The sequence below is a fragment of the Neoarius graeffei genome, chromosome 20 (genome assembly GCF_027579695.1).
Source record: "Neoarius graeffei isolate fNeoGra1 chromosome 20, fNeoGra1.pri, whole genome shotgun sequence".
NCBI lineage: Eukaryota > Metazoa > Chordata > Actinopteri > Siluriformes > Ariidae > Neoarius > Neoarius graeffei.
In genome coordinates, this window is record NC_083588.1 from 14,572,121 (window position 1) to 14,644,209 (window position 72,089).

The 72,089-nt window shown below is 43.5% G+C and overlaps 1 protein-coding gene across 1 annotated transcript; it reads right to left on the bottom strand.

The window, feature by feature from the left end:
- Window positions 1–24,679: 24,679 nt before the first annotated feature.
- Window positions 24,680–47,064, bottom strand: gng13b (guanine nucleotide binding protein (G protein), gamma 13b). The gene is made up of 3 exons (XM_060902524.1): window positions 46,836–47,064; window positions 36,153–36,280; window positions 24,680–25,945 (listed from the first exon to the last, which is right to left on the bottom strand). The coding sequence occupies exons 2-3, from the start codon at window positions 36,248–36,250 to the stop codon at window positions 25,840–25,842; spliced, it is 204 nt and encodes a 67-aa protein (XP_060758507.1). The 5' UTR covers window positions 36,251–36,280; window positions 46,836–47,064; the 3' UTR covers window positions 24,680–25,839.
- Between the last annotated feature and the right edge of the window lie 25,025 nt (window positions 47,065–72,089).

The window sequence follows — 72,089 nt, forward strand, 5'->3', positions numbered from 1 at the left end:
CGACCTGACCAACCGAAGCAACCACAGATCATAACATTGCCTCCAGAGGCTTGTACAGTGGACACTAGGCATGATGGATGCATTGCTTCTTGAACTTCCCTTCTTACCCTGACAAACACATCGCTTGGGAATAGGGTCAATCTGGACTCATCAGACCACATAACCTTTTTCCATTGCTCCAGAGTCCAATCTTTATGCTCCCTACCAAACTGAAGCCTTTTCTCCTGATTAGTCTCGTTAATAAGTGGTGTTATGATGGCCACACAGCTGTTTAGTCCCAATCCTGTGAGTTCTCATCACATTGTGAGTGTGAAAATGCTCTTACTTTCACTATTAAACATAGCCGTGAGTTCTACTGTCGTTTTTTTTTTTATTATTATTTGACTTCACCAAGCATTTAAATGATCTCTGATCATAGTCAGTCAGGATCTTTTTCCAACCACATTTTTTCCATGAAGTTGACGGTTCATGATTATCCTTCCAGGTTTTAATAATGCATTGGACAGTTCTTAACCCAACTCCAGTCATTTCAGCAATCTCCTGAGTTCTTTTCTTTGCTTGATTGATGCAGGCCAATAATTTGACCTTCTGAAACACAGTATTCATCTTCTGACATGTTTGTTTAAGAAATGAGAAGCTACTCACTGCATCAGTTAGGGTTAAAAGACATGTTGCCAGTTGAAACACATTAATCACTGCAATAGCTATCCAATCAAAGGCTCTTCTGTATTTGCTCATTTAAATCCAAATGGTGACTTTTTTTGGCCGGGTAGTATCCATGGACATAGCTCATCTCATCTCATTATCTCTAGCTGCTTTATCCTGTTCTACAGGGTCGCAGGCAAGCTGGAGCCTATCCCAGCTGACTACGGGCGAGAGGCGGGGTACACCCTGGACAAGTCGTCAGGTCATCGCAGGGCCGACACATAGACACAGACAACCATTCACACTCACATTCACACCTACGGTCAATTTAGAATCACCAGTTAACCTAACCTGCATGTCTTTGGACTGTGGGGGAAACCGGAGCACCCGGAGGCCACGGGGCTCGAACCCGGACCTTCTTGCTGTGAGGCGACAGCGCTAACCACTACACCACCGTGCCGCTCCATGGACGTAACTGTTTAAAAAAATAATAAATCATGTTTGTGTGTGTAACATTAATCTAAAATGCCTGCCATCTTCATAAAAAGTAATTTTTGGATGAAAATTTAGGATGAACCTCAAAATGTGTCATTGCCTCCACATTTAAACAAATTCGTTTTTATTAATCAACAGGAAGGTAAAGAGAGGAGAGAGTGAGGATATTTAAAATCATGTTCCAAATTTGTAAAAAAAATCTAAAGAGATAGCCAGGCACCACTCTGTTATGTCGTGCATACTACAGGAGAGCATGATTCATCCTTTTCATTCAGTACGTTTACATGCACACTAATATTCCACTTAGTCCTGGGTATGACTTTAAACTGCAACCGGTGGTGAGTCTCAGGTCCGGGAGGACTTGAGTATTGGGGAAAGTGGATTGACCCCTTAATCACCATTGCTCCCAGGTCCGCTCTGACCCTGAGTGGTGGCACCTGCCTGGGTTCCAGCTATGGGTTAAATAGTACATCACCAATAAGGCGCTGGCAGCAGGGTGCTTTTCGGTGCAGTGTGGCATCGGAACCCAACAGGGTCAATGGCACACCACCAGATGGCATGCAGAAGAGCCATTCAAATGGCCAATGGACGGCATCACCTGGCAAGTCAATTGTCACTGCAAGTCAATCTGTTTTAAGCTTATTTTAAGCTTTGTGTTACTGTGTATTAAAAACATTTTCATTAAGAAATGTGTCTCTTCTCCTTTAGGCTAATAACCCGTTGTATAAAGGAACAACAAGCACTTTTAAAAATGTGACCTACCAGGGCAACTCCTAAAGACCCACACCTTCATCAACAGCAGTCACTTGTCTCAGTGATGGCCACATAACCTCGCTGTGAATGACTTCACACTTTCCACCAATCAGTGAGGTCAGCATTCCGGCATGGATGAGGAAGTGGACTTGTCAATCCTATGACTGTGCTGTCAGGCAAAACTGTGTATGGGATGTGCCTCTTTGACACTGATCTGAATTTGTTTAATTCGTCAAGATAAAGCACCTGAAAAATAAATAAATAAATAAATAAATAATAGTTGTTGTGGGCGGCACGGTGGTGTAGTGGTTAGCGCTGTCGCCTCACAGCAAGAAGGTCCTGGGTTCAAGCCCCGGGGCCGGCGAGGGCCTTTCTGTGTGGAGTTTGCATGTTCTCCCCGTGGCCGCGTGGGTTTCCTCCGGGTGCTCCGGTTTCCCCCACAGTCCAAAGACATGCAGGTTAGGTTAACTGGTGACTCTAAATTGACCGTAGGTGTGAATGGTTGTCTGTGTCTATGTGTCAGCCCTGTGATGACCTGGCGACTTGTCCAGGGTGTACCCCGCCTTTCGCCCGTAGTCAGCTGGGATAGGCTCCAGCTTGCCTGCGACCCTGTAGAAGGATAAAGCGGCTAGAGATAATGAGATGAGATGAATAGTTGTTGTGATAGATAGATAGATAGATAGATAGATAGATAGATAGATAGAACAAGCCCCAATTTCAAAAAAGTTGGGACACTGGGTAAAACATAAATAAAAACAGAATGCGAAGATTTGCAAATCACGAAAACCCTATCTTTCATTGAAATTTGTACAAACACAACATATCAACTGTTGAAACTGAGCAATTTTATTGGTTTTTTTGAAAAATATACGCTCATTTTGAATTTGATGTCAGCAAGACATTTCAGAAAAGTTGGGACGGGGCAACAAAAGACTGAAAAAGTTGCGTAATGCTAAAAAAAAAAAATAATTTGGTTAATTGGCAACAGGTCAGTAACATGATTGATTATAAAAAGAGCATCCCAGAGAGGTGGAGTCTCTCAGAAGTAAAGATAGGGAGGGGTTCACCGCTCTGTGAAAGACTGGGTGGGCAAACAGTGCAACAATTTAAGAATAACGTTCCTCAATGTAAAATTGCAAAGAATTTGCGGATCAGATCATCTATGGAACAGAATATCATTAAAAGATTCAGAGAATCTGGAGAAATCTCTGTATGTAAGAGACAAGGCTGAAAACTGGCATTGGATGCCTGTGATCTTCAGGCCCTCACGTGACACGTGTCTGTCGTGGAAATCACTGTATGGGCTCAGGAACACTTCAGAAAACCAGTGTCTGTGAAAACAATTCATTACTGCATCCATAAATGCAAGTTAAAACCAGATATAAATAAAATCCAGAAACACCGCCACCTTCTCTGGGCCCAAGCTCTTTTACGATGGACTGAGGCGAAGTGGAAAATTGTCCCGAGGTCTTCTTTTAAGTTCGTTTCTTAAGACACGTATTTTTAAGTATGTTACCTCGCTTGTTGACAGTTTCGGCGAACACTTCCGCCTTCTTCAAAACAGTCACCAGATGTCGAGTGGTGACGTGCCTTATCAGCTGATGTTACTCTATGGAGGCGTGAACGTCCCGCCCAATTTGACAGGTAGTCCATGCCTCCTGCTGTCAGGTCGCTGGCCCAGGACTGCGCTCCAGGTGTGTGACAGCGCGTACGCTCCCTCATCCCGGTTCATCGTCCTCTGCGCCCGCTTACGTATCTCCACTGCCTCCAAAATCCAACGCTGATATCTATTCTCTTCAGCGCGAATGACTCTGGCCTCTTCCCAATTCATAATATGATTTTGTTGTTTGCAGTGGTCTGAAATGGCTGATTTTAAGTTTTCTTGGCTTGCTTTTTCTTTTTCGGATCTTGTGAGTCTTTTTGTTGTTTCTTTTTCACATTCTAATTGGTGTTCTTTCCTGCGAGTGTGGAAGCATCTGCCCATTTCACCAATATAGACTTTATTGCATGAACGGCAAGGGATTTCATAGATGATATTGCATTTATTGTCCAGTTGTATTTTGTCTTTGGGGTGAACTAGCAGCTGTCGGAGGTTCTTGGATGGTTTGACCGGGGTGTTGATGTGGTATCTCCTCATCTCCTTGATTTCCTTTAGTTTAGATTTCCTGGCAGACATAATCAAACCACTCCTCGGACTCACGGAATACCACTGCAAAAACTCAAAACAACTGGCGAAAGAACTAAAGGAAATCAAGATAAAAAAGGATGAAAATCTTTGTATCACATGACGTCATATCCCTCTTTACAAAAACACCGGTCACAAACACTCTCAACATAGTAGAAAACCGGTTAAAAGCAGACAGAACCCTGAAAAAACGTACAAAACTTACAGCACAGGACATAACAAAACTATTACATTTCATTTCCACGTCCACATATTTCCAATACAGAGGTACAATCTATAGACAAAAAGAGGGATTTGCAATGGGGGACCCGCTATCTGCCACTCTGTGCAACTTTTTTATGGAGGATCTGGAAACCCGAGCCATAGAAACAGCACCGGATGACTGCAAACCTATCTTCTGGAAAAGATATGTTGATGACATTCTTGAAATAACCAAAACAGGCCACACACAACAACTCACGGATCATCTAAACTCCATAGACAAGACAGGCAACATCAAATTCACACACGAAGAGGAAACGGACAAGACAATAGCATTTCTGGACCTAAAAATACACCACACAGAAGAAGGGAACATTACAACATACAGAAAACCTACACACACCGACCAATATCTTCTCTGGACATCTGAACATCCCATCGCACACAAAATGTCAGTAATCAGAACACTATACGACCGAACACAGAGCATCACGGAAGAGAAAGACAGACAGGAGGAGGACCAACACATCCAACAGGCATTAAAAAACTGCCAATATCCACCGTGGGCAATTCGAAAAGGAAAATCACAGACACAAAAAAAGGAAAGAAACAAACAAACAAGAAAAAACACAGAAAAAACAAACCGGGGCTTTGTCACATTACCATATATAAAAGGAGTTACAGAACGCATCCAACGATCCATGAGGAAATACCACATCAACACCCCGGTCAAACCATCCAAGAACCTCCGACAGCTGCTAGTTCACCCCAAAGACAAAATACAACTGGACAATAAATGCAACGTCATCTATGAAATCCCTTGCCGTTCATGCAATAAAGTCTATATTGGTGAAATGGGCAGATGCTTCCACACTCGCAGGAAAGAACACCAAATAGAGTGTGAAAAAGAAACAACAAAAAGACTCACAAGATCCGAAAAAGAAAAAGCAAGCCAAGAAAACTTAAAATCAGCCATTTCAGACCACTGCAAACGACAAAATCATATTATGAATTGGGAAGAGGCCAGAGTCATTCGCGCTGAAGAGAATAGATATCAGCGTTGGATTTTGGAGGCAGTGGAGATACGTAAGCGGGCGCAGAGGACGATGAACCGGGATGAGGGAGCGTACGCGCTGTCGCACACCTGGAGCGCAGTCCTGGGCCAGCGACCTGACAGCAGGAGGCGTGGACTACCTGTCAAATTGGGCGGGACGTTCACGCCTCCATAGAGTAACATCAGCTGATAAGGCACGTCACCACTCGACATCTGGTGACTGTTTTGAAGAAGGCGGAAGTGTTCGCCGAAACTGTCAACAAGCGAGGTAACATACTTAAAAATACGTGTCTTAAGAAACGAACTTAAAAGAATAGTTATAATTATCAGACATAATGAATTTTCACTACATATGTCCCGAGGTCTGATGAATCAAAAGGAGAAATTCTTTTTAGAAATCACGGACACCACGTCCTCCAGGCTAAAGAGGAGAGGGACCATCCGGCTTGTTATCAGCGCACAGTTCCAAAGCCAGCAGCTGTGATGGTATGGGAAGGCATCATTAATGCTGAATGATTTATACACGTTTCAGAGCAATATGCTGCCATCCAGGCAAAATCTTTTTCAGGGAAGGCCTTCCTTCTTTCAGCAAGACGATGCCAAACCGCTTTCTATACATATTAAAACTGCATGGCTCCGTAGTAAAAGAGTCTGGGTGCTAAACTGGCCTGCCTGCAGTCCAGACCTGTCTCCCATTTAAAACATTTGGTGCATTATGAAGTGTAAAATACGACAAAGGAGACTCTGAACTATTGAACAACTGAAATTGTATATCAGGCAAGAATGGGACAACTTTTTTCAAAATTACAGCAGTTGGTCACATCAGTTCCCAAACGTTTAGACCGTAGAGCATTGTTAAAAGTAGAGGGGATGCAACACAGTGGTAAACATACTATTCTCAATGAAAAATAGGGTTTCCATGATTTGTAAATTATCGCATTCTGTTTTTATTTACAGTTTACACAGCATCCCAACTTTTTTGGAATTGGGGTTGTATATGCACCATGGTTTTCTGCAACTGGCAACAGAACAAAATTTAAACGTAATACGACTGACACTAAGGGGCGAATTGTGATCCTTGTTGCTTAGGTTGTGTATGGAAAGGCTGCATCACATAAAATTCACACTCCAGTCTTCGAGTTTACATTGCCGTTGCTGGGGAAATCATGTGTGTGTGTGTGTGTCCGTCCCTGCAGAGTCAGGCAGAACAGGGCCTGTGCAAACACACACAGCTCTGCTGAGGCTGAACTCACATGATGATCACACAGAGGAATAAAATTCGACTTAAATGATCCATAAATGGTGTCAGCAGTTTGGAAAATAAAATGACTCAAGCAGTATGTGGAAAGGAGATTCTTCAGTAACAGAGTTCAAGGGTGACTCCTTTTCAGCAGCTGTGATTCTGGTGCTTTCTCTCCCTTTTATCACCTCCGTAGACGTTTCAGAGAATTAAAAAGGAAAAAAAAAAAACCCTCAACAAGCGATAAGACTAATCACATCTGATAATATTTTGTTTCGGAACAGACTGTATTTTCTCCAGTATTCGGCTCTTGGGATAGATTTTAGTGTTGTGTAATTATTCCATACTGTATATGGTAGGGGGTTTTGGACATGTTATACACAAAGTCTTTGACTGGAGGGTCTCGATTTCGGACAATGGGCAGTGTAGTACTTTAGCATGTTATTTCAGCGGCTGAAAACCCTTTCAAAAGGTTTATACACTACAGTGAGATTTTTTCAGAAGGATTTCAGTATTTCAGTTCTTCTATTATGAGTTAATACATTCATGTTCCCATCAAGCATGTTGCAAGAAGACTGTGTGTGTGTGTGTCCCTATGGATCCAGGCAAAATGGAGGCTGTGCAAACACACTCATCGCTGTGGTTTAACTCCATCACATAATGACACACAGCGGAATAAACCGGAACTCACATGGGGCCTTTTGTCTTTGTTTGCTTTGTGAAATGGCGGTGTCCTAATTACCGGAACACAGTCTGAGTACACTACCATGAACTGTTTATTTCATCAGAAGGGCCATTGTCACATCAAAGACCAAGTCATTTCAGCCATGTGTTCATATTCACTTATACCGGGTACTGTGATATTCGTGACCCTTTAGCATACATGTCAACCTTTGGTCAATCAAACCTGTATAACCAACCTCCAAAATCCATATAAGATGCAAATTAAAATAATTTACCTAAAATTTGAATGATAATTAACAATGATATATCCAAGTTAGGGGTGGCACGGTGGTGTAGTGGTTAGCGCTGTCGCCTCACAGCAAGAAGGTCCTGGGTTCGAGCCCCGGGGCCGGCGAGGGCCTTTCTGTGTGGAGTTTGCATGTTCTCCCCGTGTCCGCGTGGGTTTCCTCCGGGTGCTCCGGTTTCCCCCACAGTCCAAAGACATGCAGGTTAGGTTAACTGGTGACTCTAAATTGACCGTAGGTGTGAGTGTGAATGGTTGTCTGTGTCTATGTGTCAGCCCTGTGATGACCTGGCGACTTGTCCAGGGTGTACCCCGCCTTTCGCCCGTAGTCAGCTGGGATAGGCTCCAGCTTGCCTGCGACCCTGTAGAAGGATAAAGCGGCTAGAGATAATGAGATGAGATATCCAAGTTACTTTTTATTCAATATTAATAACAATAACCCCATCTCATTCTCTCTAGCCGCTTTATCCTGTTCTACAGGGTCGCAGGCAAGCTGGAGCCTATCCCAGCTGACTACGGGCAAAAGGTGGGGTACACCCTGGACAAGTCGCCAGGTCATCACAGGGCTGACACATAGACACAGACAACCATTCACACTCACATTCACACCTACCTAACCTAACCTGCATGTCTTTGGACTGTGGGGGAAACCGGAGCACACAGAGGAAACCCACGCGGACACGGGGAGAACATGCAAACTCTGCACAGAAAGGCCCTCGCCGGCCACAGGGCTCGAACTCGGACCTTCTTGCTGTGAGGCGACAGCGCTAACCACTACACCACCGTGCCGCCCTTAACAATAAACCTTCAGAATGAATACAAAGCTCCAATGTTTGACAAAAACACAAAGTGTCACTCTAATGTTCTGAATTGTACTCCATGACAGCTTTTTTAGCAGTCTGCACCAATACCTCACTAGGCTGCATGTCACATGTCTGTGTTGATCTTGCCGGAGTGTCCATTCAGAATCTTTTCAGTCGCTAGTGAAAGTCGCTCAGGTGGAAATACGCGTTTCAAACAAAATGCTACTTCCCGGTTGGCGGGATTCTCGCAATGCAGTGTGCGCATGATCAGAAGTGGAATGAAGTCTCGCTACCACAAGATAACGCTCGATTTCATAAGACTCTTTACTGGCTGGCTGTGCTTTCTGTGGTGTACAGTACGTTTGTAAATGTTATGCGCTCTTTTATCATCGTGGGAATTGATTATAGCTCTAAATAAATATTGAAGTTTTTTTTAAAAGAATCCGTATAACTTTATTTGTACGCCCGTATACTACGTTTATTGAATCAAATCCGTATAAAATACGGACATTCCGTATAGGTTGACATGTATGCTTTAGGATACCATCAGGAAGAAGCTGCTTACGTAAGGAGCATTTTAGGGGCAGCAAGATAAAATCAGTTACATTTAGGAAGCAGCCAAAGGACATTTTTTGGTCTGATCTTGCTCTATTCACTCTCTTAGATTAAGATCAAGATTAGTAATCTGCTGATCTATGCATGTGTGCGTGTTCAGTCTCCGTGCATCCAGAGAGTTGGTTTAATCTCTAAACTGCCAATATAATCCACTCTCTCAAACTGCTACTCCAAATCTACTGCTATAAATACATCTTTAAAAAAAAATACTGTTCATATTTATGATGTAAATGCTCATCACTTGATTTGTATATATCCATGTATCTCACTGCACATACTAATATATATATCTTAGAATTTTGGTCAACTTTATCTTTTTCCTCCTGTTCATATTTACACTGTACATATTCACCAAGGGATCTGTATATACCCATCTTATTGTACATCCAGGTGCTTGCCTGTCTAACATCCCAAAACAAACAGCATTATAATGGCCGAGCAGCTATTAAAACACACCCAGGACAAAGCGGAGGGAAAATATATATATATATATATATTTTTTTTTTTTTAAAGTCCCAGACTTTGACCATCCATTGGAGCACCATTAAATCCATAAGTAAACAATGGTAAAAAAAAAAAAATAAAAAAAAGGCATCCCCACAATTCTGTTCAGAGGTCATCCAAAAAGTCAGAGCATTAGTTTGAGGAATAACTTTCAACACAATGCTACCACCACCGTGCTTCACTATTGAGAAGGTGTTCTCAGAGCAGTGATGGGTTTTCGTAAAACGTCGTGCTTTGTGCCAAGGACAAAACATTTAGCTTTGGTGTCATTAGACCAGAAAACGTTTTTTGTTTCTGTATGTTTTCTGGGTATCCAACGTGTCCAACAAACTCAGAACAGGATCTCATATGTCTCACGATACATGCTCCTGAAGTAAAGCCTGCCCCTTGGAAGAAAACAGGAAGGACCTTTTAAACAGTCCTAACCTAAGGCATCTATTTTTAAACGCAAAGCAATTCCATCATTCACTTGGCCAGAATTTCATTGAAGTTTTATCCCATCCATAGTCAGCTGGGATAGGCTCCAGCTTGCCCGCGACCCTGCACAGGATAAGCGTTTACAGATAATGGATGGATGGATAATACGCTTTACTGTGGTATTCTCTTTCCTCATTATTGTTCTACTCTTCCCCCTCCTCTTGCCCAATTCATGCACCTTATAGTGAATAAGGTGTGATTATTGACTTAAAGATTATGGACAGAACTGTCAAGCGGACACAACGTCATCATAATATCGCAAACTGCGATAAAAGGTTCGAAAACTATTGCGATATAATTCTGGCCTGGAACCAAGAGCCTTAATCAGAGACGGTGACATCAATCCAAGAGTTATGAAGACGAAAGTTGCTCGTACTCAGGGTTGGCTTACAGACATAATTTAATAAAATTAACTTTGAGTGGTTCAATTCAATATGACCACTATGCAGTTAATGGCGTCGAAGTGGCTGGATCTTTCTTGAGTCGAAGCATCGAAGACGGGGTATTTCAGTCGAGTCTAGACCATTGCCGTTAAACACAAGCGCTTGCTTTTAAGCCGTTAATCGCTGTAAATTTAGCAAAAAAATACAGTGCAAACAACACGGCTTCCACCTTCATTATTCAGCAGCTTATAAAATAGCACTTGACCCAGCACATCCTATTACTTTATTTTTCATTGTATTGTTTGATATCAAGCAGTTAAATGTGCACGACTTAATGAAGAGACAAGATACTAAATTGAAGTCTCATTCTCATCTCATCATCTCTAGCCGCTTTTGCCCTTCTACAGGGTCGCCGGCAAGCTGGAGCCTATCCCAGCTGACTACGGGCAAAAGGCAGGGTACACCCTGGACAAGTCACCAGGTCATCACAGGGCTGACACATAGACAGACAACCATTCACACTCACAGTCACACCTACGGTCAATTTAGGCCCTGTCCACACGGCAACAGATTCAGGTGAATCTGATAAAATTGTTTATCGTTTCGGCCTGGCGTCCACACGGCACCGGCGTTTTGGGTGCCCCAAAACGAAATCTTTTGAGAACGGGTTCCAGAGTGGAAAGATCTGGCAACGTTGCCATTGCGAAGTCGTCTGGATGAGTAGAACGGATTTGTTTACGATGACGTCACAACCGCATGTGCTTCACGCCGGGTAGAAGTGTAACGAACTCGATGTGAGTTGTCAACAAATCCTATAACTTGGTTCATGAAACGTGCTTACAAAATATTTTCACTGTGAATATTTATTGTGTAATGGTGCAAAGAGAGAGAGAGAGTGAGAGAATAGCCCTTAGGGCAGAGTCAATCCCACCAGCAAAAATAGGGAAAAAAAAAAAAAAAGGAGCGATCTCACCTCTTCAGATGTTGGTTTAAGTCCTACAATACATTCCTCAAAAAGGGCGTAGAACAACAAAATCCATCAACGTGTAGCATTCAATTTATTCCGGACCATTAAAGACGCCGCCTTCCGCGTAGAATCATACGTCATCCTCGCCGCCATATTGGATAGGTCAAAGCGGAGAATAAAGATGCCTCATTCATGTGCTGCGTTTAACTGTACCAACAGGTTTGCCGTCCAAACGAGATCACATGGGATTACCCTTCACAGGTGAGACTGGAAAAATACTTTTCATTGTATTTGGTCATTATAACGTAATTTTACGAACAGATTTTTCTGACTTTGTGGCTAATATGAAGTCTCGCGCATAATAGTTTATGCGCATGCGTCCTTCTATTATTCTGGTGTCTCCGATGGGACCGTCTTACAGCGCACCTAGAGGTGTGGCATGTGTATTGCATCATTTTCAGCAAGCATTGCCAAATGGACCTGATATTTTACTGATCCGTTGCCCATGTGAACGCGATGTTTTTTTTTAAAAATCTCGTTGCCGTTGTCGTGTGGATGTAGCCTTAGAGTCACCAGTTAATCTAACCTGCATGTCTTCGGACTGTGGGGGAAACAGGAGCACCCAGAGGAAACCCACGCGGACAACATGCAAACTCCGCATGGAAAGGCCCTTGCTGGCCACGGGGCTCGAACCCGGACCTTCTTGCTGTGAGGCGACAGCGCTAACCACTACACCACCGTGCCGCCCTAAATTGAAGTCATGAAACTAATTTTAGGAATGCATCATGTTCGGAAAGCATCTTTAGTTTTGTTTTAGCTTTTGTTAAAAGTTTAAAAATGGGTCATTTTGTCTCAGGGATAAATTTAGACTTGATGGTGATGCTTTTTATATGAAAAAGAGGCACATTTGGTTTTTTGCATGTGCGTGTGTGAAGATTAAATGGCAGGTTCTGACTTGCAACAGAACCTGAAGCCTGCAGTCCTCCTTCGAGAATATCAAAAGAAAAAAAAGGACAAGTGTGAAAGGACATTAATTTACACTTGAGAGTGTAATTCTGAAATCCCTGTGTAATTTATTTGCTACAGTGGAGTTTAAATAGGAATAATTAAAAAAAACCCAAAAAACTCTCTGTTCTCCCCTTAGCCTCTCTCCTTAATTTACCCACAGTCCTTTGCAGATCTTCTCCATCCTTTGTTACAGTTAAGGCCAAACATGTCGGTGAAGGTTCTCAATCATCCAGGTCATCGTAAACCATAGGTGCTAAAGAAGGCAACTGGACTTGTTTGAAATCCTTGAAGACATTTCACCTCTCATCCAAAAGGCTTCTTCAGTTCTGTCTGACTAGTGGGGAGCTCCAGGTATTTATCTTCTAGTGGATCAAAAGCAAACCTGAGAGTCGTCGACACTCTCAGACATCCTGTCGGTGTTAGAGCCCGTTTGTGCCTGAGTGTTCTGTCCTTAGGGTGGACCAATTTCTGCCTCCGAGTGTCACTGGGTCTGAAGTGTACAGGGATGTTGTGTTTGTGGAAGATCCTCCTGAGTTTCTCAGGCTCTTCCACAAACACAACATCCCTGTACACTTCAGACCCAGCGACACTCGGAGGCAGAAATTGGTCCACCCTAAGGACAGAACACTCAGGCACAAACAAGACAACATAGCGTATGCAATTCAATGCAGTGAGGAATGCACAGACCTGTACATGTCTGTACAAGTGCATGGTTCAACACAGGAGAGCCAGTTCCTCAGGCCAGGACTCTGCAGGTTTATCTTCATCTCAATAACAAAGGACACTCGTTTCAGGACTGCACTGTATGCATTCCAGCCAGAGAAGACCGATGGTTTGAAAGAGGAATAAAAGAAGCCATCTTCGTCAACCTGGAAGGACCATCGCTGAAGAGCGGAGGTGGTCTGAGATGCCACTTATCAGCCACCTACAATGCAGTCCTTCGCACACTTCCCAGAAAACTGAATACACATCCACACCAAGACTCAGCTGACTTCAATGACTTACACGATGGCAAAGAGAACCAATGACTCACAGATCACCCTAATGACCCTCTTGGTTGTTAACACCGTTCACACCTGGCCTCCAGTGACCCCAACAACTGACAGGATGACAGAGGGTCAACGACCCATGTGACCTCAACAACTCTCCTTAGGTTTGCTTTTGGTCCACTCGAGGATAAATACCTGTAAAGGCCTCTGCATGCTCTTGCGACAAGGCTTTCGCAGATGGCTTTTCGCAGACAGTTGTAATTTATTGTTGAGCGGGAGTAATAGGCGTGCGCGATGTTATTCACCGGCACAAAGCAAGGGGGCGCGAAGTCGCTAGGAGTAGTTGGTGGGTGTGGTTAGTGGAGTGTTTATCCTCCGGTTACTTATAATGACTAGAACTTTTTTTTTTATAATGACTAGAACTGGAGTTGTATAGATGTACGTACTTCCTCAATCAACCGCTCTTCATGCTGCTCCATCTTCGCTCTTGTTTTTAAAAATGCCGGTCGTGAAAACAAACCAAACCGGGAAAGTAGGGAAGCGGAAGTGCGTGTACAGCGGATGTAGAGTGGACCAATCAGAGCCCTCTTGTCTGCGAGGCTTCTGCGGTGGTCACAATTTTTGGGAGGTGCGCGCAGAGCGTCTGCGAAGGGGGGGGGGGCTATGCAGACACTGTCTGCGACGCTATCTGCGAGGACTGGGTTGTCAGCATAAATTGGCCTTAACTCCCCACTAGTCAGACAGAACTGAAGCCTTTCGGATGAGAGGTGAAACATCTTCGAGGATTTCAAGCAAGTGCAGTTGTCTTCTTTAACGCTTACAATTTAAGGCCAAACGTGCTCCTGAAGTCTCCAGTGAGAACAATTCAATCCTCATCCAACCAACTGATAAAACAGTGGATCAGTTCTGAAGATGGCCAAAGGGATTCATCAAGAACCCCATTGCAACAGCTTAATTAGATACATTTTAGCTGAAATACAGAAACAGCAGTGTATTTCAACCTGCACACTAATGTGCCTTTGGGTCAAAAATCACACCGACTACCAAAATATCATTAGTTGCGTATAAATTATTCAGGATGAATTTAATAAAAACAGTTCTTGATGGTGGACTCAAGTTTTGATCCCAATTGTACACCAGCATATTGCTTTAGTGGAGAGTAGTGAAGATTTTTTTGGTCTTCTATTATTTAAAGGAGAATAATGCTGCTCTTGCACTTGGGAAGAGAGCAGAAGCTGAGAAAGCTGGAAAGATGACAGCAAGTGTGTGTGTTTATATATAGCTACGTTTCCATGCAAACATTTCCCCAAATTTAAAACCAAAATTGTGCATGTCTGTTTGGAAAAGGGAAATTGTAGACAGATAGCACAATGTATTAAAATATAAGGTGTATATCATAGCGGTGTGGAGTGCGTTGGCCAAAACAGAGACAACGACAAGCACACTAAAATGCTTTCAGGGTCCCAGGTTCAATCCTCAGCTCTGGTTACAATCTGTGTGGAGTTTGAGAAGTTTATTCAGGTCTCCTATGTGGGTCTCCTCTGGATTCTCTGGTTGACAACCCACCTTATGAAAACATGCCAACATGCCAGTAGCTGAATTGGCTGCATTACTCTGGCTCTCGGTGGGAATGTGTGTGACACCCTGCGGTTACTGAAAATGAACTTACCAAAGCAAAATGTGAACAGTTACGTGTGTCCAAAACCATGACCTCATCCTATCTCTGCTCTCATTCGGCCTTCTCAAAGATCTGACATTGCTTTCTTATGAACATGGAAAACACTCAAAAAAAATCACACCACGAAGCACGTGGGGGTCAATGAATTAAGCAACTTTCAGTCTGTCGAATCTGCTAAAGGTAGTCAGTCAGCTTTACACTGTTGCTTAGCAAATTTCCTGAAACTGATGTTTTTTCATAGGCCACCAGAAATATATCCTTCACATGCATCAAATGACATTTCACTGAAGAACCTCTTGGGAAGAGTTTGAGCTCTGCCAAAGCAATCACCAGCTTTATGGAACGGGCTAACCTGTCTTTAGACAGCAAACCCCATGGCTGTCTCCAAAATATGCAAACGTACTTAGTACTCACTAGCTGGTGGTCAGCTGTCCATAGATTTTAAAGAGTCCTCAGTGGACACAGTGCTGGCTTGGGCAAATTGTTTTTCCAGAATGAAGGACATGACAATCCTGTGTCTCCTGCATAGGGGCACCAGAATCCTGTCTTCACACTAGTGCAGGCTTGTTGTACTCGAGTCCAGGACTCGGGTCCGACGCGTGCCCTAATTTTAAGGACTTGTGACTTGACCACTGATGACTCGGACCTCATTCATTATCTGTAGCCACTTCATTCTGTTCCACAGGGTCGCAGGCAAGCTGGAGCCTATCCCAGCTGACTACGGGTGAGAGGCGGGGTACACCCTGGACAAGTCGCCAGGTCATCACAGGGCTGACACATAGACACAGACAACCATTCACACTCACATTCACACCTACGGTCAATTTAGAGTCACCAGTTAACCTAACCTGCATGTCTTTGGACTGTGGGGAAAACCGGAGCACCCGTAGGAAACCCACGCGGACACGGGTAGAACATGCAAACTCCGCACAGAAAGGCCCTCGCCGGCCACGGGGTTCGAACCCGGACCTTCTTGCTGTGAGGCGACAGCGCTAACCGCTACACCACCGTGCCGCCTGACTCGGACCTTTTCTTTATTTTTTGTCACACGCCATAATTTGGCACAAGATATTTATATCTACACTAATTTTTATACCAATTTTGTGCAAGAGAATACACATTTCATCTGTTCATATGTCATGTTCAGGAACAAACTAATGTTAACGGTGCTAAAATGCCTGGAGAGAACGCTCCTCGGATTGTCTGCTTTGCTTATACAGACTTCTCATGCAGTGGGAAAAAAAATGAACTGCTATGTATTCCACATGTAGAAGAACTATCGAGGAGACGATAGGAACAACCTCGAACTCCCATCGTCATTTGGCAAGACTCCACCCAGAGAAATAAGGGACACGCTACGTTCATTGCCCTATTGATAGCGGGGCTTGCTTGCTAACAGATGAACTAGCGAGCATTAACCCTCTCTCATGTTCATTGCCCTGTTGATAGCAATGCTTACTGAGTGATGAACAAGCTTTTTATCTGTAGCTTATTAACTAAAATGGAGCAGTCAAGCAGCAACATTAATCCAACACATTAGCAGAGATGGTTTCACATAAAGGCAGCAACAGCCACCGTCAAATGGTGTGGTTGGAGTCTTGTTCTCGGACTCGGCTCGGATCAATCGTGGACTCAAATTAAAATTCTTTTATGACTTGGACTTGACTCGTACTTGAGCACTGGGGACTCAAGACTGGACTCGGACGCGAGGTTTAGTAACTCGACTACAACACTGCACCAGTGGCGGGTGGTGTAGAGAGGCTCCAGTAATGGCATTTAAGCTAAAAACAATAGGCAGTCAGTGCACAAATCATCATCCTGTAGAACCAGTGGGCCATCGTATTCATTACTTAATGATTTTATCACTACACAAGTCATCGCGGTCAGCATGCATATCATTTCATAAGGTCGCAAGTTTATGGGTCAGTCTGTACATTTGTGTATACAATTTCGCCAAACTGTCAATTATCTCATGCCCACTTTTATTTCTACTCTGTGATGCAATGCAAAATTGGTATTCACTCTTCTTTCTCCTCATCCAAGCCTTCTGTCCAATTCTGCTCCTACTGCAACAATACAGTGATGCTCACAGATTATTGTAGGTGCTCATGAAGGCAACTGGACTTGCTTGAAATTCTTCAAGATGTTTCACCTCTCATCCGAAAGGCTTCAGTTCTGTTTGACGAGTGGGGAGTTCCAGGTATGTATCCTCTAGTGGACCAAAAGCAACCCTAAGGAGTCATTGGGGTCACATGGGTCATCTTGTAGGTGTTAAGATCACTGGAGGCCAGGTGTGAATGGTGTTAGCAGTCTAGAGGGTCATTGGTTCTCTCTGCCATTACGCGAGTTGTCGAGGTCAGCAGAGTCTAGGGTGGGGTTTACATTAGACCGTATCAGCGGATCATCAGATTAACGTTTTTAAAAACGATTAGCGTGCACACAGCAACGCCAATATACGGATACGCTAATCACATGACTAATTAGACGGCACGTAAGTTAATGTGTCAGTGCGGCTCAGCGCTTCCTCCTCAGTGGTTGCGCTCCAAATCACTCCGCCCTGAACAGCGAGTGCTCTCTGGAGGGTGCGCACTCCGGCCCTGCGCAGCTCACAGAGTGCGCGAGTGAAGCTCACGAGCAGTGATTCGGGACTGAGCCGCTGTGTGTGTGATCCCAGTGCATATCGGGCATGCGCAAGTCACTCACCACTTGCAAGTGGAAGGATGGCAAGCCTAAAGACAATCATAACTACACAATGGGCAGTATTTGCATCAGTATTTGCAGTATTTTCATACTTTTTAATGAAAGGTGATACAAGGCGGAAGTCCGCGCCGTTTTTCAGCAGTCGTGTCACATGACCAACGCCAGCAAATCAGGAAGGTGGATGTCACAGTGACATTGTCCAATGACGACGTCAGCTAGAGCTCAGCACAGCGTATCCTCAATGTTTACACAGCACCGGACCAGACACGAACTGGATTGAATACGTGGGCCCTGGCGGATTCCCGTTTCCTGGCATTTTAATGTGAATGGACAGTGCATCCGCGAAGAAAACGAGACAGATAAGGTCTAATGTAAACTTGGCCTAGGTGTGGATGTGTATTCGGTTTTCTGGGATGTGTGCCAAGGACTGCATTGTAAGTGGCTGAAAAGTTGTTTCTCGGATCACCTCCTCTGTTCAGTGATGGTCGTTCCAGGTTGACAACCCTAACGACCCTCTTATGGCCCTTTTCCACTACCCTTTTTCAGCTCACTTCAGCCCGACACGGCTCGCGTTTCGACTACCAAAAACCAGCACGACTCAGCTCGTTTCAGCCCTGCTTAGCCCCTAAAACTCGCACCGTTTTGGAGTGGGGCTGAAGCGAGCCAAACCGTGCCGAGTGAGGTTGGGGGCGTGAGCAGACACTCCCCTGTGCACTGATTGGTGAGGAGGAGTGTCCTCACATGCCCACACACGCCCCGCGAGCACGCTGGGATCTGTAAACACCGCAAACCCGGAAGAAGAATAATTACGAATTACGAGAATTTCTGAAGCCTTATGCGCCTCGCCTCATCTATACGCTCTTGCCAGTATCTGTCCGCGTTGTCGGTGACAACAAGCCACAGCACCAAGACCAGCAACACTAACGACTCCATGTCCTCCATGTTTATTGTTTACTATTCGGGTCGTGAGACTACCGCTTAAAAGCTCACTGAATCAGTGACATACAGAGCATCGTGGACGAGTTCGCGGAGCGCAAGGCTCGTCGTATGCCCTTCAAATAATGCGCGCAGTAGGCTATTGATGTTTTATTATGAGCCATGTACAGTATGTCGCCTAATGTTTTTTTGTTTGAGTTACATGTTCGTTTGAAGGACTTAATGTACAAAATAACGTAGTTGCACCCCGTAGTGTTGAAATTGGTAAACACAGTGCATTCAGTGAGGTTTGCACCGCCCTCCTTTTATTTCTGACTCTTCCTGTCACCGTTGCAACCTCTGAGCGCTCATTCGTATGCCCTTCAAATAATGTGCGCAGTATAGGCTATTGATGTTTTATTATGAGCCATGTACAGTATCCTAATGTTTTTTGTTTCTGAGTTACATGTTCGTTTGAAGGACTTGATGTACTAAATAACATAGTTGCACCCGGTAGTGTTGAAATTGGTAAACACCGCAGTTGCGGACATTTTGTAGCCTAAAATGATGTTATGATAAGCTTTAATAAAATGCCCGGTCATTTGCCCCGCCCCCGGCCCGGCTCTGACTTGTTCCGCCACTGTCACTGATGTCACTGTTTGCGCTGCTTAACGACATCACGTGACGTCCACCCACTTTCGCTAACTCCACCCAATGTGTCCACCCACTTCCAGCCAGCACAGTTCAGCGCGGTTGTAGTCGAAATGCAACTTCAATAGCCCCGCTCAGCTCGACTCAGCTCGACTCGGCACGGCACGGCTCAGCCGCGTTTGTAGTGGAAAAGCGGCATTAGTTGCCAACACCATTCACACCCAGCCTCCAATGACCTTAACAACCTATAGGATGACTGAGCAGGTCAACGACCCACGTGACCTCAATGACTCTCCTTAGAGTTGCTTTTGGTCCACTCGAAGATAAATACTTGGAACTCCCCACTAGTCAGACAGAACTGAAGGAGCCTTTTGGATGAGAGCTGAAACATCTTGAATTTCAAGCAAGTCCAGTTGCCTTCTTTAGCACCTACGGCTTATGATGACCGAGAACCTTCACAGACATTTCACATTTTATTATTAGGGACTGAAGCAGTTAAGCCTTCTGTACTTTTTTGTTTTGCAACAGAAACTGAAAAGGTTTTTACCTTTTTCTTTCTTGGTGACGGAGCCTGCTGCAACAAATGGCCCTTTTCCACTACCCTTTTTCAGCTCACTTCAGCTCGCTTCAGCCCGACACGGCTCGCGTTTCGACTATCTCAGAGCAGCACGACTCAGCTCGCTTCAGCCCTGCTTAGCCCCCAAAACTCGCACCGTTTTGGAGTAGGGCTGAAGCGAGCCAAACCAAGCCAAGTGGGGCTAGGGGCGTGAGGAGACACTCCCCTGTGCACTGATTGGTGAGGAGGAGTGTCCTCACATGCCCACACACACCCCGCGAGCACGCTGGGATCTGTAAACACCGTAAACCCGGAAGAAGAATTACGAATTACGAGAATTATGAAGCCTTATGCGCCTCGCCTCATCTATACGCTCTTGCCAGTATCTGTTGGCGTTGTCGGTGACAACAAGCCACAGCACCAAGACCAGCAACACTAACGACTCCATGTCCTCCATGTTTATTGTTTACTATCCGGGTCGTGAGACTACCGCTTAAAAGGCCACTGATGTCACTGTTTGTGCCGCCTAACGACATCACGTGACGGCCACCCACTTTCGCTAACTCCACCCAATGTGTCCACCCACTTCCAGCCAGCACGGTTCAGCGCGGTTGTAGTTGAAATGCAACTCCAACAGCCCCACTCAGCTCGACTCAGCCCGACTCAGCACGGCACAGCCGCGTTGGTAGTGGAAAAGCGGCAAAAGGTGCTCACTTTGTTTTAGAAGACAGTTTGAGAAACATCGTCAGAGGAAAGGAATGCGTGTCCAGAATTCAGAAGTTTCATGCATCTCTATTGGGATAAAGCCAGCCATCCTAAGTGCATGTGTAATGGCCATCGTCTAATTTCATTACAGTTTGGCAAGTAAACTGAAATCCAAAAGCTGACAGTTTAAAAAAAAAAAAAATTCCTGTAGTCCTGCATAACCAAGACAAATATGGAAAACAAATCAAACACCAGAATAACTACCATTTAAAAAGTATGCTTCAATGCAAACTTATTTCATGGTGCAGATTTAATAGTAACAAACAACCTCGTTTGCAAAACCAAACGAATTAAAGCCCCATTTCTGAGAAATCCACTTCGAACTTCTACCGATTCTCATCTCATCAGAATCGGAAACATTATTTATTTGCTAGCTTCTAAGCTATTCCCATGATGTTAAAGTTACCAGGTCATTTCATCATGATGAAACCAGCATGTGGAAGGTACTTAAGGAAGTAGAAATCAACATCGACACAACAGAGAGCACTCTGAATACATGATGATACCATATGTCTGGATAATGGCCCATCTGGGTTTGTCTACAACATTCAATTTGAGTGCTTCCATAAGTCGGTCATAGTTTATACAGACATTACAGTCCATACAACCAACCTGAATAAGCTCTTCACCATATTGCTCAAGAAAAAGTTAGAAATTGAAAGCGAATTTCACTTTGTTGCATCATATCAACCTGAAGCCTCCAAGAACAACAAAATAGTTTTTTTTAACTGCATGAACAACATTTGATGGACTTGCAGCATATTAAGGAACTCCAATGAATTCTAAAACTTCTACTGCTGATTAATAAAATTTACTGCAGCCACTCATTTAAAATTGCTTGTGAAGGAAAAATTCCAGTTTCAAAAAAAAACAAAAGCACATCTGAGCTATTTTATTGACAGAGTCATGTTGAGAACACGGAGTCTGCTTTCTTTGCCTGTACCCCTCATATTTAACAAGGCTGTAGGATGGAACAGAAAGCGAGCTTCTCTCAAAGCCAAGTAAATCTAATGTCAATTCCTTAAGCCTCGGTTACAACCGGCCGTACGTGCTCCTACGGCCGGTCTACAAAAAAATGCAAGAAACGCACGAAGGGTGCGTGCTTGTGACGTGCTGATTTTCGAGCCGTAGACCGGCCGCAGAGGTTCTTTGTCATGTCAAACAAACTCTACGGGCGCTTATGCACTGAAAAAAATGGCCTGTTAACACAAAAAAAATCTTGTACATCGGTTGCACTTATTAAAATCATATCCACTAAGACCAATTAAGTCATGTTCTGTTGACTGAACATGACTTAATTGGTCTTAGTGGATATGATTTTAATAAGTGCAACCGATGTACAAGATTTTTTGTGTGTTAATTTAACAGGACATTTTTTTCAGTGTGGTTTTTTCAGGTTGCAAGACAAACTTACTGCCAACGTGCGTCTTTCTCCACGAACAAAAAACAAAAAACAAAAAAAAAAAGCAGCAATTTGGGAAACTCCAAAGAAATCATACATCCGGTTGTGACCTAGGCTTTAGGAATATTCATTCGTTCATTCCACTTTGATAACTACTTTATCCTGGTCAGGGTCACTTAGGATCCGAAACCAATCCTGGAAACTTGGAATCAGAGGCAGGAAAACTCCCTGGATGGGATGCCAGTCAAAAGTGCCAACGTGTGTGTAAATTCATTTCAAAATAGGATTAATTTTGGACATGGGCACAAACAAGGGTGAAATATTGCTGCTGTGGGCTAACATTTAGCTAGATACCTAAATACTGTTTCAATCCAATACCCACACCATGCTACGTTTTTGGGTCCCCCGCCCCAAATTCAGTACTGTGTTTTGATTCCTCTTTTATCACATCACATCTTTACACCTCAGACACACACTTTACTACCGTATAAATCACACTCGGGTGTGCAAGTCTAATGCCGCTTTTCCACTACCAACACGGCTGAGTTGGGCTGAGCCGTGCCGTGCTGAGTCGAGCTGAGTGGGGCTGTTGGAGTTGCATTTCGATTACAACCGCGCTGAACCGTGCTGGCTGGAAGTGGGTGGACACATTGGGTGGAGTTAGCGAAAGTGGGTGGACGTCACGTGATGTCGTTAGGCGGCGCAAACAGTGACATCAGGGACCTTTTAAGCGGTAGTCTCACAACCCGGATAGTAAACAATAAACATGGAGTCGTTAGTGTTGCTGGTCTTGGTGCTGTGGCTTGTTGTCACCGACAACGGCAACAGATACTGGCAAGAGCGTATAGATGAGGCGAGGCGCATAAGGCTTCAGAAATTCTCGTAATTCGTAATTCTTTTTCTTCTGGGTTTACGGTGTTTACAGATCCCAGCGTGCTCGCGGGGCGTGTGTGGGCATGTGAGGACACTCCTCCTCACCAATCAGTGCACAGGGGAGTGTCTGCTCACGCCCCTAGCCCTACTCAGCTCGGTTTGGCTCGCTTCAGCCTTACTCCAAAACTGTGCGAGTTTTGGGTGCTAAGCAGGGCTGAAGCGAGCTGAGTCGTGCTGCTCTAAGGTAGTCGAAACGCGAGCCGTGCCGGGCTGAAGTGAGCTGAAAAAGGGTAGTGGAAAAGGGCCATAATTTCCAGTCAGCCAGAGAGAGAGAGAGAGAGACACACACACACCAAAAAACCCCACACTGAAGCAGTCTAAAATTCATCTACTTTATTCAAGATAATTTTTTGTAAAACATTCAATAATTAAAAAAAAAAGCCATTACTTATTGCTTAGTCATTAACCTAGTACCCATGATCTTATGCATAATACGTAACTAACACGCTGCAGGTTTTTTTTGTTTAAGTCGATAAATATATAAAAAGCAAACAAAAATCATAAGTCAAAAATTAACACACATCTTGCCTTGCCTTTGAGGGGAAACCCAAAAAAACCAACAAAAAAAACCCCTAATTTGTGCACTGGAGTCAGTTCACTTACAAAACGCATTCATTCTTTTTAAGGAAAGCATGACCAAGGCAATATCAGATGGTGAAAACTGGCATCATGAGTGTTATTTCTTCTTTTGCTCACCACAGAGTCAGGTCCAAGAGTCCGAGTTTCCTACAAAGAGCTATTTACATTTCATTACTTATTGAGAAACTTCCACCAAAAAAAAAGGGGGGGGGGGGGGGGGGGGGGCGCGGCTAAACAAGTTATTCTTTATTAATATGGGTCCAGTAAAGACTAAGGCGTTTGAGTTATTGGACTTCTGGTCCTGATTTTTTTTTTTTTAGTCCATTAAAAACAAAAAACACCCACTCCCAGATTGTCATGTCTACTTTGTGCACAAGTTAACATTAACGAAGCAACTTTCCTCAGACTATCACTCGTGACATTAAAGGAACAGTCCACCATACTTCCATAATGAAATATGTTCTTCTCTGAATTGAGACGAGCTGCTCCGTACCTCTCCGAGCTTTGCGCGACCTCCCAGTCAGTCAGACGCGCTGTTACTCCTGTTAGCAATGTAGCTAGGCTCAGCATGGCCAATGGTATTTTTTGGGGCTGTAGTTGGATGCGACCAAACTCTTCCGCGTTTTTCCTGTTTACATAGGTTTATATGACCAGTGACATGAAACAAAGTTCAGTTACACAAATTGAAACGTGGTGATTTTCTATGCTATGGAAAGTCCGCACTATAATGACAGGCGTACAAACACCTTCTGCGCGCTTCGACAGCGCATTGATACCTTCACTCCTCTTCGGGCACGGCCAGGCAGGCGAATGCCCTGGTCCGTCCGCCCTGTCTAAAAAATAAAAATGGTACAACTCCTGAGTGCAGGTATCAATGCGCTGTCGAAGCACGCAGAAGGTGTTAGTACGCCTGTCATTATAGTGCGGACTTTCCATAGCATAGAAAATCACTACGTTTCAATTTGTGTAACTGAACTTTGTTTCATGTCACTGCTCATATAAACCTATGTAAACAGGAAAAACGTGGAAGAGTTTGGTCGCATCTAACTACAGCCCCAAAAAATACCATTGGCCATGCTGAGCCTAGCTACATTGCTAACAGGAGTAACAGCGCGTCTGACTGACTGGGAGGTCGCGCAAAGCTCGGAGAGGTACGGATCAGCTCGTCTCAATTCAGAGAAGATCATATTTCATTATGGAAGTACGGTGGACTGTTCCTTTAACACGCTGGTATCTAGCCAGCGAGGTAATGAAGAGGAATATTAGCTTGCTTGCTAAAACAAATGTCATTTTTATTCATGTAAAATGATGACATCTAAAACACAATTGTGTTTTGGGCAAGGACAACTCTTCCATCGTGATATTTTGACATGGGGGGGGTGTCCCTAGGATTAGATTTATACATACAGTAGCCTATGGTCTTTTTTTGAGTCATGTTTGTTAAACTGGACATTAGTTACATAACACAATTAGCAGAAAGCGTCAGCAAGTTCAGCATTTCATGAAATCTCTTTATGCTTTCTTAGCAGATTTGCCACAAGTATGTTCCAGGAAGAAGCCGCGCCCCAAATTTTTGGTCATGTTTGGTTGGTTGCCAGAATTCACAGCACAGCAACATCTAATGGGGATTTAAAAACGGTGTCTTAAATCTGGTCATACATCATATCAAATGAAGATTTCTTAGCAGCTAAACACCGGATTCATCTCAGTGTTTAAATAACAGATTATTATAGAAATAAATAAATGGATTCTGTTATACTAACAACATTCAACCACCATATTAGTGTTTAATCAGTGGGGGGGGAACCCTCTTCGTAGTGCAACTCGGAACCTCAGACCTTAATGTTAAAATATCCATCAAAGCATCAACAGTGAACTAAAAAAACCATAAATAAATAAATAGATCATAAATTAAAATCAGTCAACAAAATGGTGCTGATTGTGAACATGTTTCTGTGGGTTGTGTCTAAATGGTGCACTGTCGTGATGGACAGATTAATACGCTGCAGAGAAAAAGAGACAGTGTGCTGATTTATACATTTCAGATTGATAAATCTTCTCGTTTATTTGCAGGCATTAATCTGTCACTCATTTTCTGGCAGTGAGACACAAACTTGAATTTAAAAAAAAAAAAAAAGTGCAAGCGAACTAGTATGTAACAGACTAAAAAGAACTAAGTGAATATAAATAGTTTTCTATGAATAATATTAATAGTTTTTAAATAACGTTGACCTTTATGAATATAATATAGTAATGCGTGGCATAGTTTCAGATCTTGCAATTGACTGTATGGTGCTAATGCCTCTGTGTATGTGTGTGTGTGTGTGTGTGTGTGTGTGGACATTCAGATCTGTGCTGGTCCGTTGTTTCCACCCTAAATGATCACACACTTGCCCTTTTCCACCCACGGGTTATTCTTCATCAGCTCAGGGTTCAAAAACGGGTCCGTGGGTACACCATCCTCAATCCACTTCACCAAGCTGGAATAGGAAGACGAAGTGAACAGACAGACAGATTAGAGGAGGAAGGTATGGCTGTTTCTATGACAAATGTTGTTCATATTAAAGGTGACTTACTATACCAATTTTCCACAGTTCCCTGAGGTCTGAATAACATGTCTGCAACCTGCTTTGTTCAAAATACCACAAAGAAAAAGCACCACAGCTCCCTTCTCGCAGTCTAAACAGCCCTGTTCAACATGGCTGATTTGAGCGCTTGTTCTTTTAAATGATAATGAACCACTGCTCAACCGAACCCCCTCTTCTGTTGGCCAATCAGGTGGCACTTTACTCAAATATTAATTTGCAAAGGCTGTTCTCAAGCCACGGGTGGAGATATTCAGATGAGAAGGAGGCATAATTCTAACGAGCTCCTCTCAAGACACAAATGCCCCTTTTCCACCAAAGCAGTTCCAGGGCTGGTTCGGGGCCAGTGCTTAGTTTGGAACCGGGTTTTCTGTTTCCACTGACAAAGAACTGGCTCTGGGGCCAGAAAACCAGTTCCAGGCGAGCACCAACTCTCTGCTGGGCCAGAGGAAAGAACCGCTTACGTCAGCGGGGGGGGCGGAGTTATTAAGACCAACAACAACAAGATCGCGAAAGATCGCCATTTTGAAGCAGCGAGAAGCAGCAGCTGTACAAATGCGAAGTCATCCATTATTATTATTATTGTTGTTGCTGCTGCTGCTGCTTCTTCTCCGTGTTGTTGTTGCTACGATGTTCGCGTCAAGGTTTATACAAACGCAGCGATGTAACTGACGTATACAGCGACGTAACTGACGTGGCTCTGCTTAGCACCCCGAGCTATGGAAAAGCAAACTGGTTCTCAGCTGGCTCGCAAGTTGAACGAGTTGTGAACCAGCACTGGCCCCGAACCAGCCCTGGAACTGATTTGGTGGAAAAGGGGTAAAAGAGGAGCTGAATCTGAACAACTTGTTGAAGCACACGTTTTCAAAAAAAAAAACCAGGCAGCTCAAAACATGAGACCAAGATGTATGAAAGAGAAACAAACAGTTCAGAAAAGTCTGGACTTCACAGAACTCTACAGTACCAGTCAAAAGTTTGGACACCCCTACTCATTCATAAATTTCTGTATTTTTACTAGTTTCTACACTGTAGAACAATACCAAATACATCAAAACTATGAAATAACATATGGAATCATGTAGTAAACAAACAAAAAAAGTTTCAAATTTTAGATTCTTCAAAGTAGCCATCATTTATCTTAACTGCTTTGCACACTACACCTCATGAAGCTGGTTAAGATAACACCAAGTCACCTGGAATGCTCTTCAGTTAACAGGCGTGTCTTGTCAAAAGGTAATTCGTACAATTTCTTGCCTTCTTAAAGGAACAGTCCACTGTACTTCCATAATGAAATACCGTAAAATACCAAATAATAGCCGAGTTCCAATTAACCGCCGAGTTCCCTTTAACGGCCGGGTGTACGCGTGTGTTGTGACAAATAAAGGCCGGTTCCGAATACTCGCCGGGTCTAAAAAAAAAAAAAAAAAAAAAAAAAAAAAAAAAAAAGTGTCCGAACGTTCTATCTAGAATCTTGAGGCCCAGCACTTTTCTGGTTTTCTGGTGTTTAAACGATTTTGCATTGCATAGTTTTCTACCGAAACAATATGAATGAATGAATGCAAAATGAAATTATTTCTATAATACTGTTTACAACATTTTGTTACGTGATAATAAACATGCCATTTCAATGTTATAATCTTGGTCTACCGTAATATTTCTTGAGGAATGCAACTCCATAACTTTTGACAGATGTCTTAGCCAATTACGTTTGACATGGGTGTGTGGGATATCACTTACGTCATCGAATGAGGAATACCCCTTTGGGTATACCCAACGAAAGCCAGCGTGTGTGGTGACATTGAGGACTGCGGGTTTCCAAGGTTGGACTGCTGCTTCTGTTAAACGACCTAAATTGCCGAATGCATGCGTCAAAGCACACACTGAGTTTTATTAAAGACCTTATACCATTTCACTTGCCCTTACCCATTCGGATCTGGAAGACGCTTTACAAAAAAGGTGAGAGCGTTCTAACATGCATTTCAGTCTGCTCGCGGCCAATCTAATCCAAGGGGCCTTTTCAACAAGTAATCTGTCGTGCAAGTTGGGCAGAAGCACGCGTCAGGCAGGCAACATGTAGGCCTACAAGTCAGTAACCTATTCAACTAACTTTCATCCGCACTTTAAGTTTTCTACGGGGTCGAGCCACCGTACCAACTCACTCGGGGAATAGGCTCATATCGGCCAAATAGGGAGACGTCTTGGAGAGAAACGTGAGAATGCAAGATGACCGTATGTAGCCACTGCAGGTCACTTATTTTTCAGCATAAGAAAAAACCCTTTGGTTTGACACTTCACACCCTAATTATGTTGCTTCAACGTCGCGCCCTCCATGCAATTTCAGATTGACAGACATCGCGAAGCGCAAAGGGTGGAGGCTGCATGGGTGAGGGTGATAGCAAGTGACCATAACTTTGCAGAGTAATTAAATCACAGTGCTGCGCACAGACAATGGTGTGGTTTCTTGATTATTTTGTAAAGCATGCACTTAGTCATTAACAGGAAAAGGTGTGTGATTTATCCTTTATCCACCCCGACTGTGCCATGCGAAGATGCATTCTGCATCTTCAAAATTCCCCGAAGTCGGCACCGTGCTCTCTGTAATCTAACTCTAAACAAACTGTAAGTTATACTGGTTAAAAGTAGGCCTATCTGAGAATGATTTTTTCCCCGTTTTGAGGTAGATTTTGGGGAAGGTGTTTGTAAAGAAGGAATTAATCGCCTGTTCCAAATAGCCGCCTAGTCTCTAATACGCGCTGGGTCTCTTACGCGATTGAGACAAATAATAGCCCGGGCTATTATTTGGTATTTTACGGTATGCTCTTATCTGAATTGAGACGAGCTGCTCCGTACCTATCCGAGCTTTGCGCGACCTCCCAGTCAGTCAGACGCAGTCAGATGCGCTGTCACTCCTGTTAGCAATGTAGCTAGGCTCAGCATGGCCAATGGTATTTTTTGGGGCTGTAGTTAGATGCGACCAAACTCTTCCGCGTTTTTCCTGTTTACATAGGTTTATATGACCAGTGACATGAAACAAGTTCAGTTACACAAATTGAAATGTAGCGATTTTCTATGCTATGGAAAGTCCGCACTATAATGACAGGCGTACTAACACCTTCTGCGCGCTTCGGCAGCGCATTGATACGGAGCTCAGATATCAATGCGCTGCCGAAGCGCGCAGAAGGTGTTAGTACGCCTGTCATTATAGTGCGGACTTTCCATAGCATAGAAAATCACTACGTTTCAATTTGTGTAACTGAACTTGTTTCATATCACTGGTCATATAAACCTATGTAAACAGGAAAAACGCGCAAGAGTTTGGTCGCATCTAACTACAGCCCCCAAAAATACCATTGGCCATACTGAGCCTAGCTACATTGCTAACAGGAGTGACAGCGCGTCTGACTGCGTCTGACTGACTGGGAGGTCGCGCAAAGCTCGGATAGGTACGGAGCAGCTCGTCTCAATTCAGATAAGAGCATATTTCATTATGGAAGTACGGTGGACTGTTCCTTTAAGATGTTTGAGATCAAACAGTAAACAATAAAAATACAATAAATAGCTCTATTCCACAACTGCTGCAATCCATATTGTATCAAGAACTGCTGAACCAAGTAAAGAGAAACTACAGTCCATCATTACTTTAAGACCTGAAGTGACAATCCATTTAAAAAACACCACCACACATTGAATTTGGGGTGTCCAAACTTGTGACTGGTACTCCACACTATCAAACAATGGTTGCATGTGAATACTCAGTATGTACTAATGCTGGTTCAGTACCTACTAACTGACTTACCGTAGTACGTTTTACAAGTACACAACCAAAAAGTAAAAAACCCCACACAAATCTGGACGTACTGCACCACCATCTTATCCGTCTTCTGACAAATCTTCACAGATATATGCTGTGAAATTAAGGAAAAAAAAATCTGCAATGGCAGAAGTGTTTAAACATATTCCTGATACGTTTGTACACCACTTGTTCAACCGACTTTCACTTTGGACAGCCATCTTCTTTCCATTTTCCTGAGGGGAAATTCTTCTTTGTTCATTTCTGAAGCTCAAGCTGAATTCTCAGATACTGGAGCAGAGTGAAGTACTGCATGTTTGCATACTGTAGATGTAGTAGATCATCCAGGTACCATTGCCCGCTGTCCATCGCAAGCAATCATGACTGCTTCGTTATGTTGCGCAGAAACGCAGATGGGCCGTGATGCCCGCACCAGAACGACAGAATCGTCCACAGCGGTGGCACGAACAGCCTTGCTGAGCTGCCATGGAATGTCTAGCTTTGTGAGCCCTTGTATACTCCCTTTGATGCTTGTCTTCAACTGCAGACGCTGAACTTTTAACTATGCTTCGCCATGTTACTCTGTCCAAGGCATCCCTTTCCCACGTTGGACCGATAATTCCAGCATTCTTCATGTTCCTCTTCAAGATGTCCTTGTACCGCAGTTGCTGTCCTCCTTGGCTCAATTCTCCGTAGAAAACGGCTTTGGGTCATCAAGCGTCAAGCATGCACCAGATGCATCGAGCCCAACAAAGTTGGGAGGCTGCGATCAGGGCTTCCATGCTTACTGTACTGGCTCACCTGAGGACTTCTACATCAGGGATTTTGTCCTGCCATCCTATTTTGAGGGTTTGACACAGGTGTCAGAGTTGTAGCCTCGTCAGTTTCTTGAAATGTTTATGGTAGAGAGTCATGCATTTGGTAGTGTAAAGCAGAGATGCTAAGACTGCAGCATTGTATACTTTCAATTTAGTGGTTTTCTTGACATCATGGCGAGACTATAGTTGCTTTTGTAAATGCACCGAAGGCTTTGGTGGCAGCTTGAATCCAGCAGTCTACCTCCAAGTCTGCGGAGTTTGTGTTGGTAACTGCACTGCCCAAGTAGATGAAACCCTCAGAACTCTTAAGAGGCATTCCATTGACCAAAACAACATTGTTTGACTTTGCCTGTGGCTCAGGTGAGGGTTGGTACAAGAGTTGTTTTTGTGGTATTGATTTTCAATCCAAAGATAGTTGCAGCTGTGGCAAAGCAATCAACAATTTCCTGCAGGCCGTCCAAACCTGTTGCTCTAAATGCAGAGTTGTCTGCGTACCGCAGTTCTTGCATGCAGATTTGCTGAGTTTTGATTAAGGACTTGAGTCTAACGAGATTAATACTGTCTTTGCGTACTAAAAGTACGTAGATCTTTGGATACAGCCATTCTGTGAAAAACTCACCATGTAAACCATACATTCAAGTTGCTGCACCAGAGGCATGGTCAAGCACCAGCTGTGAATGGAAGGAGTTGATGCTCACCGAAACTGGACAGCTGAAGACTGGAAAAACATGCCTAATCTTTCAACTGTCCAGAATTGGTGAGCCCACGCCCAGTGTACCCTCAGATTCCTGTTCTTGGCTGAAAGGAGTGGAGCCTCTGCTGTTGTAGTCCATCCACCTCAAGGTTTGGCATGTTGTATATTCAGAAATGCTTTTCTGCTGTCCACGGTTGTACGGAGTGCTTATTTGAGTTACTGTTGCCTTCCTGTCAGCTCAAACCAGTCTCGCCATTCTCCTCAGCCCCAAGGGGTCCCCCCTCAACTGAACTACCATTCATTGGATGTTTTTTGTTTTGCCCACCATCCTACAAAAGCCCAGGAATCAACAGTTTCTCAATACACAAACCAGCCTGTCCGACTTCAGCTGACGGCCAATTTATATTGTGGGATATCTCGTGCTATTTGCCAATTAGCCAAATGTGTTTAAATAATACAACTTGGAGGAATTCTTATTAGGATTAATTATATCAAACTCTGCTACTGCTCATCTGAAGGAGTTTTGCAGAGATAAAAATGACAGACATCCAGCATGTTGCATGTGGGAGTTTCACACTGATTCATCAGGTTTGGTATTTCTGAGCTAAAATCTGGGATGCAAACTGAAATAGTGATGATGGAAAAGAAGATTTGCAGATTCTGAGGCTTGGTATATTTTTAAATACAAACATACCCCTCTTAAGAAACTTCGTTATGGTTTACCATGATTTTTACTACGGTACCCACGACACTACCATGGGACTTCCTGGTAATTATGTTTCTTGCAGATATTATCTGGCCAAAAGTTCATGGACACCTGACCACAATACCCATTTGTGCTTACTGGATATCCCATTTCAGACTTGGCCCCTCCTTTGCTGTTATAGTAGCTTCCACTCTTCCGGGAAGGCTTGCCACTAGATTTCAGAGCGTTGCTGCAGGGATTTTTCCTATTTAGCCACTAGAGCATTACTGAGGTCAGGCACTGATGTCAGACAAGGAGGTCTGGGGTGCAGACAGTGTTCCAATTCATCCCAAAGGTGTTCAGTTGGGTTAGTGTCAGGGCTCTGTAGACAACTTGAGTTTTTCCATTCCATCCTTGGCAAGCCATGTCTTCATGGACCTGACTTTTACGCATGGGGCATTGTTATGCTGGAGCATGTTCAGCCCCTTGGTTCCAATGAAGGGAAATTATAATGCTACAGCATCCAAAGATGTTCTATACAGTTGTGTGCTTTCTACTTTGGGGAAGAACCATAGAACACACTTTTGGCCATCGTGTATTTACCCATGATACTGCAGTCCTTTATGTTGGCTTTATTAGAACTTTAATGTAATATCTTCATACATAGGATCGGTATTGAACATGGATTGAGAACATCTTACTTTTTTCTAGAAATGTCTAGATGTTCAATATTGTACAAAATACAAAAAGGAAACAAGATCTTAAAGTGATGACAAGTAGATGTGCATATTGAGATGAATGTACAGCATAAAAAGCGTAGCCAGTGCTGTAGCCGAGTCACTAAACCGAGTCCGAGTCCAGTCTCAAGTCCGAGTCCAAATCATTAAAGAAAATTTCGAGTCGAGCCCACTATTGATCAGAGATAAGTCTGAGAACAAGACTCCAACCGCACCATTTGACGGTGGCTGTTGCTGCCTTTAAGTGAAATCGTCTCTGCTGCGGTGTTGGATTAACGTTACTGCTTGACTGCCTCATTTTAGTTAACAGGCAACAGATTTAAAAAAGCATGTTTAACTGCTCAACAAGCCCTGCCCACCATCAACAGGGCAATGATCACAGGGTGTCACTTCCTTCTCTGGGTGCAGTCTTGCCAAATGACGAATGAAGTTTGAGGTTGTCCCTATCGTCTCCTCGATAGTTCTTCTACATACGGAACACATCGCGGTGCTTCCCCCCCACCCCACTGCACGAGAAGTCTGTATAAGCAAAGCGGACAATCCTAGGGGCGTTCTCTCCAGGCATTTTAGAGCCATTGACGTTAGTTTGTTCCTGAACATGATGTAAGAACAGGTGAATGTGCGTTCTCTTGCACGAAATGAGTATAAAAATTCATGTAGATATAAATACCTTCTGCCAAATTATTATGACATGTTACAAAAAATGGAGTCCTCGTCTCCAATTTACGAGCCCGAGTCATCAGTGCTCAAGTCCAAGTCAAGTCACGGGTCCTTAAAATTAGGGCACGAGTACTACAAGCCTGAGTGTAGCAAGTGTGAATGTGCCAGGAAATTGTAGCAGGTATTTTAGTATGAATCAGCAGTTACAGAGTAATGAGAATAGAAGTGGAGAGAACTGGCTGCAGTATTTTAAAAAATAAAGTGTCTTAATGCATTTTAAAGTGGAGTGGATCTTAACAGGCTGGCGGGAAAACCGTCAGAGACAAATCATTAACATTAACAAATAGTCAAGATCTGATTACAAGATTCACAGAGAACGATAAAGACCGGACAAGACAAGATGACAGATTTCATTATTGGTTGAGAAACTCCCAAGATGTTTTCATTACATAAAGTGGACTTCAATCCTTATTAAATCCAGTGTGAAACACATTAGTTGTGCGCTACGCACGTCTGATACCAATTTATTGGATGATTAGCATTTTCATGTGCCAGGATCCAGAATATAAACGCAGCTATACGATGCAGTCACGCTGAGTTACAGCAGGGACTCTGTTCAGCTAGTTCGTGGTCTAAGGGATGAGGAGCATGATGGTCTTGGTGATGGGATTTTCATAAAAGTTCAAGTTTTGGAACCTGTTCTGGTTGAGTAGAATGTACCGATAAGGAGGAGAGAGAGCTGGACAGACTACAGGACTCGAGTGCTGCTGCATCACTCTCATTGGGGAGAAATGTAATCCTACTGGTACAACTATCACCAGGAAGTCAAACGGCATTGTGTGTAAATGTAGGAGACTGTTAACTAAAGTGAAAATAGACCAAAATGGACCATGGTCACGAACTCCTAGGTCAACTCGGAATTTCATTACAAAAAATCTCAGATGTTACTGAACATCAGATTAATATGAAAGTCAGTCATTTTAGGTGGATTTTTAAATCAATCAATGCGATATACACCGATCAGCCATAAGCTCATGACCACTGACGTAAAGAACATTGATTCTCATTACAATGGCACCGGTCACTGGATGGGATTTGTAGGCAGCAAGAGAAGTCAGTTCTTCAAGTTGAGGTGTTGGAAGCAGGAAAAATGGGCAAGTGGAAGGATCTGAGGGACTTTGGCCCTTGTCAAACTGTGATTGCTAGATCAGCCTCTCTCAACCGGGGTGCCGTCAAAAAATTATTTATTCTAACATTGAAATAAATAAAATGAATTAAAATTCCGGCGGCACGGTGGTGTAGTAGTTCGCGCTGTCGCCTCACAGCAAGAAGGTCCGGGTTCGAGCCCCGTGGCCGGCGAGGGCCTTTCTGTGCAGAGTTTGCATGTTCTCCCCGTGTCCGTGTGGGTTTCCTCCGGGTGCTCCGGTTTCCCCCACAGTCCAAAGACATGCAAGTTAGGTTAACTGGTGACTAAATTGACCGTAGGTGTGAATGTGAGTGTGAATGGTTGTCTATGTGTCAGCCCTGTGATGACCTGGCGACTTGTCCAGGGTGTACCCCGCCTTTCGCCCGTAGTCAGCTGGGATGGGCTCCAGCTTGCCTGCGACCCTGTAGAACAGGATAAAGCGGCTAGAGATGAGATGAGATGAGAATTAAAATTCCAAAAAACGATAGTTACACTAATGCAGATCATCGCCGCCTCATGCATCATCAAAATTTGTCTCACGGCCCCCTTTCCCATGTCACAACGTCACTGCCGGGGTCAGCGTATGGTCAACGTGACTGCGTATATTTTATACGGGGGTGCCTTGAGAATTTGCATACTTCTGAAGGGTGCCGTGACTGAAAAAAGGTTGAGAAACGCTGTGCTAGATGACTAGGTTTGAGCATCTCCAAAACGGCACATCTTGTGGGGTGTTCCCGGTATGCAGTGGTTAGTACCTACCAAGAGTGGTCCAAGGAAGGACAACCAGTGAACCCGTGACAGGGTCATGGATGCTGAAGGCTCAATGATTTGCATGGAGCATGAAGGTGAGCCCATATGGTCCAGTCCAACAGAAGAGCTACTGTGGCACAAACTGCTGAAAAAGTTAAATGCAGACACTTTTGCTTTAGCCAGCATTAGCTTTTCCAGCAGTTCATGCCCCACGCAAATCAATGAGCCTTTGACATACTGTCACTGCTTCACCAGTTGTACTTCCACGGACCACTTTTGGAAGATGTTAGCCACACCCCACAAGATATGCCATTATGGAGATGCTCAGACCCAGTCATTTCGCCATCACAATTTGGCCCTTGTCAAAGTCTCTCAGATCCTTACGCTTGCCCATTTTTCCTGCTTCCAACACATGAACTTCAAGAACAGTGTTGTCTTGCTGCTGAACGTATCCGACCCTTTGACAGGTGCCAGGGTAATGATATAATCCGTGTTCTTCACGTCACCAGTCACTGGTTTTAAGGTTATGGCTAATCGTTGTAGAAACACAACCAATTGGTGGAATTCGTGATAACGTCTCAAAACGTTCTGCAGAAAACCTGTATTCATGAAGGTGGTGTAGTGCTAATGACTTGTGCTTGCTTGCATTGTAGATTTTGGTGTATACCTCTACTCAATCTCAAACTATTGGCGTCTGCTGAATATTTCAACCACAAAAAAATTATATCGGCTGCTGGTTTTGCTTCATATGGGTCAGGCTGTAAGATCAGTGTAATTCTTACTCTGTGACTGTCTTGGATGATTTCTCCCTCTTAAATGCCAGCTGGTACTTGAGGCTCTCTACCTCTTTCTTCAGTTGTGGCACATCCATTTCATCCATGGCTGTGGTTTCAGTTCAATCACACCAAACCTGGAAGGTGACAAAGAAAAAAGGTTGAAAAATTCCTCAAACAACCAAAAAAAAAAAAAAACCCACTTATGACTGCTTTGAGCTATTTTAGACAGATATGTAATCTAAATACAGCAAATTGTAATCTGGGATCCTGTTCCTCCCACACACACACACACACACACACACAGAGAGATAAAGGAATGAGCCAGGACAGAGTTAAGGAGTGTGTGTGCGTGCGCGCGCGTGCATTAAAAGCATCCATCATGCAGGTGTTCCATTGCTTTAAAAGCATTTTTTCCTACCGGTCACTCACGGACATCTCTGATCTGATTTCACACCGTCTGGAGTGCGCACCAAGTTTACTCCTGGTGTCCTTGTAAATTTTATAGCATTACAACAGTTCAGTGGCAGCTGGTTGTCTTTCAAACAGGGGAGGCTGGTCGGTTACGATATTTCCAGATTTTAAAAGAAAAAAAACACATCAATTTTGCCCATACTCTTGCCTCTGATCTAGCTGATTGTTGGCAGGGTCACAAACTGTGAAATAACAGGTTCTTTTGGCCCATTAGCCGACTGTCCAATATACATGATGGTGGTGTTGGGGGGGTATATTTTAACATTTTATATTTTAAAATTGTGGCATGTTGTTTAAAAATTGATCATTATTGAAAGCAGCTCTTTGTCAGGAACCTCAGCAGTAACAGCAGAGTGTTCTGGAATAGGCACAAGCACTGACCTTGGGGAGCCAAACATTTCATTCAATGACACTTTCCCTATATTTGACTTATTTTGACTGAGAAATTTTTTATTGACAATTTTGATAACCCTTCACTTTTAATCCAGGTCTGTAGTGTGAAATGTTCTCGGCTGTGTTTTTGTTTAAAAATGTTTTCCAAATTGTAGCTGTGTTTAATTCATGTCCAGAAAAAAATATATTCCAATATAATATAATCAGCATAAACATTTTAAATAGATTCTATATTTTTGGTCTATCCATGACATATTACTAAAGTAGCCTATTTACTGTTGTTGATGTGGGTCACTTGCTGTTAGCCAATTCACTTTCTCGTACCAGGAGAGCTGAAAGGAACGAGTATTATTCCCTACCTTTTTCACCAAGTCAATTTGAGGCGTTGGTCTACCCTGCTCTTTAATTTTAATTTTTTCCTCGAAAGGAAGACTGGCAAATGGCTTCGCCAAAATTAAAATCAGCAATGCTTGGCATCCGTGCACAGCTTTCTTGCTAGCTGACTAGCCCCCTCAAGTTCAAGTTCAGTCACTCAAATAAACCATTTCTGGAACTAAGATAGCAAACTTGACAACACTATATTTACACTTTATTTACAATGAAAATATATACAAACTAAAAAAGCTGGTAGAAACCGTATGTAATGAATGAAATCGAAATGTAAGCTGATCTCTTACAATACACCACAGCACTTGCGAATCTGCATGGGACTGAACTGAGAGTCACCGCTGCCTGTCTATATTTGAAACGAGCTGTCAATCAAAGAAAATATCCGGCCGCTTTCACCAATCACCAGTCTCCTCGCGGAAACTGCCATGTCCCTCCCACTGTGAGGCTCGGAGTCCGTGGGCGGGCATTTTCGCAGTATTTGTCCAATAACCGTCTTGCATTTTGAGATTGAAAAGCGCATAGCTCCCAAATGCCATTGAAGTGCACTGAGGCTGGGCTGCATCGCACTGTCACGAGGGGGAAAAACTCACGCACACATTAGGCGAACTGGGGAAAGTTATAACGGAATGATTTCGCACTGTAGTTGGGTTGAGCACATATATTTCTATGATTCTGGATCTGAAATAGCAATGTTATAAGGTCGGCTATAACATAAGCCTAGCGCAATTCATCCTACACGATGTTCGTCATTTTTAGAGGAGGCTGAGCCTCCCCCGTTGTCTTAGAGCAATCGCCCATGCAACAGTTCCTGTAAAATCCCCAACCTCTCTTTTGTTCAAGTCTCTTCATACTTCAGGATCCTCCTGAGTGCGGTGCGTTTTTTTATGCAGATGGATATTGGGGGGTAATGGAAAGAAACACATGCCACTATCTGTTTTCATCTTTTACTCCCCTTCACCCCAGCCATTTTTAATGAACACTTCTCCAATGCTCTTCTACAGAGAATGTTTCTGAAAGAGGAACCAACATTTAAAACTGGGTCGTGTTGACTGGAACAGAGTTTAACATTATGATATGCAAACAAAGGATAATAGATTTTTTTTTAAACACTTGCACAAATTGTAATTATTTTTGCTTTTATATACCTGAGAAAATTGAAAGACTAATTTTTAAAAAAGTCGTCACTAATTGAGAGTGGGACACTGAGTGTAGTGGTTAGCACTGTCGCCTCACAGCAAGAAGGTTCTGGGTTCGAGCCCAGTGGCTGAGCGGGCCTCTTTTTTTTTTAAGATATTTTTTGGGCTTTTTCCACCTTTATTGGATAGGACAGTGTAGAGACAGGTAATGAGCGGGAGAGACGGGGAGGGATCGGGAAGTGACCTCGGGCCGGAATCGAACCCGGGTCCCTGGATCCATGGTGTGGCGCCTTATCCACCTGAGCCACGACGCTCAAGTTCATGTTCAAGTTTCATGACCTTTCACAAGCCAAGCACTGAGCTATTAAGTCCCTATCCTTAGGGTTCCAGCAAAATAGTAATCTCCTTGCTTCTGTAGAGAATGGATGACCACGTTCCCCCAAGACAACCTCAGAATCTTGTTCTGAATATGGCTTTCAAAATTTCATGAGGTCCAAAGAATTGATACAACTACGCGCCACTGCACTAGGACTGATTAAAACATGGCCGGCGTTTTATGAGCGCACACACATGCACAGAGCAGTGGGCAGCTATATGCAACAGTGCCTGGGGAATAGTTGGGGGGTGGAGGTGCCTTGCTCAAGTGCCTTGCACTTCAGCCCAAGGCCACCCCATTATAAACTAACTGCAGGTCTTTGGACTGTGGGGGAAACTGGAGCACCTGGAGGAAACCCACACAGACACGGGGAGAACATGCTAACTCCACACAAAGGCCCTCTGGCAAAAAACCGTCGGGCTCGAACCCAGAACCTTCTCGCTGCAAGGCGACAGTGCTAACCACTACACCACCGTGCTGCCCAAGTGGAACACACCTATCGCACCACCCTCAGGCCAATCAGGCTCATCTCTCTCACCTGATTAGTGGGAGGGCCAATAGAAGAAGAAGCCTAACGAAAACAAGAGGGGTCCAAACACCAATTTAAATAAATACATACACTTCTCAAAAGGCTTAGTAGTGAGATTTGAACTAATGACTTTCCAGTTACTAGCAGCATACTTATGCCGCTTTTCCACCAGCAACGCGGCTGAGTTGGGCTGAGTCGAGCTGAGTGGGGCTGTTGGAGTTGCATTTCGACTACAACCATGCTGAACTGTGCTGGCTGGAAGTGGGTGGACACATTGGGTGGAGTTAGTGAAAGTGGGTGGACGTCACATGATGTCGTTAGGCGGCGCAAACAGTGACATCAGTGACCTTTTAAGCGGTAGTCTCACAACCCAGATAGTAAACAATAAACATGGAGGACATGGAGTCGTTAGTGTTGCTGGTCTTGGTGCTGTGGCTTGTTGTCACCGACAACGCGAACAGATACAGGCAAGAGCGTATAGATGAAGGCTTCAGAAATTCTCGTAATTCGTAATTATTCTTCTTCCGGGTTTACGGTGTTTATAGATCCCAGCGTGCTCGCGGGGCGTGTGTGGGCATGTGAGGACACTCCTCCTCACCAATCAGTGCACAGGGGAGTGTCTCCTCACGCCCCTAGCCCCACTCGGCTCGGTTTGGCTCACTTCAGCCCCACTCCAAAACCGTGCGAGTTTTGGGGGCTGAGCAGGGCTGAAGCGAGCTGAGTCGTGCTGCTCTGAGGTAGTCGAAGCGCGAGCCGTGTCGGGCTGAAGTGAGCTGAAAAAGGGTAGTGGAAAAGGGCCACTAGTCTTTGTAGTACCATGATTCAAAATAAGATTTTTTTTTTTTTTTTAAACGATCATATTCATTGAACAGAGTCCAGCATATAGTTTTATGCAGACGAAATCATTCAGTTTAAAAGCTGGTTGGGGGGGGGGAAGCATAATTCAAAACATTAAACCTTTAAATTCAAAACAGACAGATCGGGTCTGATGTATAACGCCCTAAAATGACTATGTGCCATTAGCGTGTGTTGTGTAACAGAACAGGACACAGTCTGGCTTTTGCCTAAAGCCAAAGCACAGAGGAGTGAACACACGGAGATCGAACAGTCCTCAAATACACCGTGTACTGTGAGTCAGTCTCACATGGACTCTGATCAGTTATGACCAACATGCAGCCAAATAAAAATAGCTGTGTTCTGATGGATACGGAACTCCCTCCAGTTCTGCAATAATTGCCAAGTAATGACAATTTCGGTTATATTATTCATACTTTATTTTAAAAGTAATGGCTACTCTTCCCAGCCACTTTCACAAGAACACCTACACACTTGTACGTTCACGCAATTATCCAAACAGAAGCGCAATGCATTTTTAAAATCATGCAGACGCACATCAAGAGCCTCAATTAACGTGAGAAGATTGCGGGGAAAATGTGATCTCAGTGACTTTGACCTCCACATGGTCGTTGTAAACTCTAGAGACCGTTTGAAAATCCCAGGAGTTCAGCAGTTTCTGAAATACTCAAGCCAGCCTGTCTGGCACCAGCAACCATGCGATGGTCAAAAACACAGAGAGGACTTTATTTTCCCCCTCTTCCACATTCCCTCAGGATATCTGATGTCAAAATTAACTGAAGCTCTTGACCGGCATCAGCATGATTTGTGTGTTGTGCTGCTGTGACATGATTGGCTGATTGGATGAACAGGGGTTCAGAGGTTCTTATTCACATGGCCAGGGAGTGTCACATTGGGAAGCATGCAAAAAATGGAACCTTGGCAGTCTCATTTGGGATGTCCTGCCTCCGAATGTGTCCCGAAGAGAGACATTGAAAACATTCGTCCTTATGCTGTTCTCCAAAATGGACAGAACTGCTTACGTCCTCTCAAATAGAAATATTTCCAATGGTGCTTTCTTTCCAAAAAAACAAAATAAATAAAATAATAATGGGCGGCACGGTGGTGTAGTGGTTAGCGCTGTCGCCTCACAGCAAGAAGGTCCGGGTTCGAGCCCTGTGGCCAGCGAGGGCCTTTCTGTGCGGAGTTTGCATGTTCTCCCCGTGTCCGCGTGGGTTTCCTCCGGGTGCTCCGGTTTCCCCCACAGTCCAAAGACATGCAGGTTAGGTTAACTGGTGACTCTAAATTGACCGTAGGTGTGAATGGTTGTCTGTGTCTATGTGTCAGCCCTGTGATGACCTGGCGACTTGTCCAGGGTGTACCCCGCCTTTCGCCCGTAGTCAGCTGGGATAGGCTCCAGCTTGCCTGCGACCCTGTAGAACAGGATAAAGCGACTGGAGATAATGAGATGAGATGAATAATAATAATTATTATTATTATTATTATCCTGGTGAGAAGACACTAAAGCTGCCGATAGTTTAAGAAAGATTGTGTGAGACCAGACTCCTGTTTAAGTGAAGGTGTGGTAAGCCCCACCTCTTGTCGATTTCCACTGGCTGCTGTGTCTCAATAATCTGTCCCAAAGCTTGTTCTGATTGGTTGAATCTTGATCAGAGAGTTTTGAAGCTGGCCAACACTTTAACACACACCAACACAGAGGACACTCATACCAGCACTACTTTCTAGACCAGTATGTCTTGTATGGAACACTGGTAGAAGAACCGAGTGCACCTTCTGCGTCGGCAGTCTCAAGGGAGATGCAGGCTGTGTCCGAAACCACTCACTCGTTCACTTCTCCCTACTGACTATCTAGGGAACTCTATATCGGGAGCTCATTGGTAAAATAAACACTTCCAGACACTCCCCCACCGTGCTGTTATTTACGCCATTACTGTCGCACAATTAAAACGTGCCAGATCAGTCAGCTGGTGGGTTTTCAAAATAATAAAATCCATATTATACTGATTGTAGTCCCCACATTAATAAATACAAAGTACGTTGTGTCTGCTGCATCTTTCAGTTCTTTCAAATCAAGGCTGAATACCTTTTCTTCTTTGCCGCTGCCTTTTATTCAATCAAAATTTGAGGCTTTTGATTAATTCCTCACTCTGTACTGTAACTTTCATTCTTGTATTTTAACTTTAAGTTCTCTTACCATTTTTAATTATATTTGAATGTCTGTTTATAATGCGTTTCTTCCTCCGTCCATTCACCCCAACACCCTTTCAGCGTGAGCCCAATGCATGATGGGATATATTGCTTGGTTAGTGACCATCGGTTGTACACAACTTTTCACGGTGCATTGTGGGATACTCGGAGTCCACGATATCGGGTGTAATAATTCTCACAGCACTACAAAATCGCGAACTCACGATATAGTGAGGGATTTCAGACACAGGAATTGTGTTTGATTGCTACATGAAGTTGAGACATGGGGTGGGGGAGTGGAAACACACATTGGGATTTTTGACCAGAGAGAGAGAGAGAGAGAGACACACCGAACCTCATTGAAAGGACTCTTTTGGGAAAAATGACAGATCTTCCTTAGTGACGGTGACAGCAGCACTTCCAATCTAACAACAACAAATCACCACTAGGGATCCTCAATCCATACCGTCCACAAGTTCTTACTTTAATTATACTGACCTTCACCCCCCCCAACAAAAAACAAACAAAAAAAACCCCCAAAAACCCTATTCCCAGGACTTTGCCAACAAATATACTATACACAAACATGCCAAAAAGAACTCCTATGAAAATGTTATATCAGTGCAGCAGCAAAGAAACCAACGAGAAGAAGAAACTTGGAAAAATAACACTTCAGAAATGTTTAAGTTGACTTAAAGTGTGGGGCGGCACGGTGGTGTAGTGGTTAGCGCTGTCGCCTCACAGCAAGAAGGTCCGGGTTCAAGCCCCATGGCCGGCGAGGGCCCTTCTGTGTGGAGTTTGCATGTTCTCCCCGTGGGTTTCCTCCGGGTGCTCCGGTTTCCCCCACAGTCCAAAGACATGCAGGTTAGGTTAACTGGTGACTCTAAGGCCAAGTTTACATTAGACCGTATCTGTCTCGTTTTCTTCGTGGATGCACTGTCCGTTTACATTAAAACGCCTGGAAACGCCGGGAAACGGGAATCCGCCAGGGTCCACGTATTCAATCCAGATCGTATCTGGTCCGGTGCTGTGTAAACATTAAGATACACGGATACGCTGTGCTGAGCTCTAGCTGGCGTCATCATTGGACAACGTCACTGACATCCACCTTCCTGATTCGCTGGCGTTGGTCATGTGACGCGACTGCTGAAAAACGGCGCAGACTTCCGCCTTGTATCACCTTTCATTAAAGAATATAAAAGTATGAAAATACTGCAAATACTGATGCAAATACTGCCCATTGTGTAGTTATGATTGTCTTTAGGCTTGCCATCCTTCCACTTGCAAGTGGTAAGTGACGCGCATGCCCGATATGCACTGGGATCACACACACAGCGGCTCAGTCCCGAATCACTGCTCGTGCGCTTCACTCGCGCACTCTGTGAGCTGCGCAGGGCCGGAGTGCGCACCCTCCAGAGGGCACTCGCTGTTCAGGGCGGAGTGATTTGGAGCGCAGGATGCCTGCGGAGCCGAGCGTATCCGTGTATTGGCGTTGCTGTGTGCAGGCGAAGCGTGTATTGGTGTTGCTGTGTGCACACTGATCATTTTAAAAACGTTAATCTGATGATCCGCTGATACGGTCTAATATAAACCCCACCTAAATTGACCGTAGGTGTGAATGTGTGAATGGTTGTCTGTGTCTATGTGTCAGCCCTGTGATGACCTGGCGACTTGTCCAGGGTGTACCCCGCCTTTCGCCCGTAGTCAGCTGGGATAGGCTCCAGCTTGCCTGCGACCCTGCAGAACAGGATAAAGCGGCTAGAGATAATGAGATTTAAAGTGTAAGTTAACATCCAACTCAATGTGAGTGACCATCGTAAATCCTGATCTTGGTGTTTGACCACATTTTTATCCCCCCGGCAGATGATGCAGAGGGATATCGGCATCATCCTGTCCATAAACATTTTCGTTTCCGGAGCATAACTCAAAACACGATGAGGAATTTTTTCACGAAATCTCACAGTCATGTTAAATAACTAGATGAGTCGTGTCTTTTCACATTTTGGGATTTGTGCGATTTTTATTTTTTCCATAGCAACCAATTCAACTTTGGAAAATTTGGAGCGGGCTTCATGTCGAGGCTGTGTGCGTGAGAGATCTCCTGATGACTTGTTTAACTGCTGTGTTTATTCAGCATTACAGGTGTTAAGGTAAAGAATTAAAAGTAGACGGCCTTTCGATTTCATAATAATTAGTGAAATTTTGCTTCCTCTGAAATTTAGTCTGTGATATGTTTATTTCTGTAATATCTTTATAAAAAAAAAAAACAACAACACACAACCCAAGCCACCCTGTGGCTGGGAAGTTCTTTAATTTGAGTGGATTCCTGAGCAAATGTGCATGAAGTCACTCGCTTCGCGCAGTCAAGCAGACATAGGAACTCCGTGTGCGCATTCACATTCTTACCTGAATGGTCGGCATCTACTTCTTTTGGGTTTTACAGCAGCTGGCATCCAGTGTTGCATGACTGCCATCTATAGGTTTACCTTTGACCATGCACCGACAGGTCCATCCTTCTGTCGCTAAACGAACAGCTTATCACACCGACGTGCTCGCTGACCGCCGATATTTATTAGTTTGGTCCTGTGTTTCCTTTCCTTCGCATACAACATAACGTCTTTTTTTGTCGCTTTCCGTTACTGTAGTCGGTCTTTCACATTTCATTCGCACACTCGCATCCTCCATTTTTCTCTCCCGTTTCAAATTTGTATCCCACAGTGCCTTGCGCAAACAGGAAAAGCCCACCACATCATGCATGATGTAGTATCTTGTATTGGGTCATGGTGAAGCAGGAAAAAAATAGCGTAGAATTTAGGGCCACGTTGCCTTAAATTCATTAATTAATTGTTCTATTTTATCTGGGGCGGCACGGTGGTGTAGTGGTTAGCACGGTCGCCTCACAGCAAGAAGGTTCTGGGTTCGAGGCCGGCGAGGGCCTTTCTGTGTGGAGTTTGCATGTTCTCCCCGTGTCTGCGTGGGTTTCCTCCGGGTGCTCCGGTTTCCCCCACAATCCAAAGGCAAGGTGCCCTTGAGCGAGGCGCTGTTAACATGGCTGCCCACTGCTCTGGGTATGTATGTGTGTGTGCTCACTGCTTCAGATGGATTAAATGCAGAGAGGAAATTTCACAAGTGTGTGATGAATAAAAGTTGTGCTTGGAAAAAAAAAAAAATTGGAAGTCTGTGATTCGAATTCAGTCCACAAAACTAACCAGGTGTCGGAGAAAATTCTTTTTATGACCTAAACGTGAAAAATCTGAAAGGCGGTCTAGCTTTAATAATAAAATAATTTATTTTAAAAAAAAATTTTTACTTGTGTATGAAGTTAACCAAAGCGACAGTGAACAAGTAGTGCAGAAACATACACTGTACTGCTGAGTGAACACATTCGAACAGTTGTGTTTTAACTCAGCCGTGTAAAACTTGAGTCACTTCTATTTAGGGGATTTTTTTTTTTTTTTAAATTGTGCAAAAACACAGGCTGTGCACATCACACCCACATCAGGTTACGTCCACTTTGACTGAATGTGTGATTGAGACCCAGCCTTGCTCAGGACTTCAACTTGCATTTAATGATTATATGATCCAAATACAGGCGGCACGGTGGTGTAGTGGTTAGCGCTGTCGCCTCACAGCAAGAAGGTCCGGGTTCGAGCCCCTTGGCTGACGAGGGCCTTTCTGTGCGGAGTTTGCATGTTCTCCCCGTGGGTTTCCTCCGGGTGCTCCGGTTTCCCCCACAGTCCAAAGACATGCAGGTTAGGTTAACTGGTGACTCTAAATTGACCGTAAGTGCGAATGTGAAGATGTGTGAATGGTTGTCCGTGTCTATGTGTCAGCCCTGTGATGACCTGGTCCAGGGTGTACCCCGCCTTTCGCCCGTAGTCAGCTGGGATAGGCTCCAGCTTGCCTGCGACCCTGTAGAACAGGATAAAGCGGCGAGAGATGATGAGATGATCCAAATACAGCAGTCATCTATGAGGAATGTTGAGATGTTAGTAGTTTTAAAAGTAAAGGTTATACAAAAAAAAAAACACAACACACTGACCTGCACACACACACACACACACACACACACTGGACTACCGGAAGACTCTGCAGTTATTATGTCAGCAAAGCAAACAGTCAGATAATCAGATCTATCCCAGACCCGCATGAAAAATCCCAAGTTTTATATAACAGCCTGGTTTCCTGGGCAGTGATCAGGATGGTGAGGGAATTTGTTCAAAGGCAATAAACTCATCCGCATTGTGCGGTAAAGTCATGAGTCATATCCAAACACACCACACAGCTGGAAAAACAACAACACTGCCCCAAAGCCCAGACCTGATATCTGGTGTCCATAGGTTTGATCTTACCTTTGGCTCAAACTGGAGCTGATGTTTGCAGTAAAGGACGCGAGAGAGCTGGGAATCCAAGTGCACACAATTTTACTGCTCCAAATCCTGTAGATCCTTGAAGAAAGGCTGTCAAAACGCAGACTGCAGCGTGGACTCACTAATCCCCAGTGATGCAGGGGAACAGAAAGGATGCTGGAAGTGGAGAGGATCACAGACACAGACAGAACACAGCTGACATACTGCTGTCTCTCCAACGAGTACTGAATCGATTCCTTTTTTTTTTTTTGAACGACTCTTTTATAAGATCCGATTCGAAACACGGAAGAATCTCTTTTTTTTTTTTTTTTTTAAACGCTAATTAAACTCAATCCTCTTCTGCTGCTGCGTGTTTCTTTTCTTTTCTTTTCTTTCTTTCTTTTCATCTACACAAAGAAAGGGGTTGAAGATTTTCAGCCTTTTCACTCATCAATCAGAGTGAATAAAGACTCCAGTATTTGTCAAACAAACAAACAAACAAAAGCCGGCTAGGTCACGTGACCAGGCCTAATAAAGCTTGAATGTTCAGTTTTTAAAGGGACCGCCTCACCATTCCGACAATCCAATTGACTCCTTGAACGTTACCCATAATGCTTTGCGCCTAACCAAAATATAAACAAACTAAAACAACATGGCGTCGCATACTGACAGCATACATGCCAACTACGTTCAGACTGCAACCTGAAACGACCCATATCCGATTTGTTCTGAAATCCGATTTTTTTGTTAGGCCGTTCACATTACCAATTATACGAGACTTGTATGCGATCTCCAATATGAACGGAAAACGACCCAAAAGTGTCCCGCATGCGCAAATTGACACGTAATAAGCACATCTACGTAAAGGCCTCTGCATGCTCTTGCGACAAGGCTTTCGCAGATAGCTTTTCACAGACAGTTGTAATTTATCGTTGAGCGGGGAGTAATAGGCGTGCGCGATGTTATTCACCGCAACAACGCAAGGGGGTGCGAAATCGCTAGGAGTAGTTGGTGGGTGTGGTTAGTGGAGTGTTTATCCTCCGGTTACTTATAATGACTAGAACTGGAGTCGTATAGATGTACGTACTTCCTCACTTCCTCGATCAACCGCTCTTCGTGCTGCTCCATCTTCGCTCGTGTTTTTAAAAATGGCAGTCGTGAAAACAAACCAAACCGGGAAAGTAGGGAAGCGGAAGTGCGTGTACAGCGGATGTAGAGTGGACCAATCAGAGCCCTCTTGTCTGCGACGCTGTCTGCGAGGCTTCTGTGGTGGTCACAATTTTTGGGAGGTGCGCGCAGAGCGTCTGCGAAGGTGGGGGGGCTACGCAGACGCTGTCTGCGGCGCCATCTGTGAGGACTGGGTTGTCGGCATAAATTGGCCTTAATACGTAAACAAAAAAAAAGCGCGCTCTTCAAGTTTGCAAGTAAAGCATGGAGATGAGGCGAGACCTGGCGATGTGGTTTTTGTGGCGGCGGCGGAACTCGCACAATAATCTGATTAATGTGGGCAGCAGACTAATGAGACCGAAGGTGTCAATTACTGGAAATTTCCAGAACAATCTTATAATCTTGTAATACAGGATGGTTTAACATCCAGGTCCCTACCAAATCCACCATTAGCTTGATCAATTCTATAAAAGTCTATTTAAATTCTGAAAACTGTACAAATGTTGTTGTTTTCCACCAAAGAGGCGGGATTAGCCAACGCAGAATAGTGACGTTTGTCTCTTGTTGATGACATGTAGGTCACATGAATGCGACCTGTCTGGTCAGACTGCAGTCGCATGTGAAAATAACGGATATGCATCGGAATTAGGACCACATATCCAAGCGGCCTGGGTCGCATGTGAAAAAATCGGATCTGTGTCGTTCAGATTGTCGATAACAAATCGGATACAGGTCGCATATGGGCAAAAAAATCGGATATGGGTCGTTTCAGGGTGCAGTCTGAACGTAGTCTTAGATAGTTTTCACTGACGTCACGGCATTCCAGGGAACGCCCATAGATTTACATAGAAGACTAGATGCCTCGTCCCCGTTGCCTGTCAACGAAGTCGAACGTCCGCACATGGCGGCCATCTTACCTCAGACAGCTGGCTTACCCATTACATTGTGTTGGTAGCGATATGTACTTTTCAGATGACCGTAACTTCCTCAAATTTCAATCGATATTCAAACGGTTTGGTTTGTTATTTAAAAAAAACCAAACAGAAGTATGTATTTATGATAATGATGAATAATCATTTTATGTTTTAAAAAAAATACACATAGCTTGGCGAAAATATTTCAGTATACTACAGACTGTAAGACAGGATGCATGCTGAAATTCCTATGCTGTGAGAAGCCTAACACTGCATACTTATGGATAACTGCGGCCTTAGGACAAATAACCATACAATTTATTTCCAATTTTTAGTGAAAATATTTTTACATGTGATAGGGTCGTAGGGGAAGCTAAAGTTAAATAAACAGCTTACTCACTTCTGAAACTTCAGAAATACTTCATCCACCTCAAAAACCTAATGCACTCACATCATAGCATAATAACAAATGTAAACTCACATCATAGCATAATAACAAATGCACTGCCCGAGTAAGTAATAGTATAAAACAGTGACAGCGACTCACGGTAGTTTGTGACAAAAAAAGCATTTATTTAATCTCATGTGGTTATACTTCCAAGGATAAAAAGATATCTTTACATTTACAAAAAGAACATTCAAAGCTGATCATCATGTCAAAGTCAATATATGTTAGCACAGAAGATTGAAATTTCATTTGACGAGGCTCCAATGTGCAGTTAAAATAAAACTAAACATACTGATATAAACATCTACAATTAAAACACACACAGACACACACATCATCTTGTCATCAAAGTCAGTACCGCAAATTCTGTGGAAAAGCTTGTCTGTGGTAAGATGGCCGCCCTGTGCGGACGTTCTGGAATATGCGGTGAGGAATCTAGTCTTCTATGTAAATCTATGGGAACGCCCCCCAGCCGCCATCTTGCAGGGCAAACAAAACAGACCATTGCCATTACCGGCTACGTTATCTCGGACGAATTTATGAAGTTATATAGTCAGTTTTCTAAAATAAAGATCAATGTCGGCAAAATCAAGCAAACAGAAGTATATAGATACATTAGACGACATCTCACGACAACGGTATGCAGCCAAACTGGCCTTGATTGGGGGAATTGACCCCTACGAAGTGGACAAAGATGCATTTTCAAGTGACTATGCAGGGCTGCCAAAGCCTGAAACTGCCAAAGCCTGCTCCAAAGCCTGAAACTGACTTCATCAAACTTTAAAGGCTGTCTGATATATACAACTTTATATATTCACAGCACGCCTTTTGGCGGATGCCGCCTGAATCGCGCAGAGCCGATTTTTTTTTTAGGGGGGTGTTGGAGTGTCTGATTATAATAATTCTGTATTAAAATTACTAAGTAAGCAAAAAACAGGAAGTATAAGAATGAGAAAAAAACAGTTTAAATCGGAAAGCTGCGCACATTTGCGCAGTCCTGCACACCGCTCGGGCTGCGCAAATGTGCACAGCTTTCCGATTTAAACTGTTTTTTTCTCATTCTTATACTTCCTGTTTTTTGCTTATTTAGTAATTTTAATACAGAATTTACTTTGAAATTATAATCAGACACTCCAACGCCCCCCTAAAAAAAAAATCGGATCTGCGCGATTCAGGCGGCATCCGCCAAAAGGCGTGCTGTTTGCATCCCAAACACAAATCAAATCATACAGAATAGATCTAAAATGTTTTTCAAAAATGACCCTTGCGTGAGTGAAGTGACAAGTTTCAAATAGAAACGTGACAAACGAGCGATATTAAGTGTACATTACAATGTAAACGTACACTCGGCGGTTCCAGTTAGGCATTCTCCAGAGATTGTTCACATGATGTTTTGGTTTCCAAAAACAAACTTAAACACAATTGATTGTTTATTTAAACAACTTACCACTTATAAAATGATTGGAGCAGACTTTGCTGTGTTTGGAAGGCTGATAATCCTTGCGGTTGATTCTCGCAAGCCATAGATTTCTCCTTTGTATGCTGAGTTTGTTTGCTCGCCTTCGTGCTCCCGTACAGTGGGAATTCCATAAAAGCTCCGCTTGACTTCATCATCTGACCTATTATGACAGCCGTGAATACAACAGGTGTGCACCATTGCTAGCTTTAAATAGCCTGCTTGGGTTCTTTTGAAGACTTTGTACTCGCGCGTTACAATGTGTGCTCAGTTACCCGTACGGTAAGCTTGACCTGCAAGATGGCCACCACTATAGAATTCCTGACTCTGTGATGTCATGTGAAAACTATCTATATGGAATGTCCGTATTTTATACGGATTTGATTCAATAAACGTAGTATACGGGCGTACAAATAAAGTTATACGGATTCTTTAAAAAAAAACTTCAATATTTATTTAGAGCTATAATCAATTCCCACGATGATAAAAGAGTGCATAACATTTACAAACGTACTGTACACCACAGAAAGCACAAACAGCCAGTAAAGAGTCTTATGAAATCACGCGTTATCTTGTGGTAGCGAGACTTCATTCCACTTCTGATCATGCGCACACCGCATTGCGAGAATCCCGCCAACCGGGAAGTAACATTTTGTTTGAAACGCGTATTTCCACCTGAGCGACTTTCACTAGCGACTGAAAAGATTCTGAATGGGCACTCCGGCAAGATCAACACAGACACTTGCTGTGACATGCAGCCTAGTGAGGTATTGGTGCAGACTGCTAAAAAAGCTGTCATGGAGTACAATTCAGAACATTAGAGAACATTAGAGTGACACTTTGTGTTTTTGTCGAACATTGGAGCTTTGTATTCATTCTGAAGGTTTATTGTTATTAATATTGAATAAAAAGTAACTTGGATATATCATTGTTAATTATCATTCAGATTTTAGGTAAATTATTTTAATTTGCATCTTATAAGGATTTTATAAGGGAAATACGGATTTTGGAGGTTGGTTATACAGGTTTGATTGACCAAAGGTTGACATGTATGTGACAGGAACATCCATCCATCCATCCATCCATCCGTCAAAGGGCCAGTTTCTTTTTTTTTTAATATGAAAAGTATGTCCCTTTACACACTCATCCAGAAGGGTAATTTTGCACAAGGCCATCTGTCTACAGCAGAAAAAAAATAAAATCACAAAACACGTCTGGAAAAATCCCAAGGGAGTCTGGAGCCAGATTCGTGACGTTACCTGCGGAAGCGCCAGCAGGCTGCACGAGCTTTGCACAGTTTCAGTGCACAGCCTGTGTAGACCAAGCGCTCCCATTTCTCTCTCATTGTCCGGTCTTTTGGAAAATGATGAGTACTAATCCCATCAAGATTGGTGTTGCTACACCCTCCTACGATACATCTGTTAACCATTTTAATAATTACGCGCTAACGTTGAAGAAATTTGCAGAAAACCACCAGGTCGTTTTCTCATAAACAAACCAGCGATGATGTAGGATTCAGAGGGAGGTGTCCTGCACGCAACGTCACGGAAATCAGCGTTTCCCAGGAAATCCAAATGGCAAGTTTTTTCAGAGGCGGACCAATTCAACTCAAATGGCTTGATTTCAACTGAATTTTTCTGGCATTGCGCAAGGTAAAAAAAATTGCGCAAAATGTGACAGATATTTGACCAAAGTGTAATATAAAATAGGAGAATTACATTGATCTTGCTCCTGAATTTACCCATGATATGCACTTTAAACCAGTATCTCACTGCGACTAGTTGGAGACGCAACAATTGCGATAAAATATGCGAATTAGCATCAATTTTCATTTGGAATCGCACTGAATTGATATTCGCATATTTTACCGCAATTGTTGTGTCTCCAACTAGTCGCAGGCTGTCGCAGCCCAGCTTTCCCTCGGCAGGCAGGGAAGTAAAGGAAGCCTCACGGAAACTGACTTGAGAAGGGTTCGTGATGGCTTTGCGACACCAGTGACGCATTTGCGGCTACTTTGAGAGAAATTTTGTCGCATGAATTTTTTGAACATGTTTTGAAACTCTCTCGTGAATGACGTTTGCAATTTGTTGCAAGCTGTCGCAGCCCAGTGAGATACAAGCTTTATCCTGCAGGGTCATAGCTAGGATTTTTCAAGGGGGGGGGGTCACACACTGACTGGCAGCCTGAGTACATACTCGCAGGTTTGTAAATGAAAAAATACATCGAAAACATTTGAGAAAATAACACGGTCTTTGCATCATTCTTTCATCTCATGTTGAGTGTCGGACAACGATTAGGCCAAATCAGCTTTATCCGGCAAATCAAGAAAGCCTACGCCGACCAAAAAGAATGGTTGAGCTTACTGACCGTACTAATGTTTTGGGCTAATTCTATCAAACCAAACAACAGCAACCATAGCATAAGCAAACTAAGCTCACTCACCGGCAACTGCCGCTTAGGCCGGTGTTTCTTGGTCTGCCGAAGGCAATGATGCATCTTGTTTTGAGTCTGTTTTATCATAAAAACATTGACTTAGTACTAGAATAGAACTGTGAAAAATACGTAACAAAAAATAATTACCATTGCTAGTTTTAGGTAGTGCTCTTCCAGTCTACATTTTCTTGATGTGTTCTAGAAACGGCACTAAAACTTAGCTTCGAAGCCACAAAATGCAACTTTGATAGGAAAAAATATCGAATAAATTGCTTACCTCTATTCACGTCAAAAGAAGGAGGAAAGTTTTGCTTGTTTTGACACGGCGAATTATTAACACGAGAGAAAATACTCGTAATTCGCAACTAAAAAGACTGCAGCTACACTGACAGCTTGACCATGATTTCAAATGCGATCGTGTCATACATGTCAACCTATACGGAATGTCCGTATTTTATACGGATTTGATTCAATAAACGTAGTATACAGGCGTACAAATAAAGTTATACGGATTCTTTAAAAAAACTTCAATATTTATTTAGAGCTATAATCAATTCCCACGATGATAAAAGCGCGCATAACATTTACAAACGTACTGTACACCACAGAAAGCACAAACAGCCAGTAAAGAGTCTTATGAAATCGCGCGTTATCTTGTGGTAGCGAGACTTCATTCCACTTTTAATCATACGCACACCGCATTGCAAGAATCCCGCCAACCGGGAAGTAACATTTTGTTTGAAACGCGTATTTCCACCTGACCGACTTTCACTAGCGACTGAAAAGATTCTGAATGGGCACTCCGGCAAGATCAATACAGACACTTGCTGTGACATGCAGCCTCATGAGGTATTGGTGCAGACTGCTAAAAAAGCTGTCATGGAGTACAATTCAGAACATTAGAGTGACACTTTGTGTTTTTGTCGAACATTGGAGCTTTGTATTCATTCTGAAGGTTTATTGTTATTAATATTGAATAAAAAGTAACTTGGATATATCATTGTGAATTATCATTCAAATTTTAGGTAAATTATTTTAATTTGCATCTTATACGGATTTTATAAGGGAAATACGGATTTTGGAGGTTGGTTATACAGGTTTGATTGACCAAAGGTTGACATGTATGTCGTATTGTGCTTGCGCAGAACTGGGTTTTCGCCCCCAAACCACAGGAAGTTCATACAAGGTTATAGAAACCCTAATGAGGCTGAGGTGACAATCTAGTTTAAAAAAAAATGTTAGAAAAATTACAGTGGGCGCTTTTCTAATATTCTTATGCGGCTATTGAAATAATGTATGGTCTGACAAAAGGGGGGGGGTCACGGGCACCCCAGGACCCCCCCCAGCTACGCCCTTGTCCTGTTCGACAGGGTCGCAGGCAAGCTGGAGCCTATCCCGGCTGACTATGAGTGAGAGGCGGGGTACACCCTGGACAGGTCGCCAAGTTATCACAGGGCTGACTGACAGGAACCTTTTGAGTTTAAATCTCCCTAAAAAACTTCAAAGGAGTGTCAAAACTAACTAAACCAAAGCTTAAAAAGAGCTCTGCAAAGGCTTTTCTGTGGATTTCGACAAATTAATCTGTAAAAAAGTGCTTGGAAATATCGTATCATCTCAACTTCGGGTGACAGTCAGCAGCCTTCTTCGTCTGTCATCAGGCTTGTAGTACTCGAGTCCGACTCATGCCCTAATTTTAAGGACTCATGACTTGATTTGGATTTGAGCACTGATGACTCGGACTGGGACTCTGACTCGTGCATTAACTGCATTCAGACTCGTAAATTGGAGACCAGGACTCTGATTTTTTCTGTATTTTTTTTTAACATGCCATAATAATTTGGCATAAAAAATTTATATCTTGGGGGCGCTGCTGAGCAAGCATGGAGTAAGACGTGTTTTTGTGTAGCTCTGCAGGAAACTACGGTCAAACTATTATTTTCAGAGGTACTCTCTGTAAATTGCAACTTAAGTTTATTTTGTCCTTGTTGTGCATGTGTTAGATAGGCCAGATGTCGACCAAACCTAACAAAACACGACAAACGACCATATCTGCATCGAAGCTAATAAGTCAGACTGCAGGTGAACCGAAGGCGTCAGAAGAAAGCACACCGATGTCTTTTGATTTTGAAGGCTTTAAACGTGAACTACGTGACGACCTAGTTGGTGTAATGAAGAAGGAGGTTCGTGCTGTACTTGAAAGTGAACTGGGATTTTTCAAATCGGAGCTTCTGGCTTTAAAATCTGGTTTTGAAGAATTCAAAAACACTACTAATTCAGACCTAGCCGAGCTACGTAGCACGCTAGCTGGCGCAGAGCAAAGCTTGTCCACATGTAGTGATGACATAATTACACTACAACGCGAAGTGAAGTGCCTGACGGAGTTAACCGATGATCTTCAAAAGAAATGTGACGACTTAGAAGGGAGGTCACGCAGAAATAATGTTAGGATAGTCGGTATACCCGAATCTCCTGGTAGGTGTTCTACATCAGCGGTCTCAGCTTTGCTCAAGGAGGCGGTTAAGCTAGACGAGGCTCCCCTGATCGACCGATGACATCGCTCACTACAGGAAGCTCCAGGAAAAGGGGAACCACCTAGGACTGTCATAGCGCGCCTTCACTACTTCCAGGACTGCAACAAAATTCTACGCCTAGCGAGGACTAAACAGAAGATCAAAGTTCGTGACATGACCATCTCTGTTTTCCTGGATTACACTGCGCGAGTGGCCAAAGCACGGGCGGCGTTTTATGGTGTCAAACAGATTCTGAGGGATGCCCCTGGAGTCAAGTTTGGGCTTCTCTTTCCAGCCCAGCTCCGCATTACATTCAACGGGGTCGAGTCTTTGGCCCTGTCCACACGGCAACGGATTCAGGTGACTCCGATACAATTGCTTATCGTTTAGGCCTGGCGTCCACACGGCACCGGCGTTTTGGGTGCCCAAAACGCAATCTTTTTGAGAACGGGTTCCAGAGTGGAAAGATCTGGCAACGTTGCCGTTGTGAAGTCGTCTGGATGAGTAGAACGGATTTGTTTACGATGATGTCACAACCACATGACTGTGAGTGCTTCACGCCAGGTAGAAGTGTAACGAACTCGATGCGAGTTGTCAACAAATCCTATAACTTGGTTCATGAAACGCGCTTACAAAATATTTTCACTGTGAATATTTATGGTGTAATGGTGCAAAGTGAGAGAGAGAGAGAGAGAGAGAGAGAGAGAGAGAGAGAGAGAGAGAGTCAATCCCGCCAGCAAAAATAGGGAAAAAAAGGAGCGATCTCACCTCTTCAGATGTTGGTTTTAGTCCTACAATACATTCCTCAAAAAGGGCGTAGAAGAGCAAATTAATCCATCAACGTGTAGCATTCAATTTATTCCGGACCATTAAAGATGCCGCCTTCCGCGTAGAATCATACGTCATCCTCGCCGCCATATTGGATAGGTCAAAGCGGAGAATAAAGATTTATGTGCTGCGTACAACTGTACCAACAGGTTTACCGTCCAAACGAGATCACATGGGATTACCTTTCACAGGTAAGAAACAACAAATTAATCCATCAACGTGTAGCATTCAATTTATTCCGGACCATTAAAGACGCCGCCTTCCGCGTAGAAGCATACGTCATCCTCGCCGCCATATTGGATAGGTCAAAGCGGAGAATAAAGATTCATGTGCTGCGTTTAACTGTACCAACAGGTTTACCGTCCAAACGAGATCACATGGGATTACCTTTCACAGGTGAGACTGGAAAAATACTTTTCATTGTATTTGGTCATTATAATGTAATTTTACGAACAGATTTTCCTGACTTTGTGGCTAATATGAAGTCTCGCGCATAATAGTTTATGCGCATGCGTCCTTACTTCTTCTATTGTTCTGGTGTCTCCGAAGGGACCGTCTTACAGCGCCCCTAGAGGTGTGGCATGTGTATTGCATCGTTTTCAGCAAGCATTGCGTTGCCATATGGACCTGATATTTTACTGATCGTTGCCCATGTGGACGCGATATTTTTTTAAATAACATCTCGTTGCCATTGTCGTGTGGATGTAGCCTTTCTTTACTGACCCTGACGCTGCCCTGGCGTACGTTACTGAGAACATTGTTCGCCGTCAACATTGACTGTGTTATTCATGGGACTGCAAAGGTGATATCTCTCCCTTTCTCCATTTTTTTTTAATCTTGAGCTAACTAACCAACAATGACTACTAAATGACAACATATTAGTTTTTCTTAAGATATAGCCATAGACCATACGATGGATATAGCCTGTTATTTCTTCTTTATGTTTGGACTAGGACAATAGAAGTTTGGTGTAGCCGCAATAATCGCAGTCAGGACAAATTTATCGTCTTATTAGCAGCTTATTCTTCTCACTGCATCTTGGTTGGTTTGTAAACAAACTACTTATTTCATCATTTCATGTTTTCTATGGTTAAAAGGTTGGATGTGACAGCTGGTCATTTTTTGTTTCTTAAAAAAAGAGAGGCTAAATACAGTGGGGCAAAAAAGTATTTAGTCAGTCACCAATTGTGCAAGTTCTCCCACTTAAAAAGATGAGAGAGGCCTGTAATTTTCATCATAGGTACACCTCAACTATGAGAGACAAAATGAGAAAAAAAAAATCCAGAAAATCACATTGTCTGATTTTTAAAGAATTTATTTGCAAATTATGGTGGAAAATAAGTATTTGGTCAATAACAAAAGTTCATCTCAATACTTTGTTATATACCCTTTGTTGGCAATGACAGAGGTCAAACGTTTTCTGTAAGTCTTCACAAGGTTTTCACACACTGTTGCTGGTATTTTGGCCCATTCCTCCATGCAGATCTCCTCTAGAGCAGTGATGTTTTGGGGTTGTCGCTGGGCAACACGGACTTTCAACTCCCTCCAAAGATTTTCTATGGGGTTGAGATCTGGAGACAGGCTAGGCCACTCCAGGACCTTGAAATGCTTCTTATGAAGCCACTCCTTCGTTGCCCGGGCGGTGTGTTTGGGATCATTGTCATGCTGAGAGACCCAGCCACATTTCATCTTCAATGCCCTTGCTGATGGAAGGAGGTTTTCACTCAAAATCTCACGATACATGGCCCCATTCATTCTTTCCTTTACACGGATCAGTCGTCCTGGTCCCTTTGCAGAAAAACAGCCCCAAAGCATGATGTTTCCACCCCCATGCTTCACAGTAGGTATGGTGTTCTTTGGATGCAACTCAGCATTCTTTCTCCTCCAAACACGACAAGTTGAGTTTTTACCAAAAAGTTCTATTTTGGTTTCATCTGACATTCTCCTAATCCTCTTCTGGATCATCCAAATGCTCTCTAACAAACTTCAGACGGGCCTGGACATGTACTGGCTTAAGCAGGGGGACACGTCTGGCACTGCAGGATTTGAGTTCCTGGCGGCGTAGTGTGTTACTGATGGTAGCCTTTGTTACTTTGGTCCCAGCTCTCTGCAGGTCATTCACTAGGTCCCCCTGTGTGGTTCTGGGATTTTTGCTCACCATTCTTGTGATCATTTTGACCCCACAGGGTGAGATCTTGCGTGGAGCCCCAGATCGAGGGAGATTATCAGTGGTCTTGTATGTCTTCCATTTTCTAATAATTGCTCCCACAGTTGATTTCTTCACACCAAGCTGCTTACCTATTGCAGATTCAGTCTTCCCAGCCTGGTGCAGGTCTACAATTTTGTTTCTGGTGTCCTTTGACAGCTCTTTGGTCTTGGCCATAGTGGAGTTTGGAGTGTGACTGTTTGAGGTTGTGGACAGGTGTCTTTTATACTGATAACGAGTTCAAACAGGTGCCATTAATACAGGTAACGAGTGGAGGACAGAGGAACCTCTTAAAGAAGAAGTTACAGGTCTGTGAGAGCCAGAAATCTTGCTTGTTTGTAGGTGACCAAATACTTATTTTACAGAGGAATTTACCAATTAATTCATTAAAAATCCTACAGTGTGATTTCCTGGATTCTTCCCCCATTCTGTCTCTCATAGTTGAAGTGTACGTATGATGAAAATTACAGGCTTCTCTCATCTTTTTAAGTGGGAGAACTTGCACAATTGGTGGCTGACTAAATACTTTTTTGCCCCACTGTACGTCTTTAGGTGATATCAAAGTTTGGAATGTACCTCTGTTCATTATCATTTCTTACTCCCTGCAGACTGCATAGTTTAGCAGTTAAGGTACTTGTAGAGCTATGTGCATTCACTTTCTAGGGGTTGTTTATGCGATCTCCAGGTTGGGGGGAGGTCGGCATAGGGGAATAGGGTACAATTACTTTTTTTTCTTCTTCTTTCTCTTCTTCTTCGATTTTACACAACACATTTTATGTTTTTTTTTAATGTATGTCTTGTCGGGCGGCACGGTGGTGTAGTGGTTAGTGCTGTCGCCTCACAGCAAGAAGGTCCGGGTTTGAGCCCCGTGGCTGGCGAGGGCCTTTCTGTGCGGAGTTTGCATGTTCTCCCCGTGTCCGCGTGGGTTTCCTCCGGGTGCTCCGGTTTCCCCCACAGTCCAAAGACATGCAGGTTAGGTTAACTGGTGACTCTAAATTGACCGTAGGTGTGAATGTGAGTGTGAATGGTTGTCTGTGTCTATGTGTCAGCCCTGTGATGACCTGGCGACTTGTCCAGGGTGTACCCCACCTTTCGCCTGTAGTCAGCTGGGATAGGCTCCAGCTTGCCTGCGACCCTGTAGAACAGGATAAAGCGGCTAGAGATAATGAGATGAGATGTGTCTTGTCTGCTCACCACTGGGGCCTTTTAGTACTGAATTTCCCTGAGTGTTCATTTAAAATATGACTTCACAGAGTGGCTGTTCGCCCTGCGCCACACGCCTCATCAGTTGGAATGTGAAGGGGATGAATCACCCAGTCAAACGTACCCGTATTTTCACACATTTAAAATCTTTAGGTCCAGATATTATTTTCTTACAGGAGACCCGTCTTCTGACTACTGAATGCTCTAAATTACAAAGGGGTTGGGTTGATCACATTTTCTGTTCTAACTATGGGGCCAGAGCCAGAGGGGTGGCAATCTTGATTAAAAGGGGGACGCCCTTTGCTCCGTCGTAGGTTATCACTGATACAAATGGACGATATATCATAGTCACAGGAAAACTATTTGGTACTCCCATCATGCTAGCTAACGTATATGGTCCCAATTGGGACAATCCACAGTTTTTCTCACAGTTCATAGCCAAGCTACCAGATATCAATTCACATCATCTAATAATGGGAGGAGACTTCAATTGTGTTCTAGACCCGATTTTAGATAGATCCCAGGCTGGGACACAGGTCGGTGTTTCCAAGTCTGGTGAGGTCCTTCTGTCGTTTTTAAGTCATTACAGGTTATGGGATCCTTGGAGAAGTTCTAATCCAACAACCAGGCAGTACTCTTTTTACTCTCCCGTACACAGGTCTTACTCAAGGATAGATTACTTTCTTGATGATAGGTCTCTTTCTTTTGTCAATCACTCAAAATACCACAGTATTATTATATCAGATCACTGCCCTCTGCAGTTAGATCTTCGAATGCCTAATAGTAGCACTAAACACAGAACATGGCACTTTGACCCATTGCTACTTAATGACAAGGATTTTACTAATTTCATTAGTAGTCAAATAGATTTCTTTTTTGAAACAAACACAAGGCCTGATGTGTCTTACAGCACAATTTGGGAGGCATTTAAAGCATATATAAGAGGCCAAATAATCTCCTACACAGCAAACTTGCGATCAGCGCGTAATTTTCAACTTACTGAAAGGAAAATAAAGGGCCTAGACAGTAGGGCTGCTTCTGATCTTTCTGATTCAAACTTACATAAAGAACGCCTGCTATTAAAATCTGAATATGACTGCTTATCCATCAAAGACACAGAACAACTTCTCTTTAAATCAAAGCAAACATATTATGAACACAGTCAGTGCGTTTACATGCACATCCAAATCGAGCTCCTGTCGGTAATCGAGCTAAGGGTCCCAGCAGGGGTGCCAGAGAAATCCAATCCTATATGCACACAAGGAAATCGAGCTATTGTGTGAGGTACATTGTGCACCCGAGCCACAGATGGCGCTACACGCCCCATCATGTTGGTACACTTCTGGTTGTCGTCATGAAGAAGAGCTATTCAAGAGTATAAACAAAGTTATCAGCAGTGTTGCCAGATACTGCTGACGTTTTCCAGCCCAAAACATGTTCAAATCCACCAAAATGCACTTAAAACCGCCCAATCTGGCAACACTGGCAGTTCTGTGTTCACAAGTTCCGTGCTCAAGCTGTTAGGCTTGCTCTAACAGACTGTATGGCTACAAACTGTCCTGCGCAGACCACTGTTTTGTAAGACAACTTATTTTGCACAATTGTATATTTTTCTAAAGTCCATTTTTTGCTTACAAAAAATTTTTTTTTTTGCTTACAAAAAATATTTTTCTAAAGTCCATTTTTTGCTTACAATTTAACTTATGTCTTAATAAACACACAAAAAGTTTAAATTGTTTTGTTTTTATTGACATTCTTCAGATGTTGGACATATATATATATATATATATATATATATATATATATATATATATACACACACACACACACACACACACACACACACACACACAAATACAGTGACTTATTTATGTACACAATTCACAGCTATGCAACAGCTGTACAGATGTATTTGGTGATACAGTAAGTGAGCTAAATTTTAACAGTGCAAACAATGCCACAAAAAGAAAAGATTCATGCCGTTGTCATGTCGACCGAGGCTGTTGTGTTTCCCGCTTGTGGTCTCGTCACTCGTCACTTCTGGAAGGGGCAGTGCTGAAGTAAGTAGCTCAAATACGTAGCTCAATAGGGTTTACATGCACTAAGTAGCTCGGCAGAAATCGCATAATCTAGGTCGTGTAGCTCGATTCCGAGAAATCAGGTTCGGTTCAATTTCAGCCGAATTAAGGTGTATACTAGGGATGGGACATGATTTTCGAATAGTCGAATATTCGTGACGAGTTCGAATAATGAATAGTAATTTCGAATGCCGTTTTGGCTTACGTTACATTCCACTAAAAAAAAAATGAGCGCGGAAAGGCGTTTCCTTGTTCCTAACATACTCTGTTGCATTAATTCGGCCAGAGGGTGCCGCTATCGTACAGTAAAGGTAGTCAAATGCCAGCAGCGCACGCAAGGTCGCATACATTGCCTCATTTTTGGATCCCAAACACAAACACCTGAGGTTCGCAGCTGACGAGGTGAGAAACACAGTGCAGGCCGAGGTGAGAAACCTTCTGTCCATGGCAGATGATGAAGAGGCCGGAGAGGCGGCGGAATCGCATGAAGGGCCCAGCGAACCGAAACATTCCCGAAAGGATGGCCCATTAACAGCAGCAATTGCCGTCATATTTGGCGAGGATTACAGCACAGAGAGGGCAACATGCGTGACTGAATTGACTCAGTACTGCCAGGATACATGCCCACCGCTCCACACTGACCCGATGACATGGTGGAAAGACAATCAACAGAAATACCCTCGCCTGGCAAAGTTGGCCAGCGCCTACCTGTGTGTGCCTGCAACGTCCGTGCCATCGGAGCGTGTGTTCTCCGCAGCCGGTCTAATTGTCAATAGGCTGCGTACCCGTCTCCATCCCGACCACGTCGACATGTTAATTTTTTTGAACAAAAATATGTCTTAAGTTTATTCTGCTCTGACTGTTCGAATGCTTTCATTATCGTTTCCTAAACGGGCAGTTTCACCCGCGGTTCCTTCCAACAGACGAAAATAGTCGTGGCTGCATAGAAATGTACAATAAAATTGGAAGCCTATATTATTGTTTGATACTGTAGGCTATGTGAGGTGAATGGAAGTTTGTTTTTTGATGACTCATTAAACCGTTACCACTTTCACCCTGTCTGTCATGTGTGCGCGCGTTTGGGTGGGGCGGGCGGGGTTCTGTCGATTTTCGAATCGAATTTCGAATATCTTTTAGCGAATTTCGAATAGTGTTTTTGATCAAAAGTCACATCCCTAGTGTATACATGGCATTTTGAACTTCGATTTCAGTCGAGCAACGGCAGAAATTCGATTCTCTCTATGTGCATGTAAACGCACTGACTGACAAAGCAGGTAGACTCCTCGCTCATCAACTACGTCAGAAAACGGCTAAAACCACTATCCCTGAAATTCGCATTGCACCAGATAAAATCACCACTCACCCACAGGCTATTAATGACCAATTTAGAGATTATTACACAGATATTTATACATCAGAGGCAAATGCTGATATTGGGGAGATCCAAGAGTTCTTGGATAAACGTGAAATTCCACAGATAAGTCAGGAAGCACAAGCTTTTATCGATGCCCCTATATCATGCCAAGAAATCACACAAGCTATCGGCTCTTTGCAAAGCGGAAAGGCAGCGGGCCCTGATGGGATATCAGTTGAATTTTATAAAGCCTTTTCCAATAAATTGGCACCCATATTAAGTTGTCTGTATGCGGATATTCTATCTTCGAAGAGAATGCCAGATACCATGAACCAGGCTGTAATAACACTCTTATTAAAGAAGGGAAAGGACCCCCTGGAATGCAGTGCATATCGCCCAATAAGCCTCCTTTGTTATGACTATAAAGTTCTCACAAAAATCTTAGCACGTCGACTGGAAACTGTTATCTCTGATCTCATTTCCACTGATCAAACAGGTTTCATGCCTGGTAGGCAATCCTTTTTCAACATGCGGCGTCTTCTCAGCATACTTCATTCCAAACATTCCTCTGATACTCCTGAAGTTCTACTCTCTCTAGATGCGGAGAGGGCTTTTGACCGCGTCCAGTGGTCATTCCTCTTTGAAGCGCTTGGTAGATTTGGTTTTGGCCCAACTTTTCTTACATGGATGAACATAATTTACAGTACTCCTCAGGCTGCCGTGCGCACTAACTTAATAAACTCTAATTTCTTTACCCTCCAATGCGGGGTGAGGCAGGGCTGCTGTCTATCACCCTTTTTGTTTAATTTAGCAATTGAACCCTTGGCCATAGCTCTCAGAGCTGACAACAGAGTTCCTGGCATTGTGAGGGGGGCTTCACCCATAAGGTTTCACTCTATGCTGACGACCTTCTTTTGTATCTCTCTGACCCCGCAGTTTCTTTACCCTATGTCATGCATCTCCTAAATTATGCTAAAAGGATATCTGGTTATAAGTTGAATTTTTCTGAAAGCATTATTTTTCCTATTAACAGTTTGGCACAAAATCTTGATTATAATGCTTGCCCATTCAGACTGGACAGAGAATCATTTACGTATCTTGGTATTGTGGTCACACGCTCCTACAAAAACTTATATGAGGCCAATTTTAAAAGGTTAACTGAAAAAATGAAACTTGATCTGAAGCGGTGGTCTACCTTGCCTATTTCAAATCAAATCAAATCAAGTTTATTTGTATAGCGCTTTTAACAATAAACATTGTCGCAAAGCAGCTTTACAGAATTTGAACGACTTAAAACATGAGCTAATTTTATCCCTAATCTATCCCCAATGAGCAAGCCTGTGGCGACGATGGCAAGGAAAAACTCCCTCAGACGACATGAGGAAGAAACCTCGAGAGGAACCAGACTCAAAAGGGAACCCATCCTCATTTGGGCAACAACAGACAGCCTGACTATAATATTAACAGTTTTAACAGGTATAACCCTCAACTGTCCTCATGGGGCCGTCCTTCACAGGAGCGATGCGATAAAACTCCGACCAGACACAGGGCACCAGGATGGATCAAGCAGGTCCGAGGGGCAGAAGAGGCCAGCATCTCAATCCCAGGATCAACATGTAACTCAGAGGGACAGATTGGGGGGGAAGAGAGAGAGAAAGAAAACACGTTGTTAGGTATGCCCTAAAAATGTCAAGTATTAAATCTGTGTGGTAGGCTCGCAGAGACGAGAGTCTTTACATCAGGCATAACACACAACAATGGCATGTTAAAAGGCGTATTTCACTAGCAGGCCGTGTTAACACAGTGAAGATGACAGTCCTCCCTCAATTTTTGTACGCGTTTCAAATGTTACCATTGTTTCTCCCTTTTACTTTTTTTAAGGATCTGAATTCACATATTTCATCATTTATTTGGCACAACTCTGTCCCAAGAGCAAGGAGGGCTATCCTAGAGATGCCCAAACTAGCAGGCGGACTTGCACTTCCCAACTTTATGTTCTACTACTGGGCGGCCAGTCTCTCTAAATTGCCCTATTGGATTACATCATTCAGAACAGCACAGAGCGCCACCTGGGTGGCCGTGGAAATTGAATCATGTCCCTCTTCTACACCACTACCTAGCCTTTGCACCTCCTTTTCTAAAAAATCCAACTACTCCCCTTCTAATCTTGTGACAAAACACTCTCTTAAAATATGGCGTCAATTTAGAAAACATTTTAATCTGGCCCACTCCAGTGGTTTTATGCCCATAACTAATAATGATATTTTCCCTGCTGCAAAAACGGACTCAGCTTTTCATTTATGGTACAATAGTGGCATAGTGTTTTTCAATGATTTATTTTTGAGTAACACCTTTACTTCTTTTGAGGTGGTGTTTACCAGAGGCGCAGATAGGATTTTTGAACTGGGGGGGACTGAGCTGTCAGCAAATGATTCCATTTTGTGTGTGTATATATATATATATATATATATATATATATATATATATATATATATATATATATATATATATATATATATATATATATATGTGTGTGTGTGTGTATATATATATATATATATATATATATATATATATATATATATATATATATATATATATACACACACTACCATTCAAAAGTTTGGGGTCACTTTGAAATGTCCTTATTTTTGAAAGAAAAGCACTGTTCTTTTCAATGAAGATCACTTTAAACTAATCAGAAATCCACTCTATACATTGCTAATGTGGTAAATGACTATTCTAGCTGCAAATGTCTGGTTTTTGGTGCAATATCTCCATAGGTGTATAGAGGCCCATTTCCAGCAACTCTCACTCCAGTGTTCTAATGGTACAATGTGTTTGCTCATTGCCTCAGAAGGCTAATGGATGATTAGAAAACCCTTGTACAATCATGTTAGCACAGCTGAAAACAGTTTAGCTCTTTAGAGAAGCTATAAAACTGACCTTCCTTTGAGCAGATTGAGTTTCTGGAGCATCACATTTGTGGGGTCGATTAAATGCTCAAAATGGCCAGAAAAATGTCTTGACTATATTTTCTATTCATTTTGCAACTTATGGTGGTAAATAAAAGTGTGACTTTTCATGGAAAACACAAAATTGTCTGGGTGACCCCAAACTTTTGAACGGTAGTGTGTATACATGTTATTTCACCTCCCTCACTGCCATCACCAGGAACTACCTGCAGGCCAGGACAATGATAACATTTTAACATGGCCTATGGAAATCCAAAGTTTACACATTATCATCACACACAGAAATTGCAAAACTAGTTTTAAAACCGCTAAGTTCCAACTGTTAAACATAGCGAGAGGCTGGGCTACGTGTGTGTGTGTAAAGTGTAAACCAGTGCATCCTGACTTTCTAACTATGCCTGTGTGTTGTGTCAGCGGCAGTCAGTCAACAACTCTTCGCAAAGTTTCCTTATGAAACAATATGCTCGCTGAAATTATGGCAGGGAACGCCAGATTAAACATTCAAACTGCCTTCTGAGCACTGTATCTACAGGCTACCACCGAAAGAAGGAGACTACCAGAAAGGCTTCTCTACTCCGTACGATTTTACTTTCACTACGACATTACTTTGAACAGACTATCAAAAAATTGCAAGGTGATATGATAAAGTAAGTCCCAGTTTACTTACAGTCATTTTTTTTTTTAAATGATGCAATCGTTTTCTGCCTTTTGGCACCCTTCATCATGCCATGTTGGGGTCCTGAACTAGGAGGAGCTGTCCCCGATATGCCTGTCAAACTTGTTGTGGGTAACCATAGCAACCAAGCTCGAGCTCGCAACCTGTGCAGTCTGCGCAGTTGCAACTATGTATGTACTGCTGTGCACCTCAATAAACCAAATGGTAATTAGTCTTTTGATTTTTCCATGAGGTTTGCCTTATGCAAAGAAAGACAGCATAGACATTTTTTCCTCCCTATAAGTGGGGGGGGACTGAACGAGGTGAATTTAAATCTGGGTGGGACGAATCCCCCCCGTCCCCCCCTCTATCTGCGCCCGTGGTGTTTACATTAGACCGTATCCGTCTCGTTTTCGTCGCGGATGCACTGTCCGTTCACATTAAAACGCCGGGAAACGACTCCACAGGCGGAACAACTTGAATCCGCCAGGGCCCATGTATTCAACCCAGTTCGTATCTGATCTGGTGCTGTGTAAACATTGAGGAACGCGGAAACGCTGTGCTGAGCTCTAGTTGACGTCGTCATTGGACAACGTCACTGTGACATCCACCTTCCTGATTCGCTGGCGTTGGGATCACACACACAGCGGCTCAGTCCCAAATCACTGCTCGTGCGCTTCACTCGCGCGCTCTGTGAGCTGCGCAGGGCCGGAGTGCGCACCCTCCAGAGGGCACTCGCTGTTCAGGGCGGAGTGATTTGGAGCGCAGGAGGAAGCGCTGAGCCGCACTGAGGTTTATTTACACATTTCAACTTATTTACCTCCTTCAGGCGCTTAAACTCAGTGAGAACATGAACATCACAGCCAGGTGTGTTTATCTGCTGGAGAAGGTGTTCGCTTGCCATCCTTCCACTTGCAAGTGGTGAGTGACTTGCGCATGCCCGATATGCACTGGGATCATGTGACGTGCTGTCTAATTAGTCATGTGATTAGCGTATCCGTGTATTGGCGTTGCTGTGTGCACGCGAATCGTGTATTGGCGTTGCTGTGTGCACGCAAATCGTTTTAAAAACGTTAATCTGATGATCCGCTGATACGGTCTAATGTAAACACCACCTGAGACTCTACGCAAGAATTTTTCGCTACCCCAGGTCCACTTCTTCAGATACTTACAGGCCCGCAGTTTTGCCAGAGAACATTACCCATTTCCTCACTTACCTGATAATGATTTGCTTGACAGAATACTTGGGTGGGATCCTACTCTTAAGGGCAACATTTCTTTTATCTCATCTCATCTCATTATCTCTAGCCACTTTATCCTGTTCTACAGGGTCGCAGGCAAGCTGGAGCCTATCCCAGCTGACTACGGGCGAAAGGCGGGGTACACCCTGGACAAGTCGCCAGGTCATCACAGGGCTGACACATAGACACACACAACCATTCACACTCACACCTACGCTCAATTTAGAGTCACCAGTTAACCTAACCTGCATGGACTGTGGGGGAAACCGGAGCACCCGGAGGAAACCAACGCGGACACGGGGAGAACATGCAAACTCCACACAGAAGGGCCCTCGCCGGCCCCGGGGCTCGAACCCAGGACCTTCTTGCTGTGAGGCGACAGCGCTAACCACTACACCACCGTGCCGCCCCATTTCTTTTATGTATAACATTATTTTGAATCTCGCTATGCCTTCAACCGAGAAGATTAGATGCACTTGGGAACGGGACCTTGGTGTTCCAATCTCAGCGCTGACCTGGGAAGGTTGCCTGGATTGGATTCATACTTCATCTTTATGCCTTAGACACAATTTGATTCAGTTTAAGATTCTACACAGGCTTCATTTCTCCAGGGAACGGTTGGCTAACATTTACCCAAACACTGACCCACATTGTTTGAGATGTCATCAGGGCTTGGCCACTCTTGGACATATGTTCTGGTCATGTCCATCACTGACTAATTTCTGGATGCATATATTTGATGGTTTTACACATATGTGTGGCAGGCACATCCCATTAGACCCAATCACTGCTATTTTTGGGGTTGTAGGTGATAATGTTCAGATCTCTACGTCCCAAGCACACGCCATTGCATTTGCTTCACTTCTTGCTAGGAGACTTATCTTGCAGCAATGGAAGTCTGCTAATCCCCCGTCCTTCCTTTGTTGGGTAAAAGAGGTCTTGGCTTTTTTGCCCCTAGAAAAGCTTAGATACTCAAGGGGTAAGTCTTCTAGCAGGTTTCACAATACATGGAGTCCTTTTCTAGAGTTTCCAGACAGTCTTTCTTTCTCTTGAGCGTCAATGGTGCATATGCTAACTGGACTGGTAGGGCACTGGGTGCAGCACAGTTACACTGTTTGTAAATGGACACTCACAAACAAATCTATAAAGTGTGTCTAAATGTTAAAATGTTCCTCAAGGTAGTAGACCCCTTTTATTATTATTATTATTATTATTATTATTATTATTATTATTGTTGTTGTTGTCATTATTATATATATATATATATATATATATATATATATATATATATATATATATATATATATATATATTTTTTTTTAGGAATTCAAGCAAGGAAATATTGTAAACACAGCAGAACTGTCGAATTTCTTTTTTCAGTATGAGTCAATTTTGATTTCCTTCACTCTGATTTTCCTCGAGCTCATATGCTACCAGATTATGACAATCTTTCAGCTGTTTGAGGAAGCTGTTAGGACTGCAGGGTCAAATACAACATTCGATCTACCAACAGAAACACTAAAAGGGGAAGTACATGTAAGCTTACTTACACTGCATCGTTTGCACTTTGTTCGGAAGTTGATCCTTCAATAAAGTTGAATAAAGTTTCAGTTCTTTGACTTGTCCTTGGGGGCAGCACGGTGGTGTAGTGGTTAGCACTGTCACCTCACAGCAAGAAGGTCCTGGGTTCGAGCCCAGCGGCCGACGAGGGCCTTTCTGTGCGGAGTTTGCATGTTCTCCCCGTGTCTGCGTGGGTTTCCTCCGGGTGCTCCGGTTTCCCCCACAGTCCAAAGACATGCAGGTTAGGTTAACTGGTGGATCTAAATTGACTGTAGGTGTGAATGGGTGTCTATGTGTCAGCCCTGCGATGACCTGGCGACTTGTCCAGGGTGCACCCTGCCTCTCGTCCATAGTCAGCTGGGATAGGCTCCAGCTTGCCTGTAGAACAGGATAAGCGGCTACAGATAATGGATGTATGACGTGTACAGAACACAGTCGCGTGTTATCTTTTGATGTAACATTTTGATGGTGAATTCTGTCTAATCACACTTTGACGCTTAGCCTCTTTAGCTATTCTATACAACTTTAAGTTAATTTCCCCTACGTGTATTTGAAGAAATGACTGAAGTTATCTGACTTAGTCAACAAATATAGCGCCTGGTTACCCCCCAAGGCACAAGGCATTATGGGTATGACAAAGTAGAGAATTCGGTGTTTTTGTTGTGAAAGCACGTGACTGATGTCTGCTGTCTCTGTGCAGGAAAACTTTGGCAAGGCGGGATAGGGGTGTGATGTTTTTGACCTTGATATTGTTATTTCCGAGACCAGCACAAATTCAAACATCTCTGTCTATGGCATCTAAGGTCTGTGCACCTTTCTGCTTCAAATCGCTTCCTACTTCTTTATACTTTCTCCTCCAACATATTTCTAATCCACAAATATGTTGCTTGCATGAGTCTCCCCACTCCTCTCTCTCTCATTATCTTTCTCTCTTTCTCTCTCTCTCTCTCTCCCCGTTTGCGAGTGCAGTTTCCTGTAACAGACTTTTTCCCCCTCAAATGAGAATTGTTTAACGGAAATCATTACATGTTGCAAATGACGCTCTTCGCTCGTGTTTGAAGAGTGGCATAAATGTGCACGGCAAACAAAAGCACCTCAACAAACACTTCACCCACCAGTGGTTTTAAAGCAACACCGATATACTCGAGCTATTTCTATTTCCGACACGTAGACACGTCACAATAGATTCTGACACTCCGTTGTGACACATCGTGTCTCTGGTTGTGGAATGCTGGCTCACAATGTAAAAACACACACTGGCGCAGCTTCCTGGAGGCTTTGTTTGGTTCACTGTAAACAACCAAAGCTGGAATATTGAGGTTTCTTCTTTACGCCGATACTGCGGAATACCTGTGTACTAGCTTCCTGAGGAATCTCAAGAAGACCTGCCGACCTCCAAATTTTTACTACAGCACCACAGAAAGCATACTCTCCTATTGCGCAATAGTGTCATATGCTAACTATTCTGCTGCAACCAGAGAGTCCTACATCGAGGAATGAAAGTGGCTCAGTGAGTCACTGGGACCAAGCCTCGACTCCATCTACAGCAGCCTACTACTAAGAAAAGCTTGTAGCATCATCAGAGACCCGAGCCATCCAGGTCACCACTTGTTTGTCCTTCTAACATCCGGCAAGCAGTTCAGGACAATCTGTGCACGGACTAACAGGCTACAGAACAGCTTCTTTCCAAGAGCTGTAACTTCCTTCTCCTCTAGACAGTCCCCCGATGGCTGCGAAACCCACATAGAGACCATGCACTCTCAGGGCTGAATACTAATCACTGCTAATGCCAGATAGCAACTTACAAACAGTGCAATACAGACTGCTCATCAGCGCAACAACACAAATCACTAAATCAATAATAACAACGAAATGCTGCTAATGTGCGACAGCACTTTAGAAGAGCGCAAATCACATTGAACTCAATCAACGCCAAAACACAGTCCTGATGATTCTGACTTGTAAAGTATGTCTGTGAAGGTTCTCAGTCATCCAGGTCATCGTAAACCGTAGGTGCTAAAGAAGGCAACTGGACTTGCTTGAAATCCTTGAAGACGTTTCACCTCTCATCCGAAAGGTTTCTTCAGTTCTGTCTGACTCATGGGGAGTTCCAGGTATTTATCCTTGAGTGGACCAAAAGCAACCCTAAGGAGAGTCACTTGGGTTGCTGACCCTCTCAGACGTGTTGTGTTTCTTTTCAGAAGTGCGGGTATCCTAACTGGGCTTTCG

What these genes read in the sequence shown, in the direction of transcription:
- gng13b (XM_060902524.1), bottom strand. Translation starts at nt 36,250, where the DNA reads ATGGATGAAATGGATGTGCCACAACTGAAGAAAGAGGTAGAGAGCCTC. An exon ending in TCATCCAAGACAGTCACAGA is followed by an intron (nt 25,946 to 36,152) that starts GTAAGAATTACA and finishes TTCCTATTCCAG; the next exon opens with CTTGGTGAAGTGGATTGAGG.